The sequence below is a fragment of the Cyprinus carpio genome, chromosome B7 (genome assembly GCF_018340385.1).
Source record: "Cyprinus carpio isolate SPL01 chromosome B7, ASM1834038v1, whole genome shotgun sequence".
Taxonomy (NCBI): Eukaryota; Metazoa; Chordata; class Actinopteri; order Cypriniformes; family Cyprinidae; genus Cyprinus; species Cyprinus carpio.
In genome coordinates this window covers 18,717,350-18,778,297 of record NC_056603.1, presented here as the reverse complement: position 1 = coordinate 18,778,297, position 60,948 = coordinate 18,717,350, and the positions used below count along the sequence as shown (strand labels likewise).

Here is a 60,948-nt window from a genome sequence, read left to right as displayed (position 1 = left end):
CCATCAGCCATCTTATCTGTTAGGTCCTCTGTCTGCAGCCATGATGAGGCTGAAGCCCCGACTCCAAGATGTGAACATTAGTTTTTCCTAGTTTATTCATGAATCTGTTTGTTTAATTTGAAGTCTGTTGGGTAGGCTTCATTTTTTATTTGTGATATATTTGTCCTCAGATTTGCCTTATTTACTCACGGTTTCACCTGACAAAAATCATCTATTCTCTAAAAAAATAGGAAGCCTTTTTAATTGAGAAAAGTCTGGAAAGTTTTTACATAAAGCATTACATTTCCGAAAATGGCACCAATTTCTGTGTATTTTCATCCCGCATTAAGGACTTTCTATAGAACAACAAGCTCCATGGAGGTGGACAGGAAGAAGAGCGGTCAGCTGAGCTGTCGCTGATTGGCTATTGGGGGAGGTGACACTTTACGCCTATTCTAACTGCAAAGATAAAATCCCCACCTGCCATTACCCTAAAATCAGGAACCTCCAGCGAATACGCACACACTTACACACACAGACCCCAAAAATAAAGAAGTAACAAACAGAAACTCTGTCCCTTTTCTACGGCCACTGCCAGGGTAGGTTACCCTCTGCAGTGTATCTCTGGTTGGCTTCTTTTTTGGGCCTTTGGATACCTTTGAGGCCCCCTGCGTGATAAGGTGCGTGAGTTAGATCATTGGTTTCATTTGGTAAGAGGAAATTTAGCAGAGTTGAGCAATGGAACGGGGACAGTTTTGAAAGCCCTTGAGAAAGCATCAGAGTTGCAGATTGAGTGTCAGGCGGCAAGGAACCCATGCTGCATCCGTACAGAATGGAGGGGTACATCATCCAACCCGTGAGTATTTTTTATGCACTAAATGGTCCTAATATGATGCCGCTGCTGTTAATAGTTGCATACACAATGCACTTTTTGTTATATTGCTGTCAGCGTGTCAAACGACACTGCGAGGACTTGACATCGTGGACATACTAGTAACCGAATGAACAGCTGGATCTTTTGTCTTTTTTGTAATATTTGTGTTTGACATCCATCCGTCTTTTATATCTTTAGGATGGTTTGTAATTTTTTTGGTGTATTTATTTTTTTATGAATGTAAAGCAGTTTAAGATGCATGAATTGTTATGTCAACCACTTCAAAACGTCAGTCTGTTGAGATTCATCTACTCGTATTGGATCTAAACATCTTTATTGATGTGTAGTGGATCAATTAGAGACCCTTTGACAAGTTTGGATATTACAAAATGCTAATCAATAAATGCCTTTAATTATAGCTAACATGTAGTGGTATGTTTGTTGTAACAGGCTATGATTAATGAAAAAATAAAGTGTTCTCCAAACTGTATAATAATCATAATTTCTACATAGAAAGAAGAGAGTAGAGAGAGAGTAACCTGGACTGGCTGGATGTCACAGACACCGTCTGTACAAAAAGATTACTGGGCAGTTTTAACCAAAGATGTGAGGCTTTTCCAATATGGTACAGTGTATTATTATTTTGGTATTGGCTCCAGTCATTCAAACTGGTCACCCTTTGTCTCTTGTCTATTTGCTTAGCAGCAAACAGAGGAAATGTTTGAATCAGAGATGTATCGACCACCAATGGAGTATCAGTATATCATTGACGACAGTCAGAATGGTGAGTTTGTATTTTATCCATTATTCCTTGTAACTGAAAATTATAAGATATCCACACAATCAAAAGGTGGTGTGTGTGTGTGTGTTTTACTCTGAAAATCTAATGGCTTCTGTTAATTGATAATAAAGTAATGCAACTAAATTATTATCCACAGACTTAGAAAATATATGTATTTAAAATAATAATAATAATAATAATAATGGTGTTAATAGCTGTTGTCTCTGAGCCTCCACTCTTGCCCATTCACTTCCCAATGTCATTATTATAAACAGGTATGTGATACCAAAATAAAAGTCATTCAGAAATAATTCAATTTAATTAAATCCAAGTTTATTTATATAGAGATTTTTACGATACAAATCGTTGGGGAGCAAATTAAATTTGTTAAATTATTTTACAGAAAATTACGTTTCTACAATATTTAGTAGTAGCTTATCAGTGGTGACTGTCAGTTTATGTACATTTGGCAGAATTGTACGGAAAAATCAATTTAAGACCCAAACAGGCGATGAACACTATTAACAGCAATTATTAAATAATGCAATCAAACTTATAGCAAAATTTGGTAATCATCAAACAGTGGTCAAAATTAAAGACCCATAAATCAGATTTTATAATCTAAAAATTTACCAATAAATTTATAAACCAATGATTAATTTACCTGGATGAACATTTTTTTTTTTCCTTTAACAACAGTTATGCAAAGTGCTTTGACTAAATGGCCTGCATTTTTAAAGATATCTTCTTATATATAATCAGTTTCATATACATTACTGATCCCCTGGAAATAAGACACTTGAGTGTTAAGAGGCCCATGTAAACAGCATCTTGTTATATTAAGCTAACGGATCAAAATCACACCCAGGGGCAGCTGGGACTGAACTGTAAGGGGACGTTAGGAGAGCGAGCGAGTGGAACCGGGCGAGTGACCTAGCACAAAGCAGGAAACAGATGCCTCTTTCTGACAGGCAAGAAAACTACAGACGTAGAACGACAAATATCCCCAAGGGCTTCTGTCCAAAATGAGACAATATAGCAATTAAGCTATGTAGGCGTCTAAAATAGTGTGATAAACAGTAGCAGCAGTTTCTGACTTTCAGGCTGAGGGTGGTTATTGCATTTCAGTACTGTGTAGGACTGTGAGAATCTTTTTTGATACAGTTTATGGTGAACTTTGGTTAGACCTTAGTGTTATTTAGTCAGTCATTTCTTCAGACAACTATGTGCTGATTTTGGAAGAAGTTAAATGACAGGGAAACCGAAAACAGCTCTGAGTTTCGCTATATAGCAGTAAAGAAGTGCCGTGTAAATTTTCCTTTTCTTTTTCACAAGACTTGTCAAACCATTTATGTAACAACTATTTCTGTTCAATAGAGGAATGTACACCTTTCTCCAGAAAATGCAATAAATGTCATATACAGCTTGACTACAACTTTTATGAGTTTAGTGGGATTTAAATTTCGTGAAATCAGATTGCTTACAGTGGTGATGTGTGGAAAATGATTGAAAATGAAAACACATTCAAGTGACAGATGCACAAAAACATGCTGTGGATTATTCTATGTGATGAGACTTAAAATAGATAAATAAAAAAATCTAACCGTTAAATACAATAAAAAAAAAAAACCAACATGCTTGAGGCTATTCAAAAACTAAAGGAAATGGTGGTGTGAACAGGAAACAGTGTGACACTCAAAGTCCCAGGGCTTACAGTGAGAAAGTAAATGTAATTTCTTGCATGCGATTGAATTGACGGACAGAATAACGTGACATGGTTGATTTATCAGTTACTGGTATCAGCTTACACAAAGAGCATGTGACGTATTGTCATATTACTTTTGCTTGTTAAAAGATGCTTTCTGCTGACCCTCCGTTTCAACTTCACTGTCCTTGTCTAGATCACGCTTGGGATTATAATACACATCATGTCCATCCAGTGGATTTCGAGAACCTTCCAGAGAGCCACTTCACAGAGCTACAGAGCGTACAGCCACTACATGCATCGAATGTGCATCGCTTCCCAGATGTTGAGTCGGGCCATTTTATCGACCCAGGCCTGACTGGGCATCACCTCACTCTGCCCCCTCCACAGGTGAGACCCGCATTATCTATTAAACACCTGCTAATAAATACCACATCACTTTCATGTCTTTCCATGTGCAAACACTTTCTTCTATGTTTTGATATCCTTACGCAAGTTCTGTGTGAGCTCCGGTCACATTATTAGTAGTAAGGGTAACCATTTTGTTGAACACAGTGCAGGAGACATTTGAGAACAGAGAAATCTTGCTTGTATTTCTATAAAACCGGGTTTAATAACTTTTGGTTAAAATTATCTGGTGCTACGTGACACAAGTGGGTGTTGATGCTGGTTAGGAGGTTGTTGAAAGCATCTGTGCCCAAGCTATTGCTCAACTAAGCCTTATCCTGACCAAAACTCAACACTGTCACCGTAACTGCAGTCTGCACACATTTATCAACTGCCATTACACAGAACAGCCCCACTTACACAAACAAAACCACTCTTTATTGTGACACTAGCATACAAGCGCACAAATGTTACAGCTTGAAGACAGTTAGAACAGGACTTTGGACACACCCCAACACACAAAATACATAAGATGTTAGCATTTATATTGAAACCATAAGGGATTTTAAACCCTTATTATTTTGTTTTAAGCAGTTAATTAGAAAATAGCTACATTCTGGAAATCTTCTACACTGGCTTTGATTTAATATATATATATAAAGGTCTGTTTGCTTGACCTTTTGGTGTAGTTTTTGCTGATATTTGTACAAAAAGAGGATATATGTGTATATTGACTGCTCTGTGGGTGGAAAATCAAAGAGAACCTCTTGAAAGAGATCATTTAAGATCTCTTTTGCATACCGCAGTGATTGATTTCCCTTACTTTGGTTGTACTTCTTCTTGAAGGCAGACTCTAACCATAAAGTCTATCGCAAAAGAAAGCCTTTCCTTTGTAGACGTCCTTGTAGAATGAAGCAGACATCCGTCCACAGTTGATGTACTGCCTGTCATACAGGCTCAGAGTCACTGGAAGGTGCATGATGCTTGGAGAAAAAAAGTCCTGGGTTTTAGCTAATTTTGTAATAACTTTATAAATAATAATTTGGACGGTTTTGAAAGAAGTCTCTCAGGCTTACCAAGGCTGTATTTATTTAATCAAAACTAGAGTCACACGTTAATCTTGTTAAGTATTATTACAAATTTAAATAGCTATTTTGCATTTTATTATATTTATTTCTATGATGGCAAAGCTGAGTTTGCAGCAGCCATTACTTCAGTCGTCAGTGTCATATGATCCTTTTAGAAATCATTCTGATATGCTGATTTAGTGCTCAAGAAACATTTCTTTTTATTATCAATGCTGAAAACAGTTTTTTTCTTCTTCTCAGAATTCTTTAAAGAATAGAAATTTCAAATGAAATATACATCTTTGTAACAATATAAAGGTTTTATTAACACAAACCATAAACCATTAACACAACATAAAAAATAATCATCCTTTTGAACGGTAGTTCAAAACCAAATTACTTGTTACATATTTACTTGGCCATAAATGTTGTAAACCTTGACTGCAGTAATTTACCACGATAATATAGTTCTGCCACAATTTAAGTTATTAAAGTTATTGTCACTACTGAAACCATAATAAATTACTGTGTGATCTCTTTCAAACTGTTTTTTATTATTATTTTAATGTGAGACTAATGCCAAGCAACCACATTTTTAATGCCAAGCCACAACAATAACTGTTATTTTTGGCGGAAACTGCAGTTACCATGGTAATTTCTAAAGGGGCTGTTGTGAATTCAGCAGCAGTTATTCTGTAGATTAGTTATTTACACCTCAAACCCTAAGCAACGACAGCTTTTTTGCGTTTAAGCCTTGTATGTACAAATATAACTATCTGAGAAGAGCAATGCTGCTTTCTTGGCTGAGTAGATGAGTATCGCTTTATCACGCTGAAAAGTGTTAACTACAGATGCAAGTATTATATACATTCTAAAAACAGGCATGTCTTTAAGGGCCTAAATGCTAAATGGAACTACCATCTGATTTCTGAAGCCCAGCACAAAATAAGGGTGTAACAAATCCACATAATATTTATTCATTTATTTTAAATTAGGTCATACTTTATTTTAAGGTCCAATGTTCTCTATTAACAAACCATTAACTATGACTTTTGTCTCAATAAACTCCTAATTTACTGTTTATTAATAGGTAGTTAGGTAGTTGTTAAATTTAGGTATTGGGTAGGGATGTAGAATATGGTCATGCAGAATATGGGCTTTATAAGTACTAATAAACAGTTAATATGTTAATAATAGGAATGCTAACAGACAGCTAGTTAATAGTGAGAATTGGTCCCTATACTAAAGTGTTACCAAAATTTCAAAATAGTATGACTATCATGTGTTTGTGAGGACACTCTCCTCAAATCATCAGACTTTTCAACTGTCGTGTCGCAAGAAATTGCCACCCCAGCACTGTGTGTGCAATCGCATGAGGCTGCTATGATCCTTGACACTTTGGGTTTCTGTAAGGGCTTTTTACAGTGAAGTGGTTTAACTGACAAACAACTTTTTCGTTTGTTTTTCAAAAACATTTCTTAATATTAAATTCATTATTTGATAACGTTTTCCTTCTTCTCTTCCTCTATACATACTATACATCCATAGTATTCTATAGATGCCCTTGCTGTAAACAAATAAACATAAAATATTCTGTAGCTTTAAGTTTCACTGCACTGTTATATCGGCAATATATAAAAATGTAACGTTCCTCTTTCTTAATGTTGAACAAGTCTGAAATCTCCAGATGACACATTTCAAACCACCTGATCGCAGACATGCCTTCCTCATGTATAGGGAATTCCCCTCTTTAAAATAAGGATTCTTAAATGGTTCTTGCTATATAGAGTTTGTGTGTGCTATATTCTTCTGGAGAAAAGTCTGTAAACTTAACAGTACAATGTACCAGTAATTTTTTGGCAGGAAGTTCATTTCAAGTTTTTCATAATCTTCAGATGAGCATATTTATTCCTGGGTACCAATATGCTAAATAGTTATTGAATTAGATGATTCTGTTTGGGACCTTTATTTTTTCGATGTGCCCTCTGATAATTATATACTTTATGTCTTCACAGATGACATATTTGCCACGGCCATCTGTGTGCTACCCTCACAGTGTACAGCCGTCTCCTCTCCAGCGCAGCTCAGATGACGATGACCCCGGCAGTCGCAGTCCTCCATTAGAGGTGTCTGATGAGGAGTGTATGAGAGACCACATTACATCAACAACAGGAGGAGAGCACAGTAAGGACAAAAGCTAAGACCAATCTCACCTCATAAGGACACAACCATAGTGATTCTATGGAAAGTGGATCTTCTAGAATCTAGATGTAGGTGTTCATTTCCTTTGTTTTTCAGGTAACAAGAAGAAAATTCGCTTGTATCAGTTCCTGCTGGACCTTCTGCGAAATGGTGACATGAAGGACAGCATCTGGTGGGTTGACCGAGAAAAAGGAACATTCCAGTTCTCTTCCAAGCACAAAGAGGCTTTAGCACACCGCTGGGGCGTACAGAAGGGAAACCGCAAGAAGATGACCTACCAGAAGATGGCAAGGGCGCTGAGAAACTATGGCAAGACGGGAGAAGTCAGGAAGATCAAGAAAAAACTCACCTACCAGTTCAGTGGAGAGGTACTTGGGAAGAGCCACACAGAAAGGAAGATTTACATGTAAACATATCCGTAAAAAAAAAAAAAAAGCATGAAAGAGGAAGAAAAAAACTTGGAGAAACCAAGAGAGAACCATTTTCCTCTATGAAAACAGAAAATGGACCAGAACTCTTACCATAGTTATGACCCTATGGTTTGAAAGTTGACGATTATATTTTTCATTCCTTTTTTTATTATTCACCTTTGCATTAATTAAGTAAGTTTAAGTCCTTTAAATTTCAGTAGCTTTTGTGATGCAGGACCAACATTAACACGTCTGTATAGTGTGTACATATGGGGAAAGGACACATTTAAAGAGCAGATACAATGACCAAAGTGGGTAGTTTTTATAAATTAGACAAAAAGCTATTCTCGAGTTAAAGACAGTTGCAAACTTCACCACCACGCATGATGGAAAAAAAAAAAAAAAAAAAAAATCACAAAAATACAAAAAGCAGAAGTGAAAACGAATGACACAGGCTCACACAGCACGGAAAACTCTGTCACGTCTGGGTAACACACACACACGCACACACACACACACACACACACACACACACACACACACACACACACACACACACACACACACACACACACACACACACACACAAACACACACACAGAGACGCACACAGAGACAGATTCTATGCTCATGTTTGTACTGTCTTTATCTCACCATTACATTCCATCTGAAGAAAATGAAAAATCTTTATAGAACCATGACGAATAAACATTAATTGTGAATAGAAAAAGTGAGTTTGCTGTAAACCATTTGTTGAAAAGGCTGTATCATATTTCAGGGTAATTTCTCAGCAGTGCAATGACTCATTGAAATTGTTTAAATATAACCTTAAAAATAAAAAGAATCAGAGCCTAAGAGCTGTGGGAAAATCTTAGTGAACAGAACAGACCCAACGCATCAAACATATTTCAAATGACCTTTTCGCAAGAATTTACACAAATTTTCAACTCTATGCTAATGACCTTTTTACAAGGATTGACAAAAATGTTCAACTCTATGCTAAGAACATATTTACACTGATGGATCTGGCGCCAGGTTGAGTGATAATTTATTATCCATTTGATACAGAACTCTTAATGACTTGTATTGAATTTAAAACCAATTTAATGAATTTAATGGTATTCTCACCAAACACATGAAAATTCACGCCACACACCTTCAACAGACATCCTTTAGGATCAACAGTATGCCAATTTTGATTTTAACTTAATCTGATTTTTTCTATTAATTATATTTTTAAATTCTATTAAAACTGCCTAAAAATAAATGTGCCATATCTGTTATTTTCGGATGTGCATGCTTTTCTGCATTTGGGTTAAGTTTAAAACAACTAAAATGATGAAATAATACCCTTAAACTAAATATGAAAACCTACTCGAAAAACCATTAGTGAAAATCCAACTTCTCAGCAGCAGTGGGAACCGCACCCCTTACACAGAGCACCTCAGCTGCAAGCAAACGACCTCTGAGCGCCCCCTGTCAGCAAGACCACTGAACTGCTGAAACGATATTTAAAGTGCCCCATTATGGATTTTTGGAAATTACCTTTCATGCAGTGTGTAACACGGCTCTACGTGAATGAAAACATCCTGCAAAGTTTTAAAACTGAAAGTGCACCGTGTATAGAGTTATTGTCTCTCAAAAGAAAGAGTCGACCCTTAATCATTGAAATTAGTTGTGTTTAAAACAAATCCCAAGCCGTTTGATGTTGATGTCAACATGAAACATTAGCATATCGCCCATCCACTTGTTGGTCTTTTCGCATTGGTCTGAATGAAAATGCAAATTCATTCTTTGCCACTAGGTGGCGCTTTTGGAGCAGTAAAAATAGTGGTTTCCCCGGTTACTGTACATAAAGCAACATTAAAGCTGCTTTATCAGGCATTACAGGCTCATGATGAAATGAAAATAAGAGGGTTTGGAAAAATGGATCGGTGAGCAAATCGTTTGTGAGTCGTTGAGCAAGTAAGTTAAAAATAAATGCATATTATAAGACAATGAAAGTGTTTTTTGACCTTGCATGCATGTCATCCCAAAACCAAAATATGAACCTGTCATTGCCCATAATAGTGGAACTTTAAGAACATTTATTTGTCTTTTAATATATTTAAATAAAATAAATTAAAGTTCACTGATTACATTTAATTTCTTACACAAGAATTAAAGAAACCATTAAATAGTGGTTACTGTGGGAAAAAAAAAATGTATGCACATATTCCTGGATTCACAGATCCAGTCTGTGATTTCTTTACCCATAAGGGTTCATCTGATGATCATGTAACCACACTCTACTTTTTACAGAATGCAAAACAGGTTTTCTCTTTTTGAATAAAATTAAATCCAATCAGGAGGTCTTCTGTAAGCTGCTGGAGGGCTTGACAAGAGGAACATACCACTGTAGGTAAAGAGGTTGATCATAATTATCATTTGGTTTAAGTTACACAGTCAAACAAACAACAACAACAACAAATAAATATATATATAATAATTCTGCAGAAATTCAACAGTGGTATGTATACCTCTTCTGTCATCCCTGCTGTCCTTCTTCCCTCTGTGTTGAATGGAGGCTTCAAAAACCCTTTGAAATGCAACTTCACCAATTCATGGAACGTTTTTAAGGAATCCTGAAGTGTATTGAGGGGGAAAAAACAGCTTTCAAGCTAGGAAACAGACTTAAGACTTTCTTGTTAGGAAACAGACTGCTATCTAAGCATTTCAAGCCTATTTGCAGTAGCAAAGGCATGCTTTAAAAAATAAAACAAGATTTTATGATTAAATACTTCGATTTCACAGTCATTTACAGTGACATTTTAAACACAATTTGAATTGTACTGTTACACAGTTAAAAAAAAAACTGTTGTTAGATCTCTTACCCGTCCTTCTTTTGAGCAGATGTATGTGAACCATCTCAGCCCTGCAGCCACATGTGTGATCTCATCAGCATAAATCACCTCTAACACCTTCACAGAGCTTGTGTCTCCCTGAGCAGCGAAGCGCGAAAGAGTCTGAGGGTGCACATCTAAACCTCTGTGTAAAAACCATGTGCAGATACAACTAAATAGATATTTTCAGATACATACATGAAAATAACAGAATCTGACGGATATGAGATGTGTTTTACCTGGCCTCGTGGACCATGTGCACTATAGCTAGCCTCGCCAAAAGGTCTTGAGACGTATCTGTTGCAGATCGCCACAAACCTTTAAAAAAAAAAAAAGACTCAAATTGAATCTCTAACATCACCCATGTTAAGACAAAAAAGACAAACACATGAAAACACTGACCGTTGTGTACTGGTAAAGCACCAAAGAAGCTGCCAAGCTCCATAATCCTTTGCTCTAGTAACTGATAATGCTGCAGATGTCAAATGAATCAAAGTTACTTAGTTAGCATTACGCCTAAATAATAAAAGGTGTAAACATGTATACAGACCTTGGCTTCATCTCCTGCTACTTTGACAAAGTCATCAAAGAACTGGCGAGGCAAAGGCTCACCATTGCTCAATCTAAATGTGGAGAATCTTGCTATGACATCCCAGGACAGGTCTATCGCCCACTGCTCTATATTAGCAAGAGAGTGCAGTAAAGCAATCCTACTCGCCTGTTGAAACAGAAAAAATTACTCATAGGCTTTCTACTGAAGAACATAAACTAGTGTCTAACCGAAACAAAGTTTACCAGTGTGCCACCCTTGCCCCGTTTGATTTTTCCAGGCTCCACAACAGTCAGATTGTCTTTTCTGTTAGGCTGCGCGGGAGGGCTGGCCTCCCCAGTCTCTGTTATTTTCCCTCTGTCCCAGTTCTCTTGCACTATCTTGGTCAATGAAACCTACACAATACAGAAAAACAAACAAGCAGAAGTCATATGATGATTTATTTTGGGCAATCAGAAAGTGTCTGATGAAACTGAGATGTGGTGAATGTTACTGTTTAGTCAATCACTACATGTTAAAGGACATTTTCAAACCTTTTCCTGTGGGTCTGCGGTGTGAAGGATTTTGGTGGCCCACATGCAAAGTGTGTTTTCTGAGGAAGTTATTTCCACAGGCAGACTATCTGCAAAGAATACAGCACAAACAGGCATTGTGTACCATAACATGACATACAATTCATATTTTTGTATTCGGTCATTGCTCACCTTGGTGGGGTATTTCTGTCACTGGGATGGGACAAAGTGACAGTGTGCTCTGGGTATTTATATACACTTTTCCATCCAGTACACGGACATCATACACTTGGTTCTGGTGATAATAATATGAGACACATCAAGAATGCTAGCAGTTTGATCCCTGTACGTTAAAGGTATAGTTCACCCAGTAATGAAAATACAGGAAGAGTAAATTACAGAATTGTATTTTTTGGATGAAATATTCCTCTAAATTGGATCATCATAACAACTTGCCTGCAGTCCGGTGGAAGAGGAACCAGTTTCAAGGCTGAAGTCAAAATAATGCCACGGGCAAATTAGTGCCAGTTTCCCATTGCCCAGATCCTCAATATCACCCTGCTCAAGTGGGCCCCCTGTTAAGCAATGGATCATTATATTCAGATATTAAAACAATTCTTTCATTGTACTGTATTACAATTATGTGATATTTTCACAAAGACCCTTCATTAACTTACATCACTGTTTTGTCAGAAAATGCTTTTAAACTTGCGTGTATTTAAACAAATCAGGATAAATATATTCAATTAGAGATAAAGGAAATATAAAACAACATCCAAGCAAATGTCTAATGTATCACTAATATTTCACTTAGTCAGTGGACGTTACATCAAACCATCTAGAAAGAGTTTTCTCTCAGGCTGATGATACACTGGGCAACGGATACTTTGGCCAATGTTGCCATCAATGGGCAACCAGGTGAGACACAGGGCCCACGTCTGATCTAAAACATCCAGATAAAAATTTGTTACTCATTCTCAATGGGACAGTGGCCAAGCAGCATTGGTCCAAAAAAGCTGCCCCGTGTATCATCAGCATCAAAACTCTCTGTGCAAACAAGGCTTGTGTGGGAAGTCAGAATAAGGCCAAGGTGGTGATAATGGAATAAAGAGACAACTATATAAAGTCACTTTGTATGGGAGGGCACAAAATAAATTATAATTAAAAAGGAACCATATGAAAGCATAAAAACTTAACAGTAAAGTAGTTGCGATGGTCGGATGACAAACTGAATCTAAAACCAAAACCGGTCCGTCTAGGAAGTCACATGCCTTGCCTTGCCTTGCCCACATGACGCACAAGAATTCTTTGTATCTGATTAGAGTAACAACTAACCTTCATGTGGGCAAGAGGAATCCATAGCCCAGAATTTATCATCCTTTGTATGCACCAGGACTATATGCTCTCCATCATCAGAGTAAAACCTTAAAAATATTGTTGTTGTTTTTTATATATATATTTTCAGAAAATAAGTAAATGTGTATATATGAAGAAATATTATACTGACATGAATTTTGTTAGTGAAAATACAAATATCTACAGAAGTCAACATTTGAAGTGGATCAAAACCTTTCATCAAAGTTGTCCTAAAACTAAAACAATACCCGTTCTTGCTTTAGGACAACTTTGATGAACTTTTTTTGAGCCACTTCAGATGTTGACTACTGTATATATATATATATATATATATATATATTTATATATATATATATTCATTCTCTAATACATGCGAGTGGTCCCACTTTTGGACCCCAACGCATTTCTCTAATTTAAGACATTTTTCCCCCATTGTAAATTGTTTTAGTATAACATCAAAACTGATTTTTTTTTTTTTTTTAAAGTTGCTTTTCCAAAAATGTATGTTTTACAGAATATCTTCTTATAACAGATCGAGAGCATCATATGTTTATGTGTGTATTCATACAATGACAGGCGCTTACTTCGTGCATGGTGACTTAAATGTAGATTTCTCTCCCACACACTGCCAGTTTCCAGCCTCGACGATGTCTTTCAGCGCATCAACTAAATCCTTCTCGAAGCGCTCCATTCAGAACCTCCTTATACCTGCCACTGCCTTTCCAGATCCATATGCCTAGCAAAGAGTACAGAAGTCAGGAGAAATTCTTTGCGGCTAGAATAAACGCCGAGGGAACTGTTTTTAGACTTCCGGTTACGACTTTTTTCAAAATAAAAGTTACAAGTTTACGTCTTACGTTTTCTGAAGCAAGTGCTCTTTTTTAAAAGTGTTGTTTTGACTATCAAATACTGAAGCGATGGCTTATCTCCTCATAAGAAAAATACGTCACGTGATCAAACAAATAACAGCGCACATGTGGGCGTGCAGGGAAATGAGAAAGCAGACAGACTGGATAAAGAAGCAACAAAGGAAGAACATGTTGACGTCAAAATTAAATTATCAAAAAAAGAAGGGAGGAGTTTAGTGTTGAAAAATGCAAAAAATGTCAGCAGCAGTGGGAGAATGATATCTGTACATGATACATATGTATGGAAAGTAAGAAGGGAAATAAAGGTAAGGAACAAGTCATAATAAACAGACTGAGGACTGGACATTGCAAGCTAAACAAAACTCTTCATGTTATGGGAAACACCCGACAGGACTATGCGATGAATGTCAGGAGGAAACAATTAATCTTTATATCATGTAAGAAATATATACAAGAAAGGCAAGAGTTCAAGAATCAGCTACGGGAAATAGGTATAGTAGAGCATAATGTTGAAAATATAGTAACATATGGAAATAATGACCAAGGACGGAGATATTTGTTTAATTTTCTAAGGAGGACTGGACTGGAAGTACGAATTAAGATATAGTAAGTTAAAGTGAAACAGCAGATGGCAGTAATGGAATACTATGGATGACAACTTCCGATAAACGCCAAGGAAGAAGAAGGAGAAGAAATAACAGCGCATGCGCAGTTAACAAGGTCCGCGTTTTGATACTCCCGCGGTGCTGCTTCTGAAAATGACTGTAGTTCGCGTGGAACAATAACAGATTATTATTTTTTTTAAAGTTTTAACACGAATACATCACCATGCCGATCTCCTGTTCAGCTATTGATTGCTCAAACCGGTTTGCCAAAGGTTCAGAGATCAGATTCTACAGGTAACGAGCGTAACATGATTTTTTTGACGCGCTTTGTGTTAAGCTTCACCGTTTAACGTTAACTTACCTGTGCACGAGTTGTTGTAAGATGCTGTACATCCACAAACAGATTTCATAGTTAACATATAACTTGGCCTAAATGTAAACTACCTAAAATACTACTTTCTATCTCGAAGCGACACAATCTTTACCCTTCTTGCTTATTGTGGCGCGTCGTGTTTGTCTGTGCCCCTTTTTCACTTTTAATATGTATAGTCTATAAGAGATGGCAGCAGATATGGATATTATATTTAATATCATAAAATAATAAACTTGCTTGTGTTATGTTGCCACTAAAAGAGAAAAAAAGGACTTGTGCCAGCTTATTATGATAGGTCCGCTTTTTAAATGAAGGTGATTTGCACAGGTTGCCGATTTCAGAACACAATATGCATGCCTAGGTAAGCTGTATTGGAGGTAACCGTAATCAATGGAGATGCAGCCCCCTTTTCTTTCTCTCTGTTCAGGTTTCCAATCAGCAAGCCTCAGCTAGCCGAGCAGTGGGTACGAAACCTTGGGAGAAAGAACTTTGTTCCCACTCAGAACTCCTGTTTGTGCTCGGAGCATTTCCAGCCTGACTGCTTCCGTGACTATAATGGAAAACTGTTTCTTAGAGAGGATGCCGTGCCAACTATTTTCACAAACTCTGGAGGAGATGGCACAAAGGTGTGTGTCTTTGCACTTAGTAGAGTTAGTCTTGTTATCCCGTTCTAAAACATCAATGTAACCACTTCAGCGATGCAATCCCGCTCATTGTTTCATTCATGGTGTTTATGTATTGCTTACAGATTGAGTTACGGAAAAACAGAGGAGGTTTAGTGGCAAAGGATGCAAATGATTCCAGTCGGTTTGGTTCACTTTCTGATAAAGACAGAGCCAAACTATTCACAAAAGACAGAAGACAGCCTGTAAGAGACTCTAGCCTGAAGGTAACACATGCACTGCTGAATATGCAATTACTAACACTTTCTTTAGTCTGTTTTTAGCTTCTCTGAAAGTCATTAACACATCTCACACTTTTTTTGGTGTTTTATCCCATGGAGGGAAAAAAACCTAATTTTCAGATTTGCTGTATGTGAATTGAGCAAATCTTAAAGGTGTTTGGCAAAAAGGTGTGTCAAATATATAAGTCTGTGTAGATATGTTGATTGCACAGCAATAGCATGTACAACAGCATGAAAATTGAAGCCTGGGTAATGTATAGCAAAAAAAAAAAAAAAAAAAAACAAGAGGCAGATTTGATGATTTTCAAAACATTCTTGACAGGCAGTTTGTATAAGGAAAACTAAGCCTGCATGAATCTCTCTCTTTTTTTTTTCAGTGGAAATAACTGGCAAAGCAGTTGTATAGATGAAGCTGCATACCGTTTGTTTTTTTTTGTTTTTTTTTTATTATTACAATTGCAATGTAAGACTAGACTAAACCTTTCTTGTCATTACATAAGGCCTCAAGTTATATGAGTTTTTTCTGGCATTTTTAAAATGATTAATAAAATGGAATTCTGAATAATAATTAATTATTGAAAAGTACAGAAGTCAGTTTCTGCCACAGAATAAAATAAATAAAAAGGGAAATGCTGACTTATCTCACAATTCAGTTTTCTTTTTTTAACAATTCTGAATTTACATCTCGCTCTTCTGACTTTTTTTTTTTTTTTGGTAATTTCTGTTTACTTCTCGCAATTACTTTTTTTTTTTTTGCCATAAAATATATAATAAAGGTAATTTGACTTATCTCACAATTCAGACTTTTCTTGTCAAAAGTTTGTTGTAATTCTTGCATTTGAGGAAAAAAGTCCTCAAAAAAAAAGAGTGTGTGTGTATATATATATATATATATATGTGTAGTATATAGTATATACTATATATATATATATATATATATATATATATATATATATAAGATATATATATATATATATCTAGAGCCCGACCGATATGGATTTTTGGGGGCCGATGCCGATATTAACTCGAAAATTAGCCCGATTTATAAGCGATATTTTGATTTTGAAAATAAACTGGATATTTGAACCCATTTCCTATAAACCTACACTTACACAACATTCAATAGCAAAATATCTGCCTTTTCTATGTAATGTGGGCTGTATTAAACCATTTTCCAGAAGGGATTATATTAAAAAAGCCTTAGATTACAGTCTCAATGACTAAACAATTGCACATCAAAAGTATATATTTTTTAATGATCAAAAGAACACTGCATTAGAGGAATCTTGCAGAAGTAGTCCCACACTTTGCTGCTACTTGCGTTTCACCTTTTTTCAGCCATTCTGTAGGGCAGAAAGAGAGACAGAGAAAGAATAAGCATGTGTATTAATAATATACCATGTATCATTACTCATGTCATCATTAGAATTATAATAATAATAAACAGGGATCTCCTACATAGGCAAAAATTAGAAATATAGAGAAATATATATATATTTATATTAAAAAATACAGTTAGACGGTGTACAGTGTAATCGCTTGAACAATTATATATATATATATATATATATATATATAGTATATATATAATATATATATATATATATTTTTTTTTTTTTTTTTGTTCAAGCAATAGGTATTACCTATTACCTACTTATATTTAACTATATTATTACAACATTTTCCTGGTATGTCTGTAAAGCTGGCTTTGAAACAATCTGTAAAAAAAAGAAGAAAAAAAAAGCGCTGTTTCAGCTCACATTTATTTACATGTCCCCTCTGGTTTAATCATTTCTGACGCACCTACTGTAGTTACTGTAACTACCAATATTTGCTCTCACAGACACATTCACAACGGACCCGTATTTTCTCCTCTTCTCTTTGTGCATCTGAATCAAACCATCGTCATGCGATGGCGAACGTAAAGTTAGCCTACTGTTACCGGAAGATTACAGAATCAATTCGAAGTTGAATGGTTAACGTTAGTGTCCTGAACACAACCGCTGTCAATTTTTAGAAGAACCACCTTCAAAACAAGTTAATAGCAAGCATTTAAGGGGCCTGCTAAACAGGAAGCTATGTTAGCGTTAGAATAACGTAACAGTTGTTTTTTCGAGGCACGCTGTACATAACTTCTAGTCATGGACTCACGTACGCACGCGCCCCCCTGCCACAGTTACGCGGTCATTATGTGGGAAACACTGCAGATATATTTAGAATAAGTTAAACGCTAACGTTATAGTTTGACCTCTTATTAACGTTCGCGCTCTTCCACTGATAAACATGGTATTAGCTTTGTGGCTAATCTAATATAGCAATGCATTTAGCGGCTGTAAGTTATGTTACAGAATATTTAGTAGTGATAATGATAGGACCGTTAGCTAGAACTACCACACTGTTTTTATATACAGTGTATGAACTAAATCTACAATCATTTCACATGACGAACGATAGACTCACAGTCAAAAGAGTACATCTCCGTGGCTCGGCTGATAGCTTTCTTCTGTAGTGGATTTCTGGCGCTGTTGTCAACTGGGGAGTTGCAGAGCTCCCTCTGGTGGGCAAACTATGCAACACTCATAACATGAGTGAAGCATGGAGACTCTGTTTCTATGTTTCATCGGCCGTTATAAACCGCCGATGCCGATTTAAATGCAATTAGCTCAAATCGGCCGATAATATCGTCCGGCCGATATATCGGGTCGGGCTCTAATATATATATATATATATATATATATATATATATATATATATATTATATATATATATATAAAGTGAGTGAAAGTGAAAGTGACGGGACATTCAGCCAAGTATGGTGACCCATACTCAGAATTAGTGCTCTGGCATTTAACCCATCCGGAAGTGCACACACACAGAGCAGTGATCACACACACACACTGTGACACACACCCGGAGCAGTGGGCAGCCATTTATGCTGCGGCGCCCGGGGAGCAGTTGGGGGTTCGATGCCTTGCTCAAGGGCACCTAAGTCGTGGTATTGAAGGTGGAGGAGAGGAACTGTACATGCACTCCCCCCACCCACAATTCCTGCCGGCCCGGGACTCGAACTCACAACCCTTCGATTGGGAGTCCGACTCTCTAACCATTAGCCACGACTCCCCCATATATATATATATATAAACTCAGAATTGCAAGAGGGGAAAGGCACAATTACCTTGTTTGTTTTTTATCGTGTATCAGAAACCTTTCTTCCACAGAAAGTGTCTGTAAAGAGCCAAAAATTAAAAACTGTATTTTTTTTTTGAGCAAATCTGAAATGTGGTTGGCCACAAGGTTTCAAAGCATTGCTTCCTGAAATAATTGGTGCCATTTAAAAAGGATCAGCTATGGTTCAACTGACTACTTTTTCTTTTGTCAATCAGACATTTTTTATTCTTCGTTGCAGAGCAGAGGTGTGAATGACCGGAGACGTGCAGGGAAGGTCTCGTTAGGTGACAGGTACATGTCTTTTTCTAGATTCTCAAACTCATGAACACATCACCTCAGCCATAATTAAGATCAGCATATAAATCACTGTTTCAGTTAATTGAATTCCAGTTGTATTCAAAGTGTTTTATATGGTTTCTAAAACATTGGAGAAAAAAATGTTTGGATTAACTTATCCCATTTTTTGCCGTCTTTCTTGTCCCTGCAGACAGACCATGTCTCTCAAGAGTAAAGTGTATGACAGCAAAGGTCTGTTGATCTCCTGTGGAAGGGATCTGTGCGACTGTCTGGATGTAGACTGCATGGGTTGCTTTTACCCATGTCCCGAGTGCGGATCGCGGAAGTGCGGTGTGGAGTGCCGATGTGACCGGAAATGGTTGTATGAGCAGGTGGAGGTAGAGGGAGGAGAGATCATTCGCAACAAGTTTGCAAATTAGCTAACGCGTTGGAAGACCGAGAAGACACCACTACTTCTGCTTCTGAGCTAAAAAGACTGTCACAGGCTTGGTAGATGGACATTGTAGAAGTACTTGCTTTGTTTATTTTTTAAATGTAAAAGTTTAATAATGTTGTCTTGTGTTTTTGCTGCTATCACAGCTGTGTTCATTTTTGTAATCTTTCCAGGATTTCCACTTCTTTAGTTATGTTGCAATGCTGTAGCTGTTTCTCCCCCTTGAAATTTGTTTTCACACTTACAGAAATAAAATATAACTATAAGCAGAGTGCACAGTGCTGATTCAAAGGTTTTACAAATATGATCTTTTAATCTAATTTAAAAATGCGGTGAATATTTGGGAAAATGTATCTCTGTTCTGAATCACTCCGTCTACACTATCTTATTTAAAATACCAAGCAAAATATGTAGCCACTTGTTTTATTTTATTATTTAAGTTGTTTTGAAGAAAAAAAAATACACATTTTTAGCTCTTTGATTTACTTTGTAAACAGACTATGATGATATCCAGAAACCTGTTGGTTTCCTGCAGGGCACTTTAGTATTTGTTGGTGACATCATCTATTAGATATTGTCTAAGATGTTTTTCTAATTGGCCCATTTTTCTTAGCCTGCACATTCAGGGCTCCACCTCGTGTTGCAGTGCTAGGAGCCAGGAACGTCAAGATGAAGAACAATCTGTCATAGGCCCAGTTTGCCTTGTAGCTGCACAACAATAAGAATGTACAAACAGCAAGAAAGTTGACTTGAAGCAGGGATAATGTATTGCAAAAGTGCTCAAATGAGGCAGATTTTGATGATTTTCAAAACATTCCCATCTAGACAGGCAGTTTATCTAGGGAAAACTGCCTGGGTGAAGCTTATTGCTGTGCAAATAACTGGCGGTGCAATTTTAAAGATGAAGCATTGATACAGTTCTTTAAGTATTACAATACTTGCAATGCAAGGTGAGAGTAAACCTTTTATCGCCATAACTTGAGGCCTTGAGATATAGTAGGGAATTTCTACCAGTTTAAAATCAATTAGTCAAATGAAATTTGGCGTAATCCTTAAAATATTGAAAAGTGCTTGCAGTGTGCCAACATTAGAAAATCACACACACATATGTGTACACAGATGATTTGTTTTTCATTAACCTTGTAAAGTTTTAACTGCTAAGCAACTGTAAGTCATGCATGTTCTCGTTTAGATGACACCTTAAAGAGCCTCTGTTATGATGTCGTCTTTTGTTTTTATCATCTGCTCCTTTTATTACCATACACATGATGTGCCCTAACCCATTTCTCTATTTATATGTAAGACATTACCCCTTTTCCCAAAAACTCTTTGATATTCATGCTGATTCATTACTAATTTGATTATGTAAATGTAGTATGGTTTCAGTGAGTTTGCTCAGCATATCAGAGAGAGCATCCTCACAAAGAGAAATTTTTTACAGTTGGTCTCAGAAGGACAATTATAAGCTCTGGTAAAAACGAACCAATTTCATAAGCAAAATTAACGTGTCTGTGTGTGTAAGCGCTTGGGAACAGATGGTTTATCACAGGAAATTAGTTCTGTTTACGCTATGTGAGAGCTGTTTTAATGGTGCAGTTTGTGCCTGACTGAGATTATTGACACTAGAGCCCACAGAAGATTCCAGAAGCACAACAGGATGAAACAGCACCTCACAGATGACCTGTCTGAAACTTCGAGCTATACTGATTTAAAAATTAATTAGATTTAGCCTTTAATGGGTTCTTGCAGCATGTTATATTTATTGATGCTTGCAAATAATATGCAAATGTTTTATATTTGTTTCATTCCATTATGCAATTTACATTATGAAATATTCAGAACTGTACAAAAGGCTTTCAAAAGGTTGCAAAGCAGTGTTTGGTTTCCTTGTCTAATGTGCATTGCAGCTGAGTGTCTGCTGGCTAAGAGCTCCACAATCTGTGATGTCAGAGTTACACTTGCTACATTCACAGCTGAGGGCCACTGGGTAAGTGAAAACGGAGTCTGCCCTGGCAGGGCAGCCTTTAAACTCATAGGTCTCGTAGGTCCATTCTCTGAAGTTACAGGTGTTCTGGTAAGACAGCATCAGTGGGCTACGGTAAACACTTTCCTGCCAAAAAAAAAAAAAATATTTTAGTTCCCTTTTATCTGGTGCAAGAGGAAGAATGAATGTTGTATAAATGAATAAAAAAGCTTTGCATCTATACTATAGAGAGAGAGAGCGATAGAGACATATATTACACAGACATACGGTATTAGATCATTTAATGTTGTTAAAAAGTCTCTTATGCTTACTAAGTCTACATTTATTTAATTGAAAACATGGGAAAAACAATTTAAAAGAACTGTTTGCTATTTTACTATATTTTAAAGTGTCATTTATTCCTGTGATGACAGAGCTGAATTTTAAGTGTCACATGATCCTTCAGAAATCATTCTAAATTGCTGATTTGATGCACAAGAAACATTTCAATGTTGAAAACATTTGTGCCATTTAATGTTTTTGTGGAAAGCGTGACACTATATACTATTCAAAAGTTTGGGGTAAGAATTAATTTAAGAATTTTTTTTTAAAAAGAATAGCCTACTTTTATCCAGCAAGGGTGCATTCAGTTGATCAGTGACACAAAATACATTTATGTTACAAATACATGTCTATTTTAAATAAATACTGTTGTTTTGAATTTTTCCATTCATCAAAGAATCCTGAATCCACAAAAATATTACGCAACAACAAAAATAAAAAAGGGTTTTTAGCATTTATAATAACAAATTAGCATATTAGAATGATTTTTGAAGGATCATGTGACACCGAAGACTGGAGTAATAGCAGCTGAAAATTCATATATATATATATATATATATATATATATATATAAATTCACATATATGTCATATGTGCACAAATCCTTGTAAAAGAAATTTTAAGAATATTACTTAATCCTACCTGTGTTTTGCAAAGCCCGGCACAGGCCGTGGTGTCAATTGTGATGCAGCTGCCACATTCCTCACTTTCCACGGTAATGGAGATATTGGTGAGCCGACAGCTGGACCTGCATTCTGATCCATCAATAATTATTGCCACCAACAGCATCACCATAACAACGAAGTGCATCCTCATCTGGGAATCAATGCGAAAGTGTGCAGCTAATCAAATACAGGTATTATTATTAGTTGAGCAACTAAGATGAATCAATTTAAATTTGGTTTGGGAAAAGCAACTATCAAACACATTGAAACTGAAGTCAAATGACTAATATACAGTTGATGCTAATATAAATATGATTGCTAAAATACCGATATATAGTTCATGTCAGTCCTACCTGCTGGAGTTTCGCTGAGACAAAATCTTTTCACCTCAGTTCACGTGGACACTTATATCCTCCTGTCAGACGTGACGCCCACATTGAGTTGAGAGCAGCCATGTCTTATCATACTACTGCATTTGCTTTTGTGGAGGTGGCACAAATCCCCAAAAGCCCTGTGGCCATGGCATTCAGTCTGGAAGAGGCTTAGAAAGAACAAGATCCATGTAAAGGCCACCACTGATGTTCTGCTTTTCAAGGTCAGTGTTCTGCAGCACAATTCCTGGATTGAAAATCACTGGAACAACAGCTTGTCGTCTCTAAGAGATCCACACATGGTTGCTTCAACTATTTATTTCTAAAGGATATTTTTTAAAATATATTTCACAAAAATCAATCAATTTTTAATCTCCACAGCATCTGTTCAGTTTTTACCTGGCTAACTTCTGAAACAGTCTCTCATAACAGATGGAGGGTTTGTTTTTTTTTTTTGTTTTTTTTTGGTAACCACTAGATCTATCTATTGATATTTGAAAATATATTGGGATTGCGATGCTCATGGGCTTTGAAAATAATAAGAAACATTATTAGCAACTGAGCACCAAATCAGCATATTAAAATAATTTCTGAAGAATCGTGTGACACTGAAGACTGGAGTGATGGCTGCTAATTTGCCATCAACAGCAGCATTTGCTTGAAACTGAAATCTCATAAATTAAAAATGATATCATTGCTCTTTTGTTGATTGCTTCCATTGTCCCCATTTGTCAGTCGCTTTGGATAAAAGCATTTGCTAAATGACTAAATGTAAAAATATAAAAACCCCTAAAATTCGAAATGTTTACTGTCGCTTTTGATCTGTTTAATGCATCCTTCACCAGTTTAATGCATGAAATCACCCATTACTCTTTTCAAAGCTTGTGAACATTTCAATCTCCATTTAATTTTCAAATACAAAGGTCAGAAGATATATCTAGTAGTTTGCATGAATACTTTTTTCAAACATAAAATCTTACTCACCCCACACTTCTGAACATTTTATATACAGTATTTAGTCTTTGAAACTGTCCTCTGTCAAGGAACTATTCTAGCATTCATTCCATTTAGCAGCAGGCCTAGCCATTATTGCCTTGCCCATTCTCTGGTTTAAAGTTATACAGTGCCCTAGATTTTCATTTTGATTCTGTTCATTTTCTTTAACAGATCACAGTCTGGGTCTACGGCTTTTCATCTCCAGCTCAACCTTGACAAAACAAAGCTCTTTTTTCGTTCAGCCGCCCCCAGTCTCTTTCCATTGCTTTTGAAGGTTGTTTAGTCATTGACTCCTGATGTGTACACATCTTGGAAATTGTCCAAGATGACCCACTGACCTTCATTAATCATGCTGCGACAAGTGCCCTATCCGAATAAGGCTTTTTAATGTAGAGAAAATCTGCCTTTTCACTCCCATCAGTGCATCCAAAATGCTTCTGTCTGACTCTATATATCCAGTAATTCTCTCATTTACTCAGGTCTCAATGTACTCCTCACTGTGCACAGTCATATTCAGGACCCCATTCCTGGCCTACAATGCTGTCAGCACCATTATTCTAATAACTATAAGCCATTATCCAGTCGCACACCCACAACCTTCACACTACTCTCAGAATCTTTACTCCCTACACATATAAAGCAGCCATCCTGTGTGCTTGCCCACAACGACTAAATGTTGTTTTGTGAAATACTGCCCCCTTTTATTTTGTATAGTGCCAGCTGCAGACTCTATACAGAATAGACAAGTGTAGAAAAAACATAAGGCAAGTCCAAAACAAGCTACTAAGGTGGAGTGTTTAATAAAACAACAAGCAAGAAGTCAGTTTGTCAAGATAGTAAAGGTTGGTCGATGCAAACTGTTTTAACAAGAGCAAACACAATGTCTGCTGCATAACTAATGAGCTGGATCAAATGGCACAATCATTCTGATAGCACACACACATTTCCCCCTCTACAACAGAGTACGTCAGACATGAGTTTTGTTGAGCGTTTCTCTGTCTTGCGAAATACAATATTTGATTTCCAGGTGATAAATATAAAGCATTCGTGGCTTAAACAGAATGCTGCTGAAGAAACTGCTTTTCTAAAGCTCTCTGTTGTAAAATAGAGTGCCATGAGAAACAGGCAGGTGGCGTAGTGGGAGTTATCATTTGCATTTTGCTTTCATACTAACATCATATGAGTTTAAAGCATTAAAAACCTCAGAAAGCCAATTTGAAATTTTTTCTACAGTGCAAGTGTAGTCTGTATGACTTAGTGCTAATGACAAGAAACTCACATATGATCATATTTTAGATCAAATTAAATAATTTGCCCCATATTACATTGTTCTTAAGCCAAACTAAACTGAATCTTGTGCTTCCTTGTGTTCAGAAAGAACATAATTATTGCAAATTCACAGTGTTTACAGTAATTTACAGTAGTTACATCAACATTTTAACTTTGACATCTTAAAGATAAATGTTTTAAATCTTTGTTTTTCAGCGGATCCTACTGTAGCGTACACCTTTCTTCTCTTTGAGGTCCCCAGGCACCAGTTTCGACCCCTCTATGCTAAGCTAAAGGAGATGAATCTTTTATTTATGCTTTTTGTATAAATGCTTGCTTGTTTAATGGAGCGTGGAAGAATGACGTGCAGAGCTCTCACAACACAATCACATTCATCTTTTTTTTATGTTGTGTTTACATTCTTAACTTTTTCCAAACGACTGCTATACACAAACAGGCCGTGACAGAAAGTGTATGTGGCTTTTTGGCAGAGCCACACACAGGCTGCTTAGCGTGTGCAGCTCGTGCTCTGCACAGCAGTCCCTCGGGTAGGCAGTTGCGATGAACTGGATGTCAACAGATGCATAAAAGGCTGTCGAAGTTTGAGAACTGCAGCACACCGGTGCGCGCCTGCCACAACCACAGGGGGGCGATCGAGGTCTTTCCGCGCTGCGCAAACGTGCCTCTCGCGGCGGAGCGCAGCTCCCCAATAACACGAGCACAATAGTCAACGGGCGAGACTGAGCGGCAGACAGATGCGCGACTGAGCGGCAGACATACTTACCTAAGGCTATTTCACATGGCATCCTAAAACTTTGATACATCTTGATTCTGACGCCGCTTGTGAGATTTATGGAGCCACGCAGCATGCTCTCGGTAGCAGCACCTGCTTTTTGGTGAGTGCGAGTCCAGGCTTAATGCAGCGGTGCATGTTTTTTTGGGGAGGGGGAGATGGGCAGGTGATGAGAGATCCTGTTGAATAAAGACCCGACGGCGAGCCGTGGCCAAAACTGTCATCCCTCGAATGCGATCACACCTGACTGTTGAGATGTCATGTTCTCCGTTTGGCTAATTCGAGGAATATATGAGCGAGAGGGGAATTTGGACAAACCTGGGATTTACATCCTCAGCCATCTCTACCTTGTTATATTGAGGGTGGAAGCTGAGAAGACATCCTCATATCATTTCCTACGTAAGTAGCTCGAATAATGGAACGTGGAGTGCATGAGAGGGCTGATAAATTGCGTGCGACGACTGTTTATAATTAATTGTCAAGGGATTTTGGATCAGTAATATCACGCACAGTTTCCTGTTTCCTTGCTTGTCTGGCCTGTTACAATAAGGATGTGCCACAGTAGTATTGTTATTAATATTATTATCAATATGTAGCGCAGGAACAGTGACTTATGCCTTTGTTACTGCTTACTTTTTCCAAATGTTCTGCTTATGTTGGTGTACATAGGCTATCCATCACGGTCTGCTTGGGCTACATAACGATGAGCAGTTTGCATTCTACAACACGTTTTTCTTTTCTTTGCAGCTGTTGCTGGTGTCAAGCGGATTCAGTGATTCATTCATAGCCACCGAAGGGGCAGAGGACGGAACAAACCTACACCCCACCCCTCCCTCGCAGCGAAGATGGGAACCAGTGATTTCATAGGCGAATAAAGTCTATCAGATAACGGAGCTCTCCTCGTGCATTCAGTTTCCTTTTGGATAATGCAGGCGGGCGCCGCGCACATGGATTCTAGAACTATTGGACACCTTTTTCTCATAATGATGATGATTATGATGATGGTGATGTCACCAGAAGCGCGTCGCTTCGCCACAGTTGTAAAGTCCAATTACAATAAGTAAAAGTGCACCGAAAGATCTTAAAGCACTTCCGAAGGCAGCGGACCTGCAGTGCCAGTCAAGTGCATTTATGAACTTGCTGAGGCCGTCTCTGGCTCAGCCTCCTTCTTCAGCCCGTTTTCCATCATTCTGAAAGCTTCGTAGTTTGAGAAGATGGAGTTTGCTATGGTGGGCGCGGACAGCGGGGGCTGCAACACCCACCTGCCCTATGGATATGCCCAGGCTCGCGTCAGGGAGAAAGAGCGCGAGCGAGAGCGGCAGTCTCGCGCAGCGGCGGCGGCAGCCGAAGCCGGAACGGTCGGAGAGGGAGGTGGGTCCAGCAGCCATCCCCACAACCATCCGCATCAGAATCGCACCGCCTCTTCAACGAATGCCAACAACAGTAGCGCCGGGACCGCCTCGCGCCCCTCCTCCTTCTCCTCCTCCCAACAGCCGCAACAGCAACAGCAACAGCAGCAGCAGCAGCAACACCACGAGCCGCTACAGCAACTTCTCCGAGAGCGAAAAAAGCAACGAGGCGTCGCGCGCTGGAGACGGAACCGCGCGGCACTCGGCGGGGATCTACGCCACTCAGAGTTGGCGCTCCTAGGATCCGAGGAGGACATCATGATCGAGGAAGACGAGGCGGAGGGCGAGGAGGAAGAGGAGGACAGGGGAAGCAAGAGATCGACTTTTGTCTATAACATGGATTATGAAGAGGAGACGGTTTCGTTAACGGACAGGCGTCCTCAGTCAGGCTACGAAAATGTTTACAACGAATACGGCTGCTGCGAGAGAGTTGTCATCAACGTGTCGGGCTTGAAGTTTGAGACCCAGCTGAAGACTCTCGCGCAGTTCCCAGACACTCTCCTGGGGGACCCTGAGAAGCGAATCAGGTACTTCGATCCTCTGCGTAACGAATACTTCTTTGACAGGAATCGACCGAGCTTCGACGCCATTCTGTACTTCTATCAGTCCGGGGGGCGCTTGAAGAGACCCGCCAACGTGCCATTTGACATCTTTTCCGAGGAGGTCAAGTTCTATGAACTCGGGGAAGAGGCGATGCTCAAGTTTCGCGAGGATGAGGGCTTCGTGAAGGAGGAGGAGAAGCCGCTGCCCGAGGACGAGTTCAAACGCCAGATCTGGCTGCTCTTCGAGTACCCGGAGAGTTCAAGTCCAGCCAGAGGGATCGCGGTCGTGTCAGTGCTGGTCATCGTCATATCCATCGTCATCTTTTGTTTGGAGACATTGCCAGAATTCAGGGACGACAAAGAATTCCTCAGCCCAGGTAAAAACTCCACGCAGGCGGACAATGGATTTACGCCGTTCAACGACCCATTTTTCATCGTTGAGACGGTGTGCATCATTTGGTTCTCGTTTGAGATCATTGTGCGCTTCTTCGCGAGCCCCAGTAAAACTGCTTTCTTTAAAAACGCGATGAACTCCATAGACATCGTCTCTATTTTGCCTTACTTCATAACTCTCGGCACAGACCTTGCCCAGCAGCAAGGCAACGGGCAACAGGCGATGAGTTTCGCGATCCTGAGGATAATACGACTTGTCCGCGTGTTCAGGATCTTCAAACTGTCTCGGCACTCGAAAGGTCTCCAGATCCTGGGGCACACTTTGCGCGCGAGCATGCGAGAGCTGGCGCTGCTCATCTTCTTCCTCGTCATCGGTGTCATCCTGTTCTCCAGCGCGGTGTACTTCGCGGAGGCAGACGAGCCATCGTCTCAGTTCACCAGCATCCCAGACGCGTTCTGGTGGGCTGTAGTGACCATGACCACGGTGGGCTACGGGGACATGAAGCCCATCACGGTCGGGGGCAAAATCGTGGGCTCGTTGTGCGCCATCGCTGGTGTCCTGACCATTGCGCTTCCAGTCCCTGTCATCGTGTCCAACTTCAACTACTTCTACCACCGGGAGACTGATAACGAGGACCAGGCGCCCGTTGTGGAACAGCCCCCGCCGGCCTGCCCGTACTTTCCGGATTTCCTGAAAAAATTCAAAGGGTCCCCATCGGGGTCGTCTTTGGGTGACAAGGCGGCAGAGTACATGCACATTCACGAACACTAAACACAGTCTCAGTGCGGGGCTGACACGCAAAGCCCGAGCAGAGGGAACGGTACTGACTTTGGCGGAAAAAACAGTTCACATTCACGAACCCTACAGACAGATGTATGATTATGGACGAACGATAACCTCCTCGGGAGGTTTTCATAAAGATGACTGCACAAATGAACCAGTTAACAGCACACATGCACAACTTGAAGACATATAGGCTATACAGTACGCACGTGCGCAAACACAACGAGACCCTCACACACACACACACACACACACACACACACACACACACACACACACACACACACACACACACACACACACACATGCATACACGCACTCATCGAGTTCTGGACCTGAGCTGAAACATTTTTGCAATGTGGCTACTTTTGTAGTGAAACGTACCCTGTAATCACGTGACAGGCAACGCAAAAACCACCAGCTTTACGTGACGTGGAGGTGTCTCTATCCGCCCACGACTCCCAGTTCATTAATGAAGGCAACAAAAAGAACTTGCATAGGCACTTTATGAGTTATATTTGTCAGTAATTGTAGGGAAAAGAGGCGAGTTCTTCTTATCTAATGCTATTATGCAATAACGTTTAAATCGTTTGCACTATCATCAAATCGTTTGCACTATCATCAGTTATGTTATATAGTCTCCCAGTTTAATGCAGAGGAAAGACACAGGTAACATTGAGGTAGAGAGGGAGGACATTGAAAAAAGACTTAGTAATCTTACTATGACTTGCATTTTTAATTAATTCGAAATACTAGCAAACATACGCTGCAGTCTTCTCTGATGAAAACCAATTCAGCTAATAGTAATGAATTATTTTAACGTATTTGAATTATGATTAATTAAAAAAGAAGCATACTGCGTAACTTAAGGCAATGTTATCTTAAATCCCATTATGGCAAACGTGTCCGTATGGCAGTATTCAGTATGTTCTACACTCTGGTAAAACTCCTTTTAGCACACACCCTGTGTAGTTATTTGTGCATTGTCCAAAGTGACTGAAGAGTCATTTATTGTCAGTCCTTTTTGTGAGTATTGGAAAACAAATCAGTCATGTTAGGTTTTGTTTATTAGCACAATATTTGAAACAAACACCATAATTCATCCATCAACGTGATGTGAGGATTCATTCTTTCTAAGCATCACAGTCACATTATGGCATACAGAGGCCAAAATAACCGGTTCGCATTGTCTCACAAAAAGTAAACACCATGGCTTGAAGGATCAGTTTGGCCACAGTTTTCAAGTTCCTGTCATGGGAGTATATTTCAAGGGAATGCTTCATGCAACTATTCGTCTTCATCCCTTTACCAAATGACAATGCATCCCTTTATAAAAATGCTGGCGGAAATGTACAGCACGGAAGGGAACATGAACTTGGTGGACTTCATGCACAGCGAATTCTCATCCTTTTGGAGTGCACGGTGACCACTGAGCATGCGCAGTGCTTTGCGGAACCCAGGTAAGTGATTTCTGCGTTAAGAATTTGCTCAGTCACACAGCAATCATGTTGTCATCATACACTCTCAGTTTAGTTACGCAGCATCCAGGTGTTTACATATCTGCATGGACCTTCTAGTTGTCTGTTAAGGCTAGGAACAGGTGTTCCACGTGATCTCAGCATGCATGCGATTTCAACTCTCATGTTTTCTCATTTTATAATAATGTCAACAATGTCTTGAATTGCTTAGCAACAAGGGGCTTATTGTCAAAGAGATGACTAACTGTGCTGTGTTCCCTTGGAATCCAAAAATCCTCATTGCTCATTAAGTGTTCCGAGCTTCATTCTCTGATGTCATAATAGCTGTTACCGTTTTTTGTAGACACAATAATTACCATTTAATCTCCAGTAAATGATATTTTGTCATTAATAAGACATACTCTTAGCTCACGCTACAGGGAGATAACTATGGCCTCCCTCGGCCTGCTCATCTCTCACAACACGATTACTTGGCCAGTGTGTACTTGTGTAAAATATGCACACTTGATATTAGATTATCATAAGTGCCTTCTGTGTAATGTCAGTCTAGTGCCTTGTGGGCTTGTTACAAGAAAAATGGTTGTGTAAGTTGATGAAAAAGTAACCGACAACTGGCATTTATCAGCTGTTAATGCTGTCACCTCTATAAACTATACACACTATGTACAGTGTCCTTTTTCAATAGTGATCCTCTTACAGCTTGTAGTAGATGCACTACTGATAACGAGTTATATAATGACATTAAATTACAGGCAAACTGCTCTGCATTTAAGTAAAAAAAAAAAGAAAGAAAGAAGATTTTAAGCATATTATTACTGTCTTAATGATTTTATCCATAGTTCAACAGAGGTGATGCAAATCTTTTAATTCTAAAACATATTTACTTTGTTAAGGTCCGTTCCTGGTCTTGTTATGAACAATTCATTGGTAATTGTTATTAAGACAGTCTTCACCACATTTCATGATCAAAATGTAACAACTTTCCCTTGGTTCCTTTCCTTTCCTTTCCTTTCCTTTCCTTTCCTTTCCTTTCCTTTCCTTTCCTTTCCTTTCCTTTCCTTTCCTTTCCTTTCCTTTCCTTTCCTTTCCTTTCCTTTCCTTTCCTTTCCTTTCCTGATGTCACTTAGTCTGCACAGATATAGGACCATTTTAAACAATAGTCCTATACTTATACTACTGGGAACTGTTTTAACAAGCTCATATTTGTTAAATCCACATGTAGTAAATTCTTTCTAGAAATTAAGTTCTGCTCTACATTTTATTGGTAAATATCCTGCTTCGCTTGGAAATGCATCATATTATGGATTTAAAATGGGTTGTGACCAGTAATTTATGCTGACTTAAGCATTCATATTATATATCCATAAACCATCCAACCTACCAACCAACCAACCAACCAACCAACCAACCGTATCTATCTGTCTGTATCTATCTGTCTACATACAACATGCATTATTCTTTAAATAGTGAATTCTTAAAATAGTGAATTATTTTAATTTTATATGGTCTGTTTGACTTTCATTTTTTCACACAAATGCTTTTTGATACATGTCTCATGTTTTTGTTTGCAGTGTTAAGGTAGTGTATTGGCTACCCCACTAATATAGTGGTAGTGCGTAGTCTTTGTACAAAATCTTTGTTTACTGTTGAGAACTGAAATGATATTCCGTGTAAATGAGGACATATTGGTAGTCCTTAAACATTATGAGATCCTGCTTGCTGAGTCATGCAGTACTTTTGCACATATATCCGCAGACACTCATATTCATGATAACCCAGGCTATTAAGAACTCATTTACAGGTTAATGTTGCATAGCCTGTGGAGAGGTGTGACGCTAGTTCTGTGTCTTCATTTTCTGCTGTAGTTCATATTGGATTGCACCAATACTTCACAGCATTAGTTATTTGCAGTGCTGAACATTTTTAAAACGTTTGGTGCTGGCTGTGAAGTAATGGCTGTTGCCCGTCTTGAGCTCTTTTAAGTTTCTCTTGGCTTAAACGTTGTGTTTAATGATCACTGCGTCCAAAAGATGAATCTGCTTCAGCTTCAGAGGATATTTTCTGAAAACAATCTGCTGTGCTGCAGTCCAGGCATTTGTAAAATGGATACCGAACTTAAAGTTGGCTTCTTTCTCAGACTTTATTATTTGGCATCCTTCTCTCAATCTGTCTTTCCCTTTTCTTTCTCGGGTTCCTTTCATTTGCAACTTCTTCTACAAGGCAGAAGGCCTCCTTCACTGCTCTCTAAAAGAACTTACAGAATCACAGCGATGAAAAACAGAATGTAATTCCTGTGAGATCAGTGGACTGTACAGTTCACAATGCATGCTATTTGTTTAAAGTGTAGGTCCATGTGTGTGCGCTCGCTTGTCTGTGAGAGTGTAATAAATCAATAAAACCCTTCACCCACATCACCTTCATAAATATCAGGCTCAATGCCACAGCAAATGGATATTAAACTAGATTTCCTAATATCAATCACCCATGACTAGGAAAGACATTTTGCCATATTGATAGATCAGTGTAACAGCACTCATTGCCATAACACTGAGTCTCTGTAAATATCAAGACTGGCATTTGAGCAGTGTGGAGAGCCAGAATAATGTGGCATTAGTCCAACCAAAAGCAATCAGCATCACTCCACTCAGGGCATTAATTAGCTGCCGTGCATGATGTGTGTAGTATGACACAGAAGTGTAGCTGTACTTGGCTTGATCACTATACCCCCACATACATTGGGGCTTAGTGGATAATGGGAAAATAAACAGCACTATAGATTAGAAACCGAGTTGTCATGGCAGATTTTTCATTCCATAATCTCCTCATCTTCTCTCAGTAGAAACAACAGTGTTGCATAATGTTAAATTAGTCGGTCAAAAAAACACTAGCTAGTTAGCCTTATGTAACCTTAAAATTAGCTATTTTATTTCTGCTAAGTGTTGTCCTCTAAACCACTGCTAGTGTCAAGTGCATTGTGTGGCCCCAAGCACAGGTGGTGTGATGCAGATGACAAATTGTTCTATGTAGCAATGTTTAACATCTTTATGACATAGAGGTACATGTTCATGCTCAGAGGGGTGCAAACTGAGTCCCTCAGCTAAGAAAAAGTTCATTAAGAGGGCCAGTAAAGTACAGTAAACGAAGAAAAACTCTTTGTATTTATGTTGGTTTTAAAATATTTCTAAACCTTTTTTAAGAAAGCTTCAGTTTAATGACTCATGTGGTGCGAACATCAAGTAAAATGTGATGTGCGTTTACAGTTCTTAATCATTATTTCATACAAGGTTTTAAATATATTTCTCAATATAAATATTGTATATTCATAAATAATGTTTTTTTTATTTGGAGTTGCATCACATGACATTTTACAACCTGAACTAACCTTGCCTTGCAATGCAAAGGTCAAATCATCTGATATTTTAAGAGACTTATTGACCTTGACACACAGTGCTGAGGGTCTGCTGGGGTTCTCTCTATTATATCATTTCCTGTTTTATGTTTTTTTCCCCAGCATGTTTCTGCATAGTTGCACCACATGACTTTGATCAGCACAGATGTTTTTACCCCTATATTTCTGACTTAAAAAATATCTGCCCAGCAAAATAAATAAATTCATTTGATTACAGAAATAAAACCATGTTAATCATAGAATATATGTATTCAAGTCACTGTACATGAAAATTGCATTTTAATGTGCGTTTTAAATAAGTTATTTGATAGGACAGAAAATAAGTTACACTTCTTTGACCCAAAAGCTGATTCAGTAAAAGATTTAGTGCTTCTAACAGAAGGGTCTTTCACCCTCAAGTCATGTCTGCTGAGGTTTGTACACTCATATTTTCCTGGAATACAGACAGAGTGACTCTGCACCTGGGTGTGTGGAAGAACAGACTTGATGAACAAATATTCATGTTCTTCTGCTTATATTCCACGAGTAAGATTAAAGCTCGGTTCTATTGTTGTCAGCATATCCCTCCTTGACGTGTTTGTTTGTGTGGTTGACTTGTCATGGGCACGCACAAACACACACACATAGACAAAAACACTTCCCTTCGGGGTTTAATAACACTCCCATAGGGCAGGGCACTGGAGGTCAGGACGTGTGTGTTGCTGAGCCGTTCTGTCTTGTTGGGTTGTATTCCTCTTATCTGACGGCTTATGCCCGGAGGGTCAGGGTGCATTGTCTGTACTAATAGGACTGACCCCTCTGATGAGAGACCCAAGACGGGACACACGCAATGGGACGCTCTAACAAACTTCATTAACTTAGCGGAGGTCAGCACATCATGTCTGTCATCTGCATTCGCATACAGCTTGAAAAAGAGCAAGTGATTGAAAAAAGCAATCAAAAGACAATTCCAAAAGCTCCTGAAGCTATTTAGAAAATGATTCTTAGGACAACCTCCTTCATTAGCGTATGGTGCGAACATGCAATTACTGAATACATTTCCATTGAAAATGAAACAGGTGTTCCTCTTCAGCTGATCTGCCATTTTATATTGAATTATATGCACTATTGTATATATGCAGTTCATTATGTGACCGGTCTGGACCTTCACTCTGCGTTGTGTTGATAATTTAATGAGACCGGACAACAGAGATTCCACATTCTGAATGAATAAAAAGGAAAATTAATGAAAAATAAAAAAAGTCAGTCCATGGCCTTTCTCCACAATTTCAGTATTGACCTTTCCCCAGCCGTGCTTACCACGAACTGACTTCATATTACAATTTTTAAATGAACTGCATATGATTAAATCAACAATATTTAACATTTTTCTCAATATAAAACATTTGACATGAATTCAAATCAACAATATTTACAGAAACATGGATAGAAAACATACCTGAATGAATAAAAAGGAAAATTAATGAAAAAAAAGTCAATCCGTGGCCTTGCTCCACAATTTCAGCATTGACCTGCCAGCCAAAACGGATAATTTTAGCCAGACATACATGGTTAATAAACGCTAAAAGAAAATACATACTTCATGTTACACAACCTCTATTAGTGTTTCAATAAGATTAAACTGTATTTTTAAAAAAAATACATATTAATCACAAGAAACTAAGTAATTTGAAACTTTTTAGCAAGAGCTCCAGTAGAACTCACCTTTCCTGAAGGAAAGCAACCGGAACCTAATTCTTAAAGTGAACATGTGATGCTGCGTTCCAGGCAGGTTTTTGAGCCCGTAAGTCACGACTTCAAACCACAACTTTGTAGCGTTCCAGGTAAGTCATGCCAAACTGCCTAAACACAAGGAATTGTAGCTAGATTATTAAATTTATTGCAACGTTATATTGTCCTAAAGTCTATTTCTCACCGTGTACCACTTGCATAAACACCGCATCCATAGGCAATATTATCCATAGGGGCTGCCATTGTTGTTTCGCGGGCTATGTGACGTCAGAGCTCGGAACTGGGAGTGCATCGATCTAGTACGAGTTCATGGGCGGGAAGTCACGGGTTTGACTGCTGTTCCAGTGCACTTTCACGGGTAGAAGGTTGGAAAAACACGGGTTACGGGTTGCCTGGAACGTGGCATAAGTATAGAAACGGCTCAAATAACATCTCAAATAAAAGAAATCAATATTAAAAGAATAACTGCCAGAATACAAAGTAATTATAAAAATATAAAATAATTGATAATAACAAAGGGAGAAATTGTGAAATTAATAAATGAATATAACACCTGTTACAGTTATCATAGTACTGTGACTGATGGTTACTTGAGTTGTTTTTCATTTGACCGACATATGCTTGAGAACACACTTTAATAATGCTGAAGGAATAGGATATGCAATCCAACTGAATTCTGCTCAGAGTAAATCCTGTTCTCAAGATATTGTAGAAAAAATGAACTGATGCTTCAGGACTGCTAAATATGATAAAAAGTACAATCTGAATATCACTAGATGCCACTAGATATTTCGGAAGACTACATTTGTTGTCAGTTTCGAATAAGTATAAAACACTGTAATTAAAATTAAAAAAGAGAAAAGATTGAAGGCAATCTCTAACAAACACATTTCTAGCACACATAACATCATTATATCATCATCACAATTGAACTCGACCCGTGCTACAAAGTTTTTGGAACAGGAAAGATCTCAGTATGCTATTCTCAATATCTCAGTTTTAATGGACCTGTTCATTTATATATATATATATATATATATATATGTGTGTGTGTGTGTGTGTGTGTGTAGTTATTAGAGTTGACAGCAAGTCGATTTGATTCACAGTTCTTTTATAGGTTTCTTAAAAGACCTCCCCTAATGTATTTCCAGCAAGACAGAGGAAATGGACAGACGTTTTAAGACTATTTATTGCAGCAAAAGTAATTTGACAGGAAAAGCATTTTATACTAAACACATTGGCTACTTAGAACACAGCAAATAATTTAATAAAAGCAGTACGGCCTGAGATGGGGAAAAATACCAATCAATATATAATAAAATCTAAATTACATTAATGTAAAACAATGTCTGATTTTAGTTGTTTGGTTTACCTCTAAGCCACTTAATAGCAATCATACCTTTATGTTACTAGTAAAATTGCTCTTTTTAAAGATAATGATTTAAAGATAATGATTTAAAGTAATTTTTTTCTTCTTTTAAAAAGTTAATGATGTGAAAAAAAATTCATGCATATGTTCAAATTAATGTACATTCATATGAGATAGCTTTTATAAAAGCTGATATATTTGACATACAGTGGGCCACTTGACCAGCCAAATATTACACACTTTACCCAGGTAACCCTACTTTGACACTTGTGGAATAAATGATATGTCACTGACTGTTAATAGGACAATTCTGAGTGGCCATTGCAATGAGTTGGACCAACTAAATCAATGGTTTGAACACACCTGTAGCAGTTACAGGTGGCGGAGTATTGGCAAAACAAATGATTTGTTCCAGCCCTAGTTATTAATTGCATCACTGCAAAGACACATTTCCCAAATGCATAAGATTGAAACATACAACAATTTAGTTTCTTGTCCTTGCTTGTCAAGTTATTCAACCATTCATTCCCTCCTAATTACACCATCTTTCAAGACGTGACATTGTAGTGTCCTGGGGAGGTACCGTGGCCTTGCTCTGCATTATAGTCTCCAATCCACAGAACACACACACATTCATCAGGAGAAAGGAATTACAAACGGGACCAACTGTGCCCTGATGTAATTCCTGCTCTGTTTGGTGGTTATAGGCGGACAGCAAAGCCAAACAGTAGTCAGTGACCTTCTGACATTCATGCACTCGAAATACAGCATGGAAACTGCTGAGCTGTAAATGCAGTATGTTGCTGCACTAGCAGTCCCATCATTTCCCGCAATTTGTCTATGGATCTTATTATATAGCAGCTGAAATACTGTATCAACTTTTAGCATTTGCCTCGCATCCTGGCCAGTTTTACAGCTATTTACATTTCTGCTCTGTGCTTAGCAAGGAAATCTTCATTGTTGTGATAATTCTGGTCTGAATGTTTATCTTGGTGGGTTTCCTGTGCTTTAATTAGCTTGTCATGCTGCCCCCAGAGAGCAGGCAGAGAAACTGCAGTTTAGGCCTCTGGAATTAGCCAGCACTTCCTGTCTCTCTATGGGACAGACACACTGCTGTTGATATAAACGTAGACTAATGTGTTTTTGTATTATTATTTATAGTAATGTTGCGGAGGGTTCAAGAGTATCCATGGCTTTCTTTGAGAGCTTTTTATTCACTTCATTTAATTGTTCTGCTAACCAAATGTTTAATGTAGTTTTGCTTGTGGAGGACCATCACAGGGATAAAAATCTGTTTTAGCAACAAAATGTTTTCTTGTAACACTATAAAAATGTATTTGTTGCCCTGGTGATGTAGTCCTCAACGAAAAACTGTTATGAAACACATTTTGCTTTACAAAATGTAGTTTAATGGCAGAGGCACTGGCAAAATGAGGTGACAATGATATATGATAATGTTATGAAAATCCCATCTAGCTTTACACCGTGGATGTTATATGGTGACACCATAACCATTCACCTGGTATGATGTTTATATTGAAGTTGTTTTTGATTCTTCCCATCATAAATGCAAGATGAGTTAACAGTAATTCGAACTACAAAGTAATAACTCTAGATTAATCAACACTCAAATGAGAAATGCAATACAGTAAATCAAATCAAATCATCGAAGTATTAGAATGATTGTATTTTGTCTTGATTGCTTGTATGCAATCTCTGTCAAACTGTGCCTGCAAACTTTACATATCAATTCACATAAATCTATTTCCACTCTAGTTACATACAGACAGATGGATGAGTCCTAGCAAGATGATTGACTTCCCCCTTGTTGTTCTGTCTGCAGGAATGGAGGGAGAGTTTTTCTTTCCTTTCCATTCTCTCTCTCAGCCTCTGTATAGCTATAGAGCTGTCTTAGTTTGGGGGGCGGAAATGTTAATGTTGCCATGGAAACCTTAGCTAAAATCTATTTTATGGTACTAGCTCCAGAGTTAAGTGTGTGTGTGTGTGTGTGTGTGTGTGTGTGTGAGAGAAAGAGAGAGAGAGAGAGAGAAGGAGAGAGAGGACTTGCTTGTTGCTTGATTGAAACAATGTTTTCTTTATTCTTTTTTTGTTAAGTTTTGCTCTAACTAGATGATTTGTGTTAGATGATTCAGCATAGGCAGAGTTACTTTTGTGCAGAGGTTTTTTCACCGAAGTAGGCTATGAATGTTTATTTTGAAGGCAGTGAATTAAAAATGGCATAAGCTTGATTCACTTTTGATGTGACTCGATTTTACTAAATAGTAGTATGTTAAAGTGCCCCTATTATGGGTAATGAAAGGTTCATATTTTGATTTTGGGAGTCCACAACAACAGGTTGATGTGCATTCAAGGTCAAAAAACACTTTAATTGTTACACTTAAAATATGCATTAATTTTTTTCCTTCTTTGCTCGATGACTCCCAAACGATTCGTTTAACGATTCATTTTTCCAAACTCCTCCTTTGCGTGATGCTAAACTGCGGTGATTGGTCTGATGACCCAGTCTGTCATGATTGGTCTACTGCATGCAGCACAGGTCAATAACAGAATGCCCATCACCATTACAGAGCCCACAGCTCAGTGGTAAACACCCAAACAGCCATGCTATATGTGTTAGCCCAATGCAGAAACGTATTGATAAAGCACTGCAATTTGTACACTAACATATTGCTCTATTCTTTATCAGAACTACAAGTAATAACAACAACAAACATTCACTATTCATCAACTCATTTCTAGACAATTGCGAGCGAACAGATATTGCTGTTAGACAGAGACCTACAAGCTGCGCGGAGCGAACACAATACACACAACTAAATATGTATTTCGCATGCTACAGTATAGGCTTCAGAGTACATGAGGGAAAGTTTTTAAAATAATTACTCCAAACAGGTTGTCATGCATGCAAGGTCAAAAAACACTTTCATTGTTACACTTAAAATATGCATTTATTTTTTTCCTTTTTTGCTCAATGACTTCCAAACGATTCGTGTTCATGTCTTTCTTTCTTTAGTCGCAAATAATTTACCAGTGGCAACTTATATAACGAAACGATCAGACATTTTCTTAAAAATAAAAAAAAATTATACACTTTTTGCTCTAGCTCTGCGATGCGCGTGCATATTTTGTGTACAACGGTTCAAGACAGGGTATGTCTTAAAACTCCCAACACTTTTCTCCTCCAACTTCATAATCGTCCTACATCGTTGTTTAAATTTATTTTTTAATTTTTTTGGAAAGAGTGTTGACCATCCTTGCACTTTCACTTTGTCAACACTTGGTCGGTGCTTCTGCAGCGATTTCGGATGATTTTGGAGTTGCAGGATGTTTTCATTGACTTAGAGCTGTGTTACACACTGCATGAAAGGTAATTTTCAAAAATCCATAATAGGTGCACTTTAATATAAAAATATGATGTAAATAATGCAGTATTGATTTCTTGATAATAGTGTAATAGTGATAAAATGTGAAATGGAAATTAAGAATGAATTTACATTAGAAAAAAGTGTGTGAACTTTTATGAATAATGCATCATTGAAGGGTTATTAAAGGGTATAAAGCATTATAATTATTCATAATGTGAGTTGTAATACATTATTCTTGTTGTAAATAATTATAACTGAATTTAAAATGCATAGTGTAACAATGACTCGATAAGTGTTATAATGTAACTGTGGTTAATGCAAAAGTGCCACTCTTTGTAAACGAAAGTGGGGTTGTGAGGAGCCAAAGTTATATCTGAAGCGAAATTGTCCAAAATTAACATCTTGCCAACTGCCAATAGATAGGGGATTTAGAGGACTATAGAGAATTAGTTGTTTTTTTTCCCTTGCATATTTATGGCAAACAGCGAAGGCCATCATGTCACTCGCAGCCAACTGTCTCTCATAATACAAACAGTCATTTTGGTGGCTTAATGCAGGTAATGTCACAAATGCATCACATCATGCAGTTCAATAGAAAAGCTTAGTTGTTAGATGTGCAGGACAAGAAAGACACTTAATGAGCTCATCTTTTTATGGTCGTGTCCGGAAAGATCACACTTCTATCATTATTAGACAGTCACTTTAGGAGAGTGCTTGTATGTCTCATTTGATTCCCTCATGTCACTTACATTAAGCAGAAATCAGCCAGAGTTTAACTATCATTCTTGGCACTGAAACAGTGCATTATGTTACAGCTCCTAATAAAGCTACCAGTCAAATGCCAAGAAAATCCATTTATTTTCAAGTCTGATTTTCTTACATTTGTCACATGGCAAGTATAAATTTTGAATTCTGGGTGCATATATAAGAAAGGTATGTTAACACAACTGTTTAATGAGCAGAGGGGACATAAATATATTTGCAGAGTAATCACAATTGCAGGAAACAGTGCATCAAATGCAGAATTGTTGTCATGAGAATTTATAGGGAAAGAAACATACTGTTGTCATGGCAACAGCAAAGTTTAAGACACAGAAGGAGAAGGCTAGATTTCTACACCGTTTTATCCACACTGGTCATTTTAACAAAAGTCATTCATTTCCTTCACATGCTCAAACAACAATAAAACATTTTCAGCCCCTGCCACTGGAGGAGCTGTGCCCCTGGCTCTTCTTAAACGCCTATGAGATGCAGGTCTTTTTCCCCTCCATCTCTCATGCTGTGTTCTCTCACTCAGTTACCTGGGTATTGTTTATAGTGATTCCATATTCATTGCAGTGTGGCAGACGCCACGACTCGGCTCATGATATCTCTGCCGCTCCCTCAGGCTTTGCTGTGTGCAACATGTGGAGCACTTAAGTGCTTTCCTGCTCCTTACTGCTGGAGAGAAGGCTAGATCCCCAAGCACAGCTCATCATGGCAGCTGCTGCCCTCTTTCCACATGGATTTTGACAAGTTTCTCCCTGTCGCTTAAATAATGCAAACTCTCTTGCCTCAGCTTAGCACAGTTAACCACAGTGACACTGTGTGTGTGATTTGTGACTGCATCTTTTGTTCTATATGTTCTGACTTTCGCCTGTAATACAGCATTACAGATAATTGAGCACTTTTAATTGTAATATTATGTCCAATAGGAAACTTTTACTCATCATTTACACATCTTCATGTCCTTCCAAACCTGTATGATGTTCTTCCTTATTGTGGAATATAAAATATTTGAAGAATGTAACCAAATAGTTTCAGTTCCCATTTACTTTCGTTGAATTTTTTTATATATATAATGAAAGCCAATGGGAACAGAAACAATTTGGTTACCAACATTCTTCAAATATTTTATGTTCCACAGAAGAAAGAACGTCTACAGGTTTGGAATGACAACAAATGTAAATTATGACAAAATATTATGGAAGCAGATTAGTCTCAAATATAATTCATGCAAAAAACACGATTCACACATGCGTAGACAATTTCACATGCATGAAACCTAATTCACGTACACACAAAAAAAATTCACGTGCGTGAAAAAAAAAATATATTCACAAAAAGCAATTCACATGCGCAAAATAAAATTATATATTCATAAAATACATTTCACAAATGCAAAACACAATTCGTAGATATACAACTGTGCACAAAAACCTTTGAATGTTTAAAATGTACGAGTGTCTGAATGTACAAATCGTCATTTACTACGAATCCACTCGGATTTGTGTGTGTGTGTTTTTGAGATTTCCTGGCAGAGCTCTCTTCCCACGTGGGTCTGTCGTACTCTTTAGCCAATCAGATGCGAGCTTACCATTCAACCAATCATATCATAAGCCACTGAGAGTGCATTCAAGGAGCACGATTCTGCGCACCTTTTTCGCCATATGGATTAATTAGAACGGAAATTAAGCCTTTACATTAGTAATCCCATAGACAGTAAAAGAAATGGACACAGCGACCCAATTGGAACTCAATTGAGACAAGTGAAGCCCATTTTTAGCGATTTTTAGCACTTCCGTTTCTGACGGCGCAAACTCAAACTAAGCTTGATGACGTCAGCAACCTGTCTGACAGATGTAAATCTTCTAGTAGCTGTGCGTGCTAAACTGCCATCTTTAATCTTGCAGAGACGGCGAACTTGAGCGGGGAGTTCTTTGGCGTGAGTGAGCAGGAGTAAGTATTCTGTTTAATTATTTTGTATAGTATTTTAAAAATGTAACGCCAGGGCTTCTATGGGCTTCTCTCTTGATGTCTCCCCGATTGCCTGCGAGCTTCTGAATGCACTCTCAGTGGCTTATGATATGATTGGTTGAATGGTAAGCTCGCATCTGATTGGCTAAAGAGTACGACAGACCCCACGTGGGAAGAGAGCTCTGCCAGGAAATCTCAAAAACACACACACACAAAATCCGAGTGGATTCGTAGTAAATGACGATTTGTACATTCAGACACTCGTACATTTTAAACATTCAAAGGTTTTTGTGCACAGTTGTATATCTACGAATTGTGTTTTGCATTTGTGAAATGTATTTTATGAATATATAATTTTTTTTTTACGCATGTGAATTGCTTTTTGTGAATATATATTTTTTTTTCACGCACGTGAATTTTTTTTTTGTGTACAGTACGTGAATTAGGTTTCATGCATGTGAAATTGTCTACGCATGTGTGAATCGTGTTTTTTGCGTGAATTATATTTGAGACTAATCTGCTTCCATAAAATTTTGTCATCATTTTTGGGTGAACTATCCGTTGAAGTAAATCATAGAAATATGTTAAAATGCCTTTCTTTATGGTTCAGTAGTGCTTTAATGTTTGCACTCCAAAGGAGCAGTTTCAAGCACCCTGCACAATGCATCATGGGCTGTTTGCTGCCCATTTCACTTCAGAAACAGAATATTCAAGAAAAAAAATGTTGTATGAGACTTGATTTTGTTCTTCAGGAATTGATTGGATTGTTAAAAGGGGTAAATTGTAAATTGTTACAAATCAGAATGGAGCCAGGTAGTTTACACAAATGAGGGATTTGTGATATCAGCCTAAAGAGAAAGTCATTTCAGAGGCGGAGAATCTGAAGATTAAAGGTTAAGAAGAAAATTTTAAATATATAAAATAGTTTTCATATTATTCTACCCCAGTGCAATGCAATATATGTTTACAAAGCCTTAAAGGAAATCATACATTTTATTATATGAATCTTCTTAAGATGAATGTTTAATATACTTGAACTGTAATCGACAAGAACAAAACAAACAGTTAAATTCACAATTTTTAACAAATAATCCTCAGTTAAAGTGTCATGATTTCAGATGGGTTATACCTTTACAATTGTTAATCCCTCACTTTTAGACACTACTAGATTCCTGTTCCCTTAAATCTTTCCAGTATATTCTTGTTTGTTCTTGTCTGACAACATTCGTTCTTTCTTTGGTGACATTGCACTTTACATCTTGCTCGTGTCTCCCTCCACCTAGCTGCCCTGATTTCATTTAGATGAGGCTTGAAAAATGGCAGTAGACTGCAGTGCTCATTGTGAGCTTGTGAGGGAGATTTGTCTCAGTCTAGAAATACTCTTATGCTTCAAATACCATTGTAGATGAAGCAGGCTGTATAAGAAGTGGATTGTCCAGACAGTAAAGCGAACGCATGACACTTTCAAGCAAGATGTTTCATAAAATTATGTTGACACACTGTAAAAGCGACATTGCTGCTGAATAGTAAGCTAAAAAGCAGTGTGAGCAGCACTAATGTGACAATAGAATCTGTGAATTGGTATATACTATAATATACATATATTGGTATCGTCTTGACTTGTTAATTCCTCAAAAATGTTCATACGTACAAGGATTCTTCTCTTTCTTTTCTTGAAAATGTAAACTTTCCTTCTATTTGTTTTTCTTTATCTGTAAAGCTACAATATATGCAGCTGCATGTGATCCAACTGCTGTTGCTTTATTCATTTTTATTAGCTTGACTGCTAATGTAAATGGCATCTTGAGCCCTGAGAGTATTCATTCATCTGTCACAAATTGCAATAACCAAACACGAAATGCATAATGCTATGCTTCAGTGCATTTGACAGAACCGAGTATTCCTGCAACAGATAGTGTCAGGTAAAGCTTTATTGATTTGTGCGTGCAAATGCGTGTTTATGCGCGTGCATGTATGTGAGTTTGTGTTTGGAGGAGGCAGAGAAAGCATTTTAAGTCCAACGACTGTGCTGCTTAGACACTGACAGCTGAATCATAGGCTGCTAGGGCAGAAGGAGAAAAATCAATGGCTTTTAAATTCACTTTGTGAGGTAATATCAAAGGCAGTGACTGTTGAATCACAAATAAGTACATGGCTGCGTGCAGGTGTTATGCAGGGGCCGGGTGAAGGGAATGAAGTGTTATGTAGAGGGTGTTTTCAGCATGCAATGGGCAACAGCATGATGAAGATGCCTGTCACTGATAAAAAAACCCCCCAAAAAACTCTCTTAAGACCTCCCACTCACCTTCACCAAATGCTGAAAAATGTCTATCATCCACAACAGCTTGAAATCTTAAGCTGACAACCCATCAGCATACAATATTGTTGTTTTGTTTGCTTTGAATGCTAATATGGTGCAGTTGATTGTGGATTCATTGTTGATTTCATCACTCAAAATTGTAATATTAGATCATATATATTTATTTTTAGTTTTATAAGGTTTGCGTTTTGGGGCAGAATTATCTATGTGTTTGATGGGACTGTAAAAAAAAAACCTGTTTGACAATAGTCATTATTTTTCCAATTCTGTTCGGTGATGCTAGTAGTGCATAAATGACACACTTCTCTTTTAAGGGCATGCTTTGGAGTAATTACATTTGGCTACATTAAAAAATATGAAACACAGTTGGGTGTTGGCATTGTCTTTTCTGTTAGTGACACCTTCTGTTGTGTTCTGCAGTTTATTGCTTTACTCCTCCACTAGCTTTTCAACAGAACCTGATCTCTTGTTGATTTCACAAAACATATATCAGTTATGGGGGAGGCTATGGTTGTAGATGTGACGTGAACGTATTTAATCTTAAAATCAAATCCCACTTTCACATTCCATTAACTATCATCATTTTGCCATTGAGCAAAGCACGTTACCCTATGTCAGTATCTACACATTCATTTTTTCTTGACACTGTATAACTTCTTTTCAGTGGAACACAAAAGAAGTTATTTGGCCAAATGTCCAGGCTGCATTTTTTAATAACTGGGGACATTGGATTCTTAAAATACAATAAAAGTAGCCTATTTGGTTTTGTGGGCCATGTTTTCATTATTCCAAGTCTTGTCAAGTACAGCCCCCAAATTAAGCAGGTGTTCACAGACAAGTCTAAAATTTAGCATCTTATGTACTTGTGTGCATTGAATTTTAAGTTTTTTAATAAACCATGTACTGAAAACATTAATAAAAAATGTATATAATTATTAACCTGTTTGTTAACATGCACATTCTTACTTACCAGCATTTGTTTTATTAGGACAGCAGTAGTACAGGGTATATTTAATGTAGTGGTCTGTGACATTGTGTTAGTCTTGCATTGTACCCCCACTTGCTGGAAGGCCAGACGTGTTTCTCATGGCTGTACAGCGAGACATAATTGGCATTAGGCAGAACCCGTCTGAGGCATTAGATCTGTCTTCCTCTAATAAGGATGAAGGTCATTGGCAGCGTAAATCTAGCGCATGAAAAGAGATGAAAACGGGCACGGGATGACTGCTGATATCATTTCTGTTTCAGATATGTCTGTGTGATTGATGAGGCTGAAAGCAAACAATAAATCTCCTCTCAGGTGAGGAGAAGCAGCAAGGCAACTGGCACACTTGTATCCCTCCTTTAGATCACCTGCAATCCATTTTGGCTCTGAATGATCAGACATATTGGCATTCGACTATATCACAGATAGAGAGAGATGTGAATCAAAAGCAGACACTCTTGACTTCATAATCTCTGTCAGCATCTGCATGTTCGTTGGTTAATTGATTTATTAGTAATGATTATATAGTCTGTAAGAGATACTATATAATCGCTGTCTCATAGATCATCCAGCACCAATCACTTATATTGATCTTCCTTACAGACATTCAATAAATATTCTCAGAGAACGTAGCAACACCACCCATGATGGCTGGCAAAGCTCTGTCCTAATCTGGGTGGAGATCAGTTAGATGATTAGTTAAATTTAAGTAGGGGGAAGTAAAATGTGTTATATATATATATATATATATATATATATATATATATATATATATATATATATATATATATATGATTAAATACCTTTAAATGAATTAATTACCAAATCTACAAATCATATATATACCGTACATATTTTCTGATATGGGTAAACTTTGACAAAAACTGAGGTGAAAGCAAACCACATACCAGGTTACAGAAATGTATACTAAATGAAAACAGCTTAATTGTGCCTTGATTTTTTTATTCAGGTATTTGAAGTTGAGTCCAGTGCCAAGAGAGAACGCTAAATTAACTGAAGCTTGATGATATAATTGAAACATCATTTTACAGAGGAATTAGTCAGACAGTGATGTCCTTATTTGGACATGTAACTCTCAAGAGTTTATGTAAATTTCATGCACACATCTGTTTGTACATTTTACCATTTTGTTGCTAGAGGGAAAGTGTACAATTAAATCTGTTGGACTTTATCCATTTTTACTATTCCCCTAATTTAAATCTATAGCCTCAGAGCAACACCACTGACAAGTCTTTTTTAACGTCATTCTGAACATTGCCCTTTTTAATCACCATGCTGCTACAAGAACGTGTTTGTTAACACCGCCAGAAGCATCAGCTAAAAATGGAGTTTAATAACCCTGTACAAACTGAAATGTCCATGCACTATCACAAAATTGGTTGCTCATCCACTTGGGGAATGCACTATTTCGTTTTCCTGAAATGACACGAACGTTAGAAGGATATAATGGCAAATAACCTCTAATAACAGCTCTCTGTATATTCACTTTGAATTGTGCTTTAGTCTATGTGGAACAAAAATAAGAGATATAATTGTGTTTGTGGTCCTGAATAATTTATCCGTTGTCTTAGCTACTTTCTTTCTGTTTTTGGCTAAACATATTAGCTAAATTTGTGTTCTTCCCTTTTTCAGTATTCAGCAAGCCGGGTGTGTGTTTGACATGGCAAGTGTATGTGCGCTCCAGTCTTATTTTTACTCTGGTAAATGCACACTAATTTTCAAGGTCACGCTTCATTGTGCAACTAAATTAGTGAAAGGGTTTAAGAGCTTAATACAAAGTTTTGTGTCACATTACAGGTTGTACAGTGTATATTCAGCGTACAAATTGATCTACAAATGGTTTTACATGTGTCATATTTTAGCTCTCCAACTGTCAACCCACTTAGTTTACAGAAAAAGAGATGTTTGTGATGGATGAATCAAGAAAGTGATCTCTAATTGTAAATGCTCTCCTGTCAAACTCAAGGCTGTCCGTAGAGAGAACGAAACTTCCTCTGATTAAAAATCAATAATTGCTCGACAGAGCATAGCACGTCATGTTGCTGTCTTCATTGTCTCGCAGAGACCCCTGATGTACCCCTGACTTCGTCAGGGATCGATTCTCACTCCTGTGTTCTTGATCAGAGGCATTCGGTACAGAAGAAGGCATTCTGCCTTAGTTGTACGTGGTTGTGTTTGTGCCTTGGTTTGAGGGGGCGGAGGACGTCTTTGCTTTAATGATGTTCCATAGCCCTCGTCCCCATGAACGGGATGCCGCTAATTCGCACTGACGGTCTGTCATAGAGTCAGATGACTCAGAGGCACATCAGGCACATGTGCCTCCATTGTGACCCCCCCCCCCCACACACACACACGAAATCAGAATGCCGAGGGTTCCAGCGTTACCCTCTGTCACATACTTACTACATGCTCTGCCTGCTACATGGACGCCAGCCAAGAGAGGGATAAGAAGAGAGAGAGACAGAGTACATGTAGATTATATTATGCCATATTACTCTATTATATTACTTAGATGTATATTTTGCCTCTATAAATCTAATACTATATCTTATTTTATTTCTAACTTATACACTTACATACACTAATTCATTTTGCACTACATGCTTAATACTTTTTATACATTTTTATTATTACTATTATTATTTTTCTTTCTGTTAATACATATGTGCACTATTTGTAAGCAGCCCAGCTGCAACTGCTTTGTCAATACAAATGTACAGTTTTTGTCATGCCAATAAAGCTCACCTAAATTGGAAAAAAAATGTAATTGACATAGGGGGAAAAAACAACAGCGGCTATGTAGGCATTCAGGCAAGCCAAAGAGAGATACATTGCTCATTGCTCAGGATAGATCTGCAGTGATAAATGATGTGAATTTCTGCCGTGGACATTTAGTTTTTGACTGAATATGTATGATTGTCTTGTTGTGAATATCAGGTATTAAGAGGATAGTTCACCCAAAATTGAAAATTCTGTCATTAATTACTGACCCGCATTTCATTCCAAACCCCATAAGACCTTCATTCATCTTTGTAAAAAAATTAAGATGTTTATGAAATCTAAGAGCTTTCTGAGCCTGCATAGACAGAAACACAAAGCCCAGAAAGGTCGTAAGGACATCTTTAAATTAGTCCATGTGACATCAGTGTTACAACCTTAATTTTATAAAGCTACAAGAATAATTTTGTGTGCAAAGAAAACAAAAATAATTTCTTCTATTCTGGGTCAGTCTCTGCCGCATTTTCACGACAGTACCATGATGCATGCGTGTGCATATATGGCTTGGTACTCTTGTGAACACACGCTGACTGACACGGAAGAGAATAAATTGTTGAATAAAGACTTTATTTTTGTTTTCTTTGTGTATAAAATGTATTCTCAGAGCTTCACAACATTACAGTTGTACCACTGATGTCACATGGACTATTTTAACAATGTCCTTACTACCTTTCTGGGCCTCGAACGTGTCATTGCATTGCTGTCTATGCAGGTGAGAAAGCTCTCGGATTTCATCAAAAATATCTTAATTTGTGTTCCGAAGATGAATAAAGGTACATATATACCTAGCAAGATTGCTTTTTGAGTTTCATCACGGCTGTGTTGATATTCAGCTCTTGATGTTTAGTCCAGCAGTGCAATTGCTAATGTGATATTTCTTTTATACAGTTCAATAAGCAAAAAATTTATATTAACTCACGTTTTAGACTCTTTTATACTCTTAGTGACTTTGTCTGTTTTTGCTTCACCCAGAAAAGTTCTAAATAAAGCCACAGTAATTAGTTATTCAACAGTTTTTGTGGCATTCCTGAATGAATCTTTGTCTTTGAACGAATCACTCATAACGAGTCACTCATAAAGACTTTTGTTCCTAAATAAATATCTGTTTGAAAAGAAGAGGCTGAATGAATGATTCAGTGACCTTCTCATAAAGACAATAACTTAATTCCTTCTTGAATGAATCAGTTTTCCCCCCAACAAATTGGTCAATGAATGATTCACTTGTCACCACCTGTAATGATGAAATCTGCAGAAAGATCCCAAGTTACACTAACACAGAGGCTAAGTGAAACAAGCAATGAAAAGTCCTAGTACTGTTGGACTGTATATCAACAATCTTGGAAGGCAGCTCATTCAGTCAGATTTGTAGAGTAACTAATTTGCATACATAATTATGAAGTTTGATTTTGGTAAAAAAAAAAGTGGTGTGTGTGTATATTCTGCACTAAATTCTGAATCTAAACATTATCTTCCTTTTCTGTTGATCCCAGCTGTACAGTAAATCTGAGCGGTGCAGCTTCAGCCTCGTCAGAGTTCATGGGATTTGTGGTTGTTGTTGGATCCCTGTTCACAGCACTGAAAAGACTGTGTGCAGGAGCGCTAAAATTAGCTACGGAATGAAATGTCTCAGAAAAAGGAAAATTGGACTCAATTACTGGAGAATTCCTTATTCAGTCATGTTTTGACCTCTCCTGTGCCAGGAAAATATGAACGTCGTTTAGTAGCGGAGAGAGGAAAAAGAGGAGAGCAGCAAAGAGAGAGTCAGAAGGAGAATGTGTATGTTAGTTGGGGGCTCTGAGGGGTACGCTTGTTTCCTGTGGCATGAATCTACTCAAAATATTATGCATTGATTAGACCATATGTTTGGCTGTTTTTATACGTTTGACTTCTCAGCACAGAAACAGATCTCACACATTTGATGGCTTGCCAGTGCAACGCTGTGCCAGTGTTTATCAGTGTTTATTTATTACTTCATAGTGTTTATTAGAATTTCAGCTGTAAGAGAAGAATTAGAAAAACAAACAGGCATTTCAAGTAGCTTAGACATGCTTGCTGAAGACTGTCCTCCAAAATAAATAAGGCTATTGCACACACAGTTAACATTATTCACTACTCAGCTACACAACTGTACAGAACACTAATTATCTTCAGTTCGTTTATAGGTTTAAATTCTATTGCGATTATTCTATTAGATTAAATGATTAAAATACCTTTTGTAAAAAGGCACTTTTTACTTATGTTGTACACTGGTCATTTTTTAATGATTTTGAAACGTCTCTTATTCTCACTAAGGCTGCATTTATTTATTTGAAATGTTACTGTGATTGCAAAGCTGAATTTTTTTAGCAGCCTTTACTCCAGTTTTCAGTGTCATGCTTCAGAACTCATTCCAAAAGGCTGAATTAGTGCTCAAGAAACAGATGTGTAAACAGTTTTGCTTCTTAATATTTTTGTGGAAACTGTTACATTTTTCTCAGGATCCTTTTAAGAATATAAAGCATTTATGTACATTAGGAATCTATTTTGTAACATTATAAATGTCTGTCACTTAGTGCATCCTTGCAGAATTTAAGTATTAATTTCTTTCAAAAACGAGTCTCACGGACACCTATTTGTTTTTAAACTGTAGTGCTTTTGTAAATGTCAGGTTATAAAATATAAGTATAAAATGTTAACTCACTATCATATTGGTAGCTGATATCAAATATTTTCACTTTTCTTATTACTTCTCTTTAGAGAATAAGAAAATTGATCACTTTTCAAAATTCTTATTTATAGGCAAAAAAAAGAGAAAGAAAAGTGATCAAAAGTAGCAATAACTGTGAATTTTTTTATCAGTCATTATTTTTCTTTTTGTATCATGTCTGACTGTTTATTGCAAAAGAGGCTCTGAAGCATAATTTGTGGGATGTTTTCCCCACATATTTTTGCAAAAGGGGCCTGACAATGTTCACTGGCTGGCAAAAGCTTACGTTTCTGGACTAGAGTGACGTGTTGGTGCTGTTCTGGTGTAATCAGTCTATCATTGGAGGTTGGATTATTCATCTGTTCTTTTGGATTCATCTCTTCTCGGACTTAGATAAACAGCCTGTGCAGTATCTTGCCACTTTGGTACATGACATGGCCACTAGCATGTCAACCAATGAATCTTGTTCTTGCTGCAGATGGCACTTTAGGCATTATGGAATGCACTGAAAATGACTATTGTGGACTTTCATGAGTTCATGGTATCAGCTTGTCTGGCATTGTTTTGTATGGAGATCTGTGGTTAAAAGTACATGTGACAAGTTGTCCTGTTGTAATTCAAGCTGTATTTTAAATGACTTAAAGGGATAATTCAACCAAAACTGAAAAATCTATCTCACCCTCATGTCTTTCCAAGCCTGAATGACATTATTTTTTTTCCATGGAGATCAAAAGAAGATGTTAGGAAGACAGATATCTTTTTCCATACAGTGAAAGTAAACGGTGACTGAGACTGTCATTCTGCCTGACATCTTCTCTTGAGGTACATTCTCAGAAGTGGTTTTCTCATTCTATTTATGTTTATATGTGTACTAGTATGCTTTTGTGTTGAAGGGCAGATCTCTGGATGATTTTAGCTAAGGCAAATAGCAAAGTGCAGGGATGGGTAGATGAGATGGAAGAAGTCATTTTACTGTTGTAATCATGTGATCCAGAGTAGTGCTTCCTCTTGATTAATAGTGAAACCCTGAGGTAATTTATTTGACAAATTTCCTGAAAATTTTACCTGTTAATTAATAATCCTGTACATGTTTGCATTTTTATGTTAGTTTGTTTTAAAAGGCATTACAATGACAGATGCATATAGTATATATTTACACTTAATTTAAAACTGTATTTATTTTTTACAACATTCCTAACAGCTGTGTGAATTTTATTCTCATATTATGAAGGTTACGTTCTGGTTTAAACTAAAATTTCAACAAGATTAAACTAAAACTTTTTATTCAGCAAGGATGCATTAAGTTGATCAAAACTGACAGTAAAGACTTTAAAAAATCATTACAAACAATTTCTATTTTAAATAAATGCTCTTCTTTTGAATATTCTATTCATCAAAGAATTATGAAATATGTATCATGATAGTTTCAACCCCAAACAACAGTAGTACTTCAAGTGCTCTGTCCTTCGGAGCGAGTAGGGCACTTTTGAATGAATTCACCCCTAATCTCATTAGCTTGTAGCTGTTGTTGAGTAATGGCAAAGTATGCTTTTTACAGGTGAAGGTTGTCTGGGTTAATGTGCCAGACAGGACAATCTTCTGTGTGTCACTTAACATGGCACTTCTTTGTCACTGTAAATACTGACGCTGTAATGACATGACTGAGGAAACTCTTACTTTAATTTGCTACTAAGCCAGCTGAAAGAAATAGACTAAAATCTGATGATAGTCAATTTAAATGATAAAAGCCGTGTCAGTAGTCAACATTTTTGTTTTATCCTTTCTGTTGCAGTGTTGTGAGTCTTGCCTATGAGAGACTTTTCCGTCAGCCTTTGGACTCCTACAGAGGGGAACGGCCATGGCTGCCAGTCAACGGATGGCAAGTGGACGGGACGGTCCCTTCGACGCAGGTGTCACTGAAGATCCTGCTGGACATCAGATAGAGAGCGGACACTGCAGCCTCTTCGACGAGCAGTAAGACAGGAAAGTCCATCATCAAGCCAGGTGTCAAACTGTCTAAGACCCGCCCCAATAAATGCCTTAAAGACTACACTACATCTTTATGTAGAGGAACCTGCAGCAGGAGACTTCTTAAAAAAAGCTTGACATGTTTTCATTTTCCTCTTTATGAGTGAATCAGTATCTTGCAAGAACAGATGTGAATATTTTCTTATAATAGAGAAATATTTGTTTGGGTGTAATATTGCCACTTGTTTTTTTTGTGGTAGGCCTGGTGAAAGCTGTTAAATATAAGTGAAGGGAAAGTCTACCGACTGTCTGTGGCAGCCTCTTCCATCTAGTTTTATCTCTTTTCTTTTCTTAAACCAAAAGACTGCCAGCTGGAATGGAGAAATTCAGCGGCAGTACTCAATGATGTCAGTCTGGACGGGTCACACATCTACAGTATGAATGCAGGGTCAAATCACATTCCCCTCAGCACCATCAAGAACAATCCGCTTTTAGATTAGAAGAGCTGTCTGTCATCGAAACCCTAAACGTATTTCAAGGGATGGTTCACCCCAAATTTCAGAAAATATGCTGATCATTTATTCAGCCTCATCATGTTATTCCAAACCTATATGACTTTCCTTTTTCTGACAAATAGATTAGCGTTTTTTTGTCCATACAGTGCAAGTCAATACATTTGCATGGACCCAAATAATCCATTTTTTATCAGAAATCAAATTTCTATCAAACTGCAAGGTATGGTGTAGACAAAAATAAGCACATAAACATTTGAATCTTAATCGGATTCAAATATACCTTGTGAACAAACTAATGTTTACATATGAACTTTTAGAATCTGAAATCTGACAAACTATTTCAACTGCTTCACAGAATAAAAGTAAGTCATTCAGGTTTGGAGCAACATGAGGCTGACTAAATGATAGAACTTTCATTTTTATGTAAACAGTCCCTTGAGGCGTAAAACATCAGTAATAGTCTTTTGACTAATAGACCTATGTTTGGTGGCCTTGATGGTCTCTAAGGCGCAGATAAATGATGAAAGTTGAAATGTGGGTGCCATCAGGTTTGGTGGACAGCTGGTTATTCATTTGAGTTGGTGCATTACTGGACTGATGCCCAGCACTCAGATGGTGAGCTGAGTCTGCTTCTCTCTGCCTGCATCTACTTTAAATATCAGAGTTTGGTTTATAAATATTAGCGATCAGTTCATCGCAACAGGGATATTACTACTCTGCTGTTGTGAACTGGAAATTTTGGTATTGCAGTTCAATTCGCCCCTTTTGCAATACCCTCTATAAATAGTGCCCTTAAACAGAAGACTGCAAATTACAGTGCCACACACCGACAGCATGACAATAAAGCCACAAATAAACAGATCTTCATATTCGCAGTTAACTAACACTCTCTCTCTCGCTGTAGGGAGACACAGCAACAGAAAGAGACTACAATACTCTCTCTGAAATGACTGCCCCGCAATCCTCCCTGTCTCTCTCTCTTTTCATTTGTCTTTTGCTTTCCCTTCTTGCCTATCTGACATGCAACCAAGCATGCAGACTTATGCACACAGTTGTCTTCTCTTTCTCTGTCCCTTTCTTGCTGTCTATCTGTCTGTCTGTCCTGTCGGAAGTACTCCAAATAGACGACATGTGGGAATTTTAGGATAAACGTGTTCTGATCTTATAGAATATAAACACAAACAATTTCTAGAATGAACCAGCTGCTTCGTTGTCATGGAAATCCATTCAAGTAATCTGTATGCAAAGTTCTATGGAAGTGTACTATCTATTTTTTTAAATCTAGCCTTGAATATTATATAACCAAAGTTGAACCCTAAAAATCTATGTTCTATGTTTGGACCTCTTTTTATTTCTTGAAGAGATTTAGACATGTAAAAATAGATGCACATGAAACACGACGTATGTACATAAGCAGATGTCTATTTTATTGTGTCCTCAAGGTCACACGTCATTTTAGGCAGATCTACTTTTTGACTGTTAGCCTTCTCGAGTCCCGGGCCCTGTTTATCTCTCGTTCTCTTAATTCCTAATAGTTTTGTGCACCTCGTGGAAGCCAATCCTGCCGATTGCAGACTCTCTCTCCTCAGCTCTCTCTTTTTTTAGCGTGTGTGTTAGTTCGTTGACTGGACTCTCTAGCAGAGGACCACTTGCTGAGTGCTTTTCATAAACTGAAGCCGAGATCATCAGGTGGATCAGCGCCATGAAGCAACTAAACATGGAGCATTGTGTCACGTCACATGTGACTTTGATATGTAAATACGTGTTAGTGCTATTATGATGTCACCATGACATGTCGCTCTGTGCTCGTCGCAGTGGTTCGCATTGGTTTACATTGGAGAACAAAAGAATTCCTTAACATCCACAATGCGATGCGCATGGCTCTTTCATTACACACTGAGTCAACAGCCAAGAATTACCAGCCAACCGTGAGGAGACTTTGTTACCATGGAGATGCTCTGCCAGTGCTGACTGGTCAGCTGGCTTTGGAGGAAAAGGAAGCTTTGCCCTGTGAAAAAAAACAGGAGAATTACCTGCTAAACGAGATAGACCATATCAGCACATCCTCTCATTGATTCGATCGATTATTTTGTTCATATTCAACTTGCTGCAATTAAACAGTGGCTTATGTGGACTGATTTATACAGGAATATGCAATGCAATGGAGAGAAATCTAAAAGCTCACTTATAAGATGCACACACAATATTATCTGAATTCTGTTTGACTGTTAGGGATGCACTGAGAATAATAAAAAAAAAAATGTCATGGCTTATAGAAAATAAATGGCTCATATTAAACTTTTAAACTAAAATCAAATGTTTTTAGGTGTTACAAGTGAATTTAGGCCTCACAAAATTGTAACAGAGAATGTTCATTTTAAGATTTGCTAAAAGTGACGTTTAACGGTGTTATTGAATTAGTGTTTTTAAAAACTTCAAGTGAGCTTTAGATGATGGCTAAGAGTATATAAATGTAAAAATGGTGGAAACAAGCATGCACAAATATATGTTCAATATCGGCCGATATTGATCCAATACAGGGGTGTCCAATCCTGGTCCTGGAGGGCCAACGTCCTGCAGAGTTTAGCTCCAGTTTGTCCCAGCATAAATTCCTGGAAGATACTAGTAATGCTGGAAATCTTGATTACTTTGGTTCAGGTGTGATTCATTTTGGTTGGAACTCAACTGAAGGACAGTGGCCTTCCAGGAGTGGGATTCGACACCCCAATCCAGTTTATAAATTAAAAAATCTCTAATATTGACCCATATATTGTGCATCCCTATTTGATTGTAAAACAGCCAGAATCCCTGCTACTGTGTGAGAGATACTGAGACAAAATGAAGAGAATCCTTAGAAATGCAACTTAAAATATAGCAATCATAGAATACCTGAGACCTTAGCACACCAATGTGATATTTGATGTACCGTATGGACAATAATAATAATAATAAAAAATCTTGTGGCTTTCATTACAGCATGGAATATATTGTACTTTGTGTACAAGTGACTGTCTGCTCATTGTTAATGAATTTCAGTGAGCTTACATAAGTTCTTCAGAATCATTAGACTTTTTTTCACTTTTGTAAAGTGTCGTAATGGACAGAGTTACCTGTGTAACGCTTGGCTGCTCACCCTTGTCTCCACACAGTAACAAAACCGCAGGAGAACATTGCTGACTGGAAGAGATCTCTTTCAATTACCAGATCACCTTACTTCTAGTGTCCGTCCTACAGCAGTGTATGCAGCTACAGGTCACTAACACAGAAACAGGCAATCGCACGTCAGAAATATGAATCTAATATCAGATCTTTTTGGTAATCACAGGTGGACCTCTGTGTATTTCCACTTTGATGAGAGGTGTGTTGGTGTGTGTTGGGTCAGCTTTTGTGCCTCCTAACAAGCATGCAGAGGGAGATGCGCTCGGTGAGTCTGAATAAATAAATAATTTCTTTCTGCATGATGCTTTGGTTTTGAAAACTTGCATCCTGATTGATGATGTATTTGTCAGATGTTCCTCTATTCATGTGAGTTTTGGATGGGCTTGCCCTTTCTTTCTGCATGATGCTTTGGTTTTGAAAACTTGCATCCTGATTGATGATGTATTTGTGTTATTTATTTATTACTGTTTTTTGTTTTGTTTTTGTTTTTTTTGTTTTTGGATATTGGAGACCCTGTATCATTTCTTTCTTTCTTTCTGTTTCTTTTTTCGGGGGTTAATTCATCAATCTTCTGGATTTTTCTACATGCATATCATTTTGTAGGCAGCAATATGAGATGTGATGGAAATGAAATTATGTGCAATGTTGAAAATTAAAAAAAAAAAAAACATAATATATTAAATAAAAACAAAGAAGGCCATTTTTTATCTTTCCTCTGTGTGTGTGCATTTTTGAATGAATGGTTTTGGTAATCTAACTCTTCATTATGTTAGCAGTCATCCTGCTCTACTTCTGAGACTCAAATCTCCATTTGTGTGCATGGCAGTTGATGTAGCATGAGTCTAACCAGTCCCTTGCCATGTGTTCGTGCTGTCTTGGACTGAGGCCTGTGACCAAGGACAAAGAGTTTTGCCATTATGGGACATTTTCTGCTGCAAGGGCCCACAGACTTGTTTCTGACACCTGATCCTCCAGTCATTCATGTACGGCAGCATTTAAATATTTAACATGGAAGCTTCATGGAGCAATTACTAGACTCTTGGATTTGCTCCAGATGCAGTAGCCAAACTCCCACTGAAGACAATGTGCCTGAGCTCACGCCCTAAAAACACAATATCCATCCAGGGGTCACACGCATAAGCTCAAATGCGGCTTTGTAAACACAATAGCACATGAATGCTAATGTGGTCCTTCCCCTTTTACGCACATTCGCTTGTCCACACCAGTGCACCGAAATAAATGAGGTGTTAATTAGTCCCAGTCTTATCTGCTAAAGTCACCAGTGGCTGGAGGACGAGAGTCAACAGGTACTAGGGTACAGGTGACCTTTCTACTTTAATTATAGATCGTCCCGCTCTCTGTGGGCTTCTTTATTTACTGTAAACTGCAGAAGCTGACATGGAAAGAGACAGATTTGTCTTTGTGTGTTTGCATTCCGCCTTGAAGGTCAGTGCCTGTGGACTCTGGGCTACGGCCACAGGGTGTAAATCAGCACTGGGTGCTGATATTTATAGATGAGCGCCCATCATTGCTGTCTGTAAAACGGAGGTGAACTTGCCAGAGGACCCTGAAACAATCTGTGAGGTCTTCCCGCTCGGCGCGTCTGCTTTGGCACACTTACGTAACATTTCCGACGCGGAATGTCAGCTGTCACATTTGCATTAGCTGTGTCCGAGCATGCTTGTTACCATTGGCCAAACAGTCAGGGTGCATACGCTCATTTATGGTGACTGGCTCGCCAATAAGCAATAAGTCTGTTTGGTCTGAGGAGAGCGATACTTTATGCATCACCCACATGCAAGGTCACTGAATGAAACAGGCCATGAATGTCCTTCTTGCTGGCTTTGAGTTGGGGCTTGTGGCTGTCTTCCAGGAATAGGCCACATCACTCAAAGGTGTAACATTAAACCTGACACAAGACAATAGCCAAGCACATGGTGGGCATTCTGAAGCGTTCACACTACCAGAGAACGTGGCAGTAAGCGGCTAGTCTTAAGCCTAACACTGCTGGAAACATAATGCCGGGCCCTTTACTGTCCCTAGAAATTCTACACCATTTTACGCTCCAACAGTTTCCCTTAAACTTGACTCTCTCTGCAGCGTACCCTTGGTCCCTCTCTCTTTTCACTCTAATCCCCCCATTTTAGGTTCCCCCAACTCATCCTCAGATAATGTCCAATCTCTCTCCTGCTATGCTATTGTGCCCTCTTCCTCATCATGAATCTGTACCCTAATTACCAGCTCTTTTCCCAGGGCCTCTTCAGACGGCGTTTGATTCTCAACCAATTAAAGCAATCAAGTGATAATCAAAATTTTAATTTGCCCAAAAATGATTGCCGGTCATGGGCCGAGGAAGATAGGCAAATTATTTCCCCCTTTGGACAGCAATTGAGGGAGAGATCAATTGTGTTTTTACATCATTTATGAGATACGTGTGTAATAAATGACATATGGTCTGTGATCAGTACTTACTCAACTGTTAAATGATCATCGTGATGCTTGTCTTTTAATTGGAAAGCTTTGAATCTTTATTTTTGACAGGTTGAGTTCAAAGGTCATGGCTTTCTTGTTACTTTATGGTGTAATGTCAAGTTTAAAGTTTGATAATGTGTTGACGTCAGGCTTGTGACTGAATTGACAATGCAAATTCCAATCCTGTTTTAATTGATTTAAAATACAGGATGCAGAATTTCAATCTGAAGTAGAAACTAATTTCAACTAGAAGTTTGTCAAGGTTAGTAAATTTTTATAATTTTTTTATTTTAAAGGTTTAAAGGCTGGATGGCAACATTTTCACTGTGAAAAGATGGGTAGACGAATAAATAATAAGATTTTTTTTATTCATTTTAATTTATTGTCAGGCAATTTCAAAAACAACAACAAACATTTTTTTAAATTTTTTTTTTTATTTTAAAAATTTAGATTAGGAAACATATATTTACTATTTATTCCTAATTTGCTGCTTATTAATAGTTAGTAAGGTAGTTGTTAAGTTTAGGTATTGGGCAGGATAAAGGTATCTAAAATATGGTCATGTTGAATAAGGCATTAATATGTGCTTAATAAGTACTAATAAACAGCCAATATTCTAGTAATATACATGCTAATAAGCAACTAATTAATAGCATGAATTGGTCCTTAAAATAAAGCGTTATTTTATTTTATGAAATGGAACGGAATGGAATGGAATAGACCAGTGCAGATGCACTCTTAGAATGCATTACCTGTGAGGAATCTCTATGAATTACAATTCAGTAAATTCCTCTTCCTGACATTCCAATTCAACTTCCTCTGGTGTGTGGCCAATTCAGTTCAATTCCAACTCATGAGTTTGAAGGCAGCCAATTATTCCAAACTTTGACTTATGTTGATGGATGATAGCAATCAAATTGAGTTACTTCTCAGTAAGGCGTACAAAGGGCTGACAACATCACTTCACCCTTAAATGTGCTGTAACTACATCCTGTAATATTTGCAGAGAGAGAATCTGCTGTCTTGGCAACAGAAGCCTCTTTTGAAATGGGTC

At 37.8% G+C, this 60,948-nt stretch overlaps 5 protein-coding genes and 1 long non-coding RNA gene across 11 annotated transcripts in view; 4 read left to right on the top strand and 2 right to left on the bottom strand.

Annotated features, from left to right (window-relative positions):
• The first annotated feature begins 474 nt into the window (after nucleotides 1-474).
• LOC109094211 (transcription factor PU.1-like) lies at nucleotides 475-8,135 on the top strand. Of its 4 annotated transcripts, none has more exons than XM_042727692.1 (6): nucleotides 475-835; nucleotides 1,367-1,459; nucleotides 1,556-1,637; nucleotides 3,536-3,729; nucleotides 6,809-6,977; nucleotides 7,092-8,135. In XM_042727692.1, exons 1-6 carry the CDS (start codon nucleotides 794-796, stop codon nucleotides 7,403-7,405), a joined length of 894 nt encoding a protein of 297 aa, XP_042583626.1. In that variant the 5' UTR covers nucleotides 475-793; the 3' UTR covers nucleotides 7,406-8,135. The 4 variants fall into 4 exon arrangements, with proteins under 4 accessions (XP_042583626.1, XP_042583629.1, XP_042583628.1 ...); XM_042727693.1 differs by having other exon boundaries at nucleotides 476-835; nucleotides 1,559-1,637; XM_042727695.1 differs by lacking the exon at nucleotides 1,367-1,459 and having other exon boundaries at nucleotides 1,559-1,637.
• A 1,334-nt stretch (nucleotides 8,136-9,469) lies between these two features.
• si:ch73-314g15.3 (uncharacterized protein LOC368688 homolog) lies at nucleotides 9,470-13,981 on the bottom strand. 2 transcript variants are annotated; one of them, XM_042727691.1, is made up of 13 exons: nucleotides 13,563-13,981; nucleotides 13,290-13,441; nucleotides 12,685-12,773; nucleotides 11,806-11,924; nucleotides 11,542-11,644; nucleotides 11,371-11,459; nucleotides 11,083-11,232; nucleotides 10,838-11,005; nucleotides 10,690-10,759; nucleotides 10,527-10,605; nucleotides 10,279-10,432; nucleotides 9,925-10,029; nucleotides 9,470-9,800 (listed from the first exon to the last, which is right to left on the bottom strand). In XM_042727691.1, the coding sequence occupies exons 2-13, from the start codon at nucleotides 13,394-13,396 to the stop codon at nucleotides 9,750-9,752; spliced, it is 1,284 nt and encodes a 427-aa protein (XP_042583625.1). In that variant the 5' UTR covers nucleotides 13,397-13,441; nucleotides 13,563-13,981; the 3' UTR covers nucleotides 9,470-9,749. The 2 variants fall into 2 exon arrangements, with proteins under 2 accessions (XP_042583625.1, XP_042583624.1); XM_042727690.1 differs by lacking the exon at nucleotides 13,563-13,981 and having other exon boundaries at nucleotides 13,290-13,540.
• A 276-nt stretch (nucleotides 13,982-14,257) lies between these two features.
• LOC109094208 (ARL14 effector protein-like) lies at nucleotides 14,258-19,620 on the top strand. The gene is made up of 5 exons (XM_019107895.2): nucleotides 14,258-14,473; nucleotides 14,980-15,178; nucleotides 15,301-15,441; nucleotides 18,863-18,915; nucleotides 19,112-19,620. The coding sequence occupies exons 1-5, from the start codon at nucleotides 14,403-14,405 to the stop codon at nucleotides 19,338-19,340; spliced, it is 693 nt and encodes a 230-aa protein (XP_018963440.1). The 5' UTR covers nucleotides 14,258-14,402; the 3' UTR covers nucleotides 19,341-19,620.
• Nucleotides 19,621-21,090: 1,470 nt separating this feature from the next.
• LOC122137967 (gonadotropin subunit beta-1) lies at nucleotides 21,091-22,765 on the bottom strand. 2 transcript variants are annotated; one of them, XM_042727697.1, is made up of 3 exons: nucleotides 22,678-22,765; nucleotides 22,302-22,475; nucleotides 21,091-21,464 (listed from the first exon to the last, which is right to left on the bottom strand). In XM_042727697.1, exons 2-3 carry the CDS (start codon nucleotides 22,473-22,475, stop codon nucleotides 21,246-21,248), a joined length of 393 nt encoding a protein of 130 aa, XP_042583631.1. In that variant the 5' UTR covers nucleotides 22,678-22,765; the 3' UTR covers nucleotides 21,091-21,245. The 2 variants fall into 2 exon arrangements, with proteins under 2 accessions (XP_042583631.1, XP_042583630.1); XM_042727696.1 differs by having other exon boundaries at nucleotides 22,652-22,690.
• A 915-nt stretch (nucleotides 22,766-23,680) lies between these two features.
• LOC122137966 (potassium voltage-gated channel subfamily A member 1-like) lies at nucleotides 23,681-29,484 on the top strand. Its single transcript, XM_042727688.1, has 2 exons — nucleotides 23,681-26,152; nucleotides 26,501-29,484. The coding sequence occupies exon 2, from the start codon at nucleotides 26,968-26,970 to the stop codon at nucleotides 28,867-28,869; it is 1,902 nt and encodes a 633-aa protein (XP_042583622.1). The 5' UTR covers nucleotides 23,681-26,152; nucleotides 26,501-26,967; the 3' UTR covers nucleotides 28,870-29,484.
• Nucleotides 29,485-60,501: 31,017 nt separating this feature from the next.
• The window catches only part of LOC122137965, a 6,003-nt gene continuing 5,556 nt past the window's right edge, over nucleotides 60,502-60,948 (top strand). Inside the window, exon 1 of the long non-coding RNA XR_006155178.1 lies at nucleotides 60,502-60,948. This exon is cut by the window's right edge and continues 969 nt beyond it. This is a non-coding gene — a long non-coding RNA (uncharacterized LOC122137965).

What these genes read in the sequence shown, in the direction of transcription:
- LOC109094211 (XM_042727692.1), top strand. Translation starts at nt 794, where the DNA reads ATGCTGCATCCGTACAGAATGGAGGGGTACATCATCCAACCC. An exon ending in AGGGGTACATCATCCAACCC is followed by an intron (nt 836 to 1,366) that starts GTGAGTATTTTT and finishes ATTTCTACATAG; the next exon opens with AAAGAAGAGAGTAGAGAGAG. An exon ending in CATTGACGACAGTCAGAATG is followed by an intron (nt 1,638 to 3,535) that starts GTGAGTTTGTAT and finishes GTCCTTGTCTAG; the next exon opens with ATCACGCTTGGGATTATAAT.
- si:ch73-314g15.3 (XM_042727691.1), bottom strand. Translation starts at nt 13,396, where the DNA reads ATGGAGCGCTTCGAGAAGGATTTAGTTGATGCGCTGAAAGACATCGTC. An exon ending in CCTCTTCCACCGGACTGCAG is followed by an intron (nt 11,645 to 11,805) that starts GCAAGTTGTTAT and finishes TATTATCACCAG; the next exon opens with AACCAAGTGTATGATGTCCG. An exon ending in CAGCAGGGATGACAGAAGAG is followed by an intron (nt 9,801 to 9,924) that starts GTATACATACCA and finishes CTTTACCTACAG; the next exon opens with TGGTATGTTCCTCTTGTCAA.
- LOC109094208 (XM_019107895.2), top strand. Translation starts at nt 14,403, where the DNA reads ATGCCGATCTCCTGTTCAGCTATTGATTGCTCAAACCGGTTTGCCAAA. An exon ending in TCAGAGATCAGATTCTACAG is followed by an intron (nt 14,474 to 14,979) that starts GTAACGAGCGTA and finishes CTCTCTGTTCAG; the next exon opens with GTTTCCAATCAGCAAGCCTC. An exon ending in CTGGAGGAGATGGCACAAAG is followed by an intron (nt 15,179 to 15,300) that starts GTGTGTGTCTTT and finishes TATTGCTTACAG; the next exon opens with ATTGAGTTACGGAAAAACAG.
- LOC122137967 (XM_042727696.1), bottom strand. An exon ending in CCGGGCTTTGCAAAACACAG is followed by an intron (nt 21,465 to 22,301) that starts GTAGGATTAAGT and finishes TTTTTTTGGCAG; the next exon opens with GAAAGTGTTTACCGTAGCCC.
- LOC122137966 (XM_042727688.1), top strand. Translation starts at nt 26,968, where the DNA reads ATGGAGTTTGCTATGGTGGGCGCGGACAGCGGGGGCTGCAACACCCAC.